The 72,089-nt window shown below is 43.5% G+C and overlaps 2 protein-coding genes across 2 annotated transcripts; both read left to right on the plus strand.

Moving 5' to 3' along the window:
• Positions 1-27,891: 27,891 nt before the first annotated feature.
• LOC125508745 (vacuolar-sorting receptor 1-like) lies at positions 27,892-32,022 on the plus strand. Its single transcript, XM_048673532.1, has 12 exons — positions 27,892-28,437; positions 28,903-29,592; positions 29,676-29,764; positions 29,852-29,921; positions 30,012-30,095; positions 30,211-30,287; positions 30,393-30,474; positions 30,647-30,729; positions 30,823-30,880; positions 31,166-31,294; positions 31,509-31,615; positions 31,711-32,022. The coding sequence occupies exons 1-12, from the start codon at positions 28,116-28,118 to the stop codon at positions 31,807-31,809; spliced, it is 1,890 nt and encodes a 629-aa protein (XP_048529489.1). The 5' UTR covers positions 27,892-28,115; the 3' UTR covers positions 31,810-32,022.
• Positions 32,023-33,076: 1,054 nt separating this feature from the next.
• Positions 33,077-34,303, plus strand: LOC125508746 (chalcone isomerase-like protein 2). The gene is made up of 4 exons (XM_048673533.1): positions 33,077-33,250; positions 33,340-33,444; positions 33,530-33,682; positions 33,767-34,303. Coding segments are annotated over exons 1-4 (654 nt in total). The 5' UTR covers positions 33,077-33,249; the 3' UTR covers positions 34,162-34,303.
• Positions 34,304-72,089: the final 37,786 nt, after the last annotated feature.

Genomic DNA, 72,089 nt, shown 5'->3' on the forward strand with positions numbered 1-72,089 from the left:
CGGGGGTGGGAGGGTGCGGGTGCCCGGGGTGGTCAGGGAGCTGGGCGGAAAAGTGGCCCGAGGGTCCGGGTGACTGGGGGTAAGGGGTGCGGGCGGCCGGGGTGGTCAAGGGGTTTGGGCGAAAGTTGCCCGGGGGTCCGGGTGCCCGGGATGGTCAGAGACTTTGCGCGAAAATGTCCTGAGGGTCCGGGTGCCAGGGGTAAAGGGGTCTGGGTACCCGGGGTAGGCCAAGAATACTCGATTTTGGGCAAAAATTTCAGATCTTGAACTAGGGGCGGGAGAACTTGATTCCAAGCTCCAAATTGGATGGGTAAAAAGAAAAATTGGGGCTAGGGAACACCAAGGGAGGTAGATCCATTTGCCAAAAACTAGATCCACAGATCAAAATCAACAAAAACTCAAAAGTACCAAAAAATGCAAGAAATTTTTTGGGGCACTTTTTGTGGGGAATTTTCGAATTGGACAAAAACACACAAAATTAGGCTAGAAAATGCTGAGGGATACTCCAAATTCGTGATCAACCTTGCTTATGATACCAAGATGTTGTAGGGTGGAGACCCTAAGTGGAGATCTTTCATGAATTGGAGGGGGATCCACGAAGAACGCGAAGAACATGAAGAACAAGAGGGGAAATCACAAGAGAAACACTCAAGAACAAGTCCAATCACACATCCACTAGACCAGCAAACACATGAGAGGCACAAAGGTAAATGAACAACAAAGGGAACAAAGATACAAGGTAAAGTTCATCCCAAATCCAAGAGGAGATGAGGTCTTGATGATTCACTTGGGGAATGTTTCTCCACAAGTGGAGGTCTTGTACTCCATTGGAGCCTTCTCTCTCAAGAGGAATCCCACAAGGGGAGATACATGAGCTAAGCTCTATGATTAGTGTCTATTCTTATCTAACCCTAGAAATGAGGAGAAGGAGTATACATAGGTCCAAGGCACGAAGAGACAAGTGAGGGCGAAATGGGAAAGATACATGGGCCAAAGCCCAATACATGCATGCAGGCAAGTCTGGGCACCCGGGGTAAAGGGCGTCGGGCACCCGGAGTCAAGGCGTAGAGGGTGCAGGCACCCGAGGGTGAAAGCCCGAGCACCCGGGGTGGACAGCGGGGCTGTGCCCTTTGTGGCCATCAGACTGGGCACCCAGGGCATAGGAGGCCAGGCAGCCAGGGTGGTCCGAGGCCTCCGGTGCTTCGCATCTTGGGGTCCTTCTTCCTCCTCCCTTCTTGGATGATGTATATGTTCTCTTGCGCTTGAACTCCTCCTCGTCATCGATGAAGCCCATGTAATACCTACGCATGCACACGAGAGGGATGTCAAGTAGTATACCATCCTCAAAGGGGTCAAGTGAACATGTGTAAAGGAGATGATTAAACTTTATGTATGTGAAGTAGATGTCGCACGTGTCACTTGCCGAATGAACTCTTGACATGGCGATGTCCGTAAGACGCTCCGCATCACAATGTGTGTGATGAATCTGTACTGCACACATGATCAGCCAAGAAACATGTGAAATTAACAACATAAGCACACACAGTTCCTTCTTATTAAATGTTCTGATAGTCTCCTTATCACACACGCTTTGCAAACATGAACTGTTTATGATATCATGTGGATCGTAAACTTTGGTCATAGAAGAACGTGTGCGATAGGCCTTCGATCATCCGACACAGGTACTGCAGATGAATCATTTGGGACATTTTATTTATCACAAACGTTTATCGACAAATCAACATGTGGAATAGATTCAAGCTTCACATACAATTTTATAAAGACAATTGTATGCACCCTTACATCCTATCACAGACGGTATTGTTGAACTAAATGTTAGTGTTAGACCACACTTATCATAAAAGGTTTAGAATCATTAACTGTTTATGATGTAGTGTGTATCGTAAATGTTGCATCACAAAATAGTGGTAATTCCATCCCACATGAGTAGCAAGGATGGAGCGTTTGGGAAATTTGATATATCACAAACGGTTGGGTGACGACTCGCATTTGGGATAGACGCGGGCATCGCATACGCTTAGTTCTGCCAAACGTATGCATTCTTACTCCCTATCGCCGATGATTTTTAGTGTCATGTGGGACGGGCCCCCCTATTGCCCACACATGCAAGGCGATAGTTTAAAACTATGTTGCGGAAAGGGTGTAAAAACCGGTTGTATAGGACGTCGATGAACCAGTGTAGGCCTTTCCAATGGTGACCCTAGGGGTGAACATGGATGAAGGAGTTTGGCAAGGAGTTCCTCGTGTAGGCCCGTGGAACCACCATGGTGAAGGTGATTTACACCAACGATCCGGAGTCGACGAAGCACTGCATCGTCACATTCTAGCAGTACGTACAGGACGACAAGCACAAGGGGGTGGGACTTGACCTCTTGTACACTCATTTGCGTTCTAGCTAGGACTAGTAGATTGATGTCGCCCATGCATGTGTGCATGACCAGGCCCTTGTGTACCACTACTTTAGGTCCATGAGGCCTTATAATTGCTACGTTCCTCCGCAACGACAACTGCACCTTTCCTAAGGTGGACACCGGCAGCAACTCCATGGTGCTTCGCAACTAGGCCATCTTGTGCAAGAAGCTCATTGACTGTTAGGGAACGCAGTAATTTCAAAACATTTCCTACGCACACAAGATCTATCATGGTGATGCATAGCAACAAGAGGGGAAGAGTGTTTTCCATGTACCCTCGTAGACCGTAAGCGAAAGTGTTATGACAATGCGGTTGATGTAGTCGTACGTCTTCACGATCCGACCGATCCTAGTACTGAAGTACGGCACCTCCGCGATGTGCACACGTTCGGCTCGGTGACGTCCCACGAACTCTCAATCTAGCTGAGTGTCGAGGGAGAGCTTCGTCAGCACGACGGCGTGATGACGGTGATGATGAAGCTACTGTCACAGGGCTTCGCCTAAGCACTACGATGATATGATCGAGGTGGATTATGGTGGAGGGGGGCACCGCACACGGCTAAGGGATCAATGATCAACATGTGTGTTCTAGGGTGCCCCCTGCCCCCATATATAAAGGAGCAAGGGAGGAGGCCGGCCGGCCCTTGGGGCGCGCCAGGAGAGGAGGAGTCCTCCTCCTAGTAGGAGTAGGACTCCCCTTTCCTAGTCCTACTAGGAGGAGGAAGGGGGAAGGAAGGAGAGGGAGAGAAGAGAAGGAAAGGGGGGCGCCTCCCCCCTTCCCTAGTCCAATTCGGAATAGAGGGGAGGGGGCGCGTGGCCCTGCCTTGGCCGGCCCTCTCTCTCTCCACTAAGGCCCATGTGGTCCATTACTTCCCCCGGGGGGTTTCGATAACCCCCCGGCACTCCGATAATTATCCGGTGACCCCCGGAACTCATCCGGTGTCTGAATATAGTCATCCAATATATCAATCTTTATGTCTCGACCATTTCGAGACTCCTCGTCATGTCCGTGATCATATCCGGGACTCCAAACTACCTTATGTACATCAAAACACATAAAGTCATAATACCGATCGTCACTGAACGTTAAGCGTGCGGACCCTATGGGTTCGAGAACTATGTAGACATGGCCAAGACACGTCTCCGGTCAATAACTAATAGTGGAACCTAGATGCTCATATTGGTTCCTACATATTCTACGAAGATCTTTATCGGTCAAACCGCACAACACTATATGTTGTTCTCTTTGTCATCGGTATGTTACTTGCCCGAGATTCGATCATTGGTATCCCAATACCTAGTTCAATCTCGTTACCGTCAAGTCTCTTTACTCGTTCCGTTATACATCATCCCGTAACTAACTCATTAGTTATCATGCTTGCAAGGCTTATAGTGATGTGTATTACCGAGAGGGCCTAGAGATACCTCTCCGACAATCGGAGTGACAAATCTTAATCTTGATGTATGCCAACTCAACAAACACCATCGGAGACACCTGTAGAGCATCTTTATAATCACCCAGTTATGTTGTGATGTTTGTTAGCACACTAAGTGTTCCTCCGGTATTCGGGAGTTGCATAATCTCATAGTCATAGGAACATGTATAAGTCATGAAAAAAGCAATAGCAATAAACTAAACGATCATAGTGCTAAGCTAATGGATGGGTCTTGTCCATCACATCATTCTCTAATGATGTGATCCCGTTCATCAAATGACAACACATGTCTATGGCTAGGAAACTTAACCATCTTTGATTAACGAGCTAGTCAAGTAGAGGCATACTAGGGACACTCTGTTTGTCTATGTATTCACACATGTACTAAGTTTTTGGTTAATACAATTCTAGCATGAATAATAAACATTTATCATGATATAAGGAAATATAAATAAAAACTTTATTATTGCCTCTAGGGCATATTTCCTTCAGTCTCCCACTTGCACTAGAGTCAATAATCTAGTTCACATCGCCATGTGATTTAACACCAATAGTTCACATTACCATGTGAATAGTTCACATCGTCATGTGACTAATACCCAAAGGGTTTTACTAGAGTCAATAATCTAGTTCACATCACTATGTGATTAGCACCCAAAGAGTACTAAGGTGTGATCATGTTTTGCTTGTGAGAGAAGCTTAGTCAATGGGTCTGTCACATTCAGAGCCGTATGTATATTGCAAATTTCTATGTCTACAATACTCTACATGGAGCTACTCTAGCTAATTGCTCCCACTTTCAATATGTATCTAAATCGATACTTAGAGTCATCCAGATCGGTGTCAAAAGCTTGCATCGACGTAACTCTTTATGACAAACTCTTTTATCACCTCCATAATCGAGAAATATTTCCTTAGTCCTCTAAGGATAATATTGACCGGTGTCCAGTGATCCACTCCTGGATCACTATTGTACCCTCTTGCTAAACTCTTGGTGAGGTACACAATAGGTCTAGTACACAACATAACATACTTTATAGAACCTATGACTGAGGCATAGGTGAAGGAAATATGCCCTAGAGGCAATAATAAAGTTATTATTTATTTCCTTATTTCATGGTAAATGTTTATTATTCATGCTAGAATTGTATTAACCGGAAACACAATACATGTGTGAATACATAGACAAACATAGTGTCACTAGTATGCCTCTACTTGACTAGCTCATTGATCAAAGATGGTTAAGTTTCCTAACCATAGACATGAGTTGTTATTTGATCAATGGGATCACATAATTAGGAGAATGATGTGATTGACTTGACCCATTCCGTTAGCTTAGCACTTGATCATTTGTTTACTGCTATTGCTTTCTTCATGACTTATACATGTTCTTATGACTATGAGATTATGCAACTCCTGAATACCGGAGGAACACTTTGTGTGCTACCAAACGTCACAACATAACTGGGTGATTATAAAGGTGCTCTACAGGTGTCTCCGATGGTACTTGTTGAGTTGGCATAGATCAAGATTAGGATTTATCACTCCGATTGTCGGAGAGGTATCTCTAGGCCCTCTCGGTAATACACATCACTATAAGCCTTGCAAGCATGATAACTAATGAGTTAGTTACGGGATGATGTATAACGGAACGAGTAAAGAGACTTGACGGTAACGAGATTGAACTAGGTATTGGGATACCAATGATCGAATCTCGGGCAAGTAACATACCGATGACAAAGAGAACAACATATAGTGTTGTGCGGTTTGACCGATAAAGATCTTCGTAGAATATGTAGGAACCAATATGAGCATCTAGGTTCCTCTATTGGTTATTGACCGGAAACGTGTCTCGGTCATGTCTACATAGTTCTCGAACCTGTAGGGTCCGCACGCTTAAAGTTCTGTGATGATCGGTTTTATGAGTTTATATGTTTTGACGTACCAAAGGTAGTTTGGAGTCCCGGATTTGATCACGGACATGACGAGGAGTCTCGAAATGGTCAAGACGTAAATATTGATATATTGTAAGCCTACATTTGGACATCGGAATAGTTCCGGGTGAAATCAGGATTTTACCGGAGTACCGGAGGGGTTACCGGAACCCCCCGGGGACTAATGGGCCTTGTTGGGCCATAAGGGAAAGAGAGAGGGGCCGGCCTAGGGCAGGCAGCGCGCCCAATTCCCCCTATCTGAATTGGACTAGGAGAAGGGGGCGGCACCCCCCCTTTCCTTCTCTTTCTCTCCCTGCCTTTCCCCCTCCTAGTAGGAGTAGGAAAGGGAGGAATCCTACTCCTACTAGGAGGAGGATTCCTCCTCCTAGGCGCGCCAACAAGGGTCGGCCGGCCTCCCCCTTGCTCCTTTATATACAGGGGCAGGGGGGCACCTCTAGACACACAAGTTGATCACAAAGATCTCTCCCAGCCGTGTGTGGTGCCCCCCTCCACCATAAACCACCTCGGTCATACTGTAGCGGTGTTTAGGGGAAGCCCTGCTGCAGAACTTCATCAACATCGTCACCAAGCCGTCGTGCTGACGAAACTCTTCCCCGAGCTCTACTGGATCGTGAGTTCGTGGGACGTCACCGAGCTAAACGTGTGCTGAACGCGGAGGTGCCGTACGTTCGGTACTGAGGATTGGTCGATCGTGAAGACGTACGACTACATCAACCACGTTGTCATAACGCTTCTTCTTAACGGTCTACGAGGGTACGTAGACAACACTCTCCCCTCTCGTTGCTATGCATCACCATGATCCTATGTGTGCGTAGGAAAATTTTGAAATTACTACGTTCCCCAACAGTGGCATCCGAGCCAGGTTTTATGCGTAGATGTTATATGCCCGAGTAGAACACAAGTGAGTTGTGGGCGATACAAGTCATACTGCTTACCAGCATGTCATACTTTGGTTCGGCGGTATTGTTGGATGAAGCGGCCCGGACCGACATTACGCGTACGCTTACGCGAGACTGGTTCTACCGACGTGCTTTGCAGATAGGTGGCTGGCGGGTGTCAGTTTCTCCAACTTTAGTTGAACCGAGTGTGACTACGCCTGGTCCTTGAGAAGGTTAAAACAACACCAATTTGACGAACTATCGTTGTGGTTTTGATGCGTAGGTAAGAACGGTCCTTGCTCAGCCCGTAGCAGCCACGTAAAACTTGCAACAACAAAGTAGAGGATGTCTAACTTGTTTTTTCAGGGCATGTTGTGATGTGATATGGTCAAGACATGATGCTATATTTATTGTATGAGATGATCATGTTTCGTAACGGAGTTATCGGCAACTGGCAGGAGCCATATGGTTGTCGCTTTATTGTATGCAATGCAATCACCCTGTAATTGCTTTACTTTATCACTAAGCGGTAGCGATAGTCGTAGAAGCAATAGTTGGCGAGACGACAACGATGCTACGATGGAGATCAAGGTGCCGCGCCGGTGACAATGGTGATCATGACGGTGCTTCGGATATGGAGATCACAAGCACAAGATGATGATGGCCATATCATATCACTTATATTGATTGCATGTGATGTTTATCCTTTATGCATCTTATTCTGCTTTGTTTGACGGTAGCATTATAAGATGATCTCTCACTAAATTTCAAGATAAAAGTGTTCTCCCTAAGTATGTACCATTGCCAAAGTTCGTCGTGCCGAGACACCACGTGATGATCGGGTGTGATAAGCTCTACGTCCATCTACAACGGGTGCAAGCCAGTTTTGCACACGCAAAATACTCGAGTTAAACTTGACGAGCCTAGCATATGCAGATATGGCCTCGGAACACTGAGACCGAAAGGTCGAGCGTGAATCATATAGTAGATATGATCAACATAGTGATGTTCACCATTGAAAACTCCACCATTTCACGTGTTGATCGGTTATGGTTTAGTTGATATGGATCACATGATCACTTAGATGATTAGAGGGATGTCTATCTAAGTGGGAGTTCTTAAGTAATATGATTAATTGAACTTAAATTTATCATGAACTTAGTACCTGATAGTATTTTGCTTATCTATGTTGTTGTAGATAGATGGCCCGTGTTGTTGTTCCGTTGAATTTTAATGTGTTCCTTGAGAAAGCAAAGTTGAAAGATGATGGTAACAATTACATGGACTGGGTCCGTAACTTGAGGATTATCCTCATTGCTGCACAGAAGAATTATGTCCTGGAAGCACCGCTGGGTGCCAGACCTACTGCAGATGCTGCTGACAATGTTAAGAACGTTTGGCAGAGTAAAGCTGATGACTACTCGATAGTTCAGTGTGCCATGCTTTACGGCTTAGAACCAGGACTTCAACGATGTTTTGAACATCATGGAGAATATGAGATGTTCCAGGAGTTGAAGTTAATATTTCAAGCAAATGCCTGGATTGAGAGATATGAAGTCTCCAATAAGTTCTATAGCTGCAAGATGGAGGAGAATAGTTCTGTTAGTGAGCATATACTCAAAATGTCTGGGTATCATAATCACTTGACTCAAGTGGGAGTTAATCTTCCCGTTGATAGTGTCATTGACAGAGTTCTTCAATCACTACCACCAAGCTACAAAAGCTTCGTGATGAACTATAATATGCAAGGGATGAATAAGACAATTCCCAAGCTCTTCGCAATGCTAAAAGCTACATAGGTAGAAATCAAGAAGAAGCATCAAGTGTTCATGGTCAATAAAAACACCAGTTTCAAGAAAAAGGGCAAAGGGAAGAAAAAGGGGAACTTCAAGAAGACGGCAAACAAGTTGTTGCTCAGGAGAAGAAACCCAAGTCTGGACCTAAGCCTGAGACTGAGTGCTTCTACTACAAACAGACTGGTCACTGGAAGCGGAACTGACCCAAGTATTTGGCGGATAAGAAGGATGGAAAAGTGAACAAAGGTATATGTGATATACATGTTATTGATGTGTACCTTACCAGAGCTCGCAGTAGAACCTGGGTATTTGATACTGGTTCTGTTGCTAATATTTGCAACTCGAAACAAGGACTACGGATTAAGCGAAGACTGGCTAAGGACGAGGTGACGATGCGTGTGGGAAATTGTTCCAAAGTCGATGTGATCGCCGTCGGCATGCTACCTCTACATCTACCTTCGGGATTAGTTTTAGACCTAAATAATTGTTATTTGGTGCCAGCGTTAAGCATGAACATTATATCTGGATCTTGTTTGATGCGAGACGGTTATTCATTTAAATATGAGAATAATGGTTGTTCTATTTATAAGAGTAATATCTTTTATGGTCATGCACCCTTAAAGAGTGGTCTATTCTTGTTGAATCTCGATAGTAGTGATACACATATTCATAATGTTGAAGCCAAAAGATGTAGAGTTGATAATGATAGTGCAACTTATTTGTGGCACTGCCATTTGGGTCATATTGGTATAAAGCACATGAAGAAACTCCATAATGATGGACTTTTGTAATCACTTGATTATGAATTACTTGGTACTTGCGAACCATGCCTTATGGGCAAGATGACTAAAACGTCGTTCTCCGGAACTATGGAGCGAGCAACAGATTTATCGGAAATCATACATACTGATGTATGTGGTTCGATGAATACTGAGGCTCGCGGCGGGTATCGTTATTTTCTCACCTTCACAGATGATTTAAGAAGATATGGGTATATCTACTTAATGAAACATAAGTCTGAAACATTTGAAAAGTTTAAAGAATTTCAGAGTGAAGTCGAAAATCATCGTAACAAGAAACTAAAGTTTTTACGATCTGATCGTGGAGGAGAATATTTGAGTTACGAGTTTGGCATACATTTGAAACAATGCAGAATAGTTTCGCAGCTCACGCCACCCGGAACACCACAGCGTAATGGTGTGTCCAAATGTCGTAATCATATTTTACTAGATATGATGCGATCTATGATGTCTCTTACTGATTTACCGCTATCGTTTTGGGGTTATGCTTTAGAGACGGTTGCATTCACGTTAAATAGGGCACCATCAAAATCCGTTGAGACGATGCCTTATGAACTATGGTTTGGCAAGAAACCAAAGTTGTTGTTTCTTAAAGTTTGGGGCTACGATGCTTATGTGAAAAAGCTTCAACCTGATAAGCTCGAACCCAAATCGGAGAAATGTGTCTTCATAGGATACCCAAAGGAAACTATAGGGTACACCTTGTATCACAGATCCGAAGGCAATATATTCGTTGCTAAGAATGGATCCTTTCTAGAAGGAGTTTCTCTCGAAAGAAATGAGTGGGAGGAAAGTAGAACTTGATGAGGTAACTGTACCAACTCTCTTATTGGAAAGTAGTTCATCACAGAAACCGGTTCCTGTGACATCTACACCAATTAGTGAGGAAGCTAATGATGATGATCATGAAACTTTAGATCAAGTTACTACCGAACCTCGTAGGTCAACCAGAACAAGATCCGCACCAGAGTGGTACGGTAATCCAGTTCTGGAGGTCATGTTACTTGACCATGACGAACCTACGAACTATGAGGAAGCGATGATGAGCCCAGATTCCGCAAAATGGCTTGAGGCCATGAAATCTGAGATGGGATCCATGTATGAGAACAAAGTGTGGACTTGGGTTGACTTGCCCGATAATCGACAAGCCATCGAGAACAAATGGATCTTCAAGAAGAAGACAGACGATGACGGTAATGTTATTGTCTACAAAGCTCGACTTGTTGCGAAAGGTTTTTGACAAGTTCAAGGAGTTGACTATGATGAGACCTTCTCACCCGTAGTGATTCTTAAGTCCGTCTGAATCATGTTAGCAATTGACGCATTTTATGATTATGAAATTTGGCAAATGGATGTAAAAACTGCATTCCTGAATGGATTTCTGGAAGAAGAGTTGTATATGATGCAACCTGAAGGTTTTATCGATCCAAAGGGAGCTAACAAAGTGTGCAAGCTCCAGCGATCCATTTATGGACTGGTGCAAGCCTCCCGGAGTTGGAATAAACGTTTTAATAGTGTGATCAAAGCATATGGTTTTATACAGACTTTTGGAGAAGCCTGTATTTACAAGAAAGTGAGCGGGAGCTCTGTAGCATTTCTAATATTATATGTGGATGACATATTGTTGATTGGAAATGATATAGAATTTCTGGACAGCATAAAAGGATACTTGAATAAAAGTTTTTCAATGAAAGACCTCGGTGAAGCTGCTTATATATTAGGCATCAAGATCTATAGAGATAGATCAAGACGCTTAATTGGACTTTCACAAAGCACATACCTTGATAAAGTCTTGAAGAAGTTCAAAATGGATCAAGCTAAGAAAGGGTTCTTGCCTGTGTTACAAGGTATGAAGTTGACTAAGACTCAATGCCTGACCACTACAGAAGATAGAGATAAAATGAAAAGTGTTCCCTATGCTTCAGCCATAGGCTCTATCACGTATGCAATGTTGTGTACTAGACCTGATGTGTGCCTTGCTATTAGCCTAGCAGGGAGGTACCAAAGTAATCCAGGAGTGGATCACTGGACAGCAGTCAAGAACATCCTGAAGTACCTAAAATGGACCAAGGATATGTTTCTCGTTTATGGAGGTGACAAAGATCTCATCGTAAATGGATACGTTGATGCAAGCTTTGACACTGATCCGAACGATTCTAAATCGCAAACCAGATACGTGTTTATATTAAACGGTGGAGCTGTCAGTTGGAGCAGTTCTAAACAGAGCGTCGTGGCAGGATCTACATGTGAAGCGGAGTACATTGCTGCTTCGGAAGCAGCGAATGAAGGAGTCTGGATGAAGGAGTTCATATCCGATCTAGGTGTCATACCTAGTGCATCGGGTCCAATGAAAATCTTTTGTGACATGCAATTGCCCTGGCAAAAGAATCCAGATTTCACAAGAGAATCAAGCACATCAAGAGACGCTTCAACTCCATCTAGGATCAAGTCCAGGTGGGAGACATAGAGATTTGCAAGATACATACGGATCAAAATGTTGCAGACCCGTTGACTAAGCCTCTTCCACGAGAAAAACATGATCAACACCAAGGCTCCATGGGTGTTAAAATCATTACTGTGTAATCTAGATTATTGACTCTAGTGCAAGTGGGAGACTGAAGGAAATATGCCCTAGAGGCAATAATAAAGTTATTATTTATTTCCTTATTTCATGATAAATGTTTATTATTCATGCTAGAATTGTATTAACCGGAAACATAATACATGTGTGAATACATAGACAAACATAGTGTCACTAGTATGCCTCTACTTGACTAGCTCATTGATCAAAGATGGTTAAGTTTCCTAACCATAGACATGAGTTGTTATTTGATCAATGGGATCACATCATTAGGAGAATGATGTGATTGGCTTGACGCATTCCATTAGCTTTGTTTACTGCTATTGCTTTCTTCATGACTTATACATGTTCTTATGACTATGAGATTATGCAACTCCCGAATACCAGAGGAACACTTTGTGTGCTACCAAATGTCACAATGTAACTGGGTGATTATAAAGGTGCTCTATACGTGTCTCCGATGGTACTTGTTGAGTTGGCATAGATCAAGATTAGGATTTGTCACTCCGATTGTCGGAGAGGTATCTCTGGGCCCTCTCGGTAATACACATCACTATAAGCCTTGCAAGCATGATAAATAATGAGTTAGTTACGGGATGATGTATTATGGAACGATTAAAGAGACTTGCCAGTAATGAGATTGAACTAGGTATTGGGATACCAACGATCGAATCTCATGCAAGTAACATACCGATGACAAAGAGAGCAACGTATAGTGTTGTGCGGTTTGACCGATAAAGATCTTCGTAGAATATGTAGGAACCAATATGAGCATCCAGGTTCCTCTATTGGTTATTGACCGGAAACGTGTCTCGGTCATGTCTACATAGTTCTCGAACCCGTAGGGTCCGCACGCTTAAAGTTCTGTGACGATCGGTTTTATGAGTTTATATGTTTTGATGTACCGAAGGTAGTTCGGAGTCCTGGATTTGATCACGGACATGACGAGGAGTCTCGAAATGGTCGAGATGTAAAGATTGGTATATTGGAAGCCTACATTTAGACATCGGAATAGTTCCGGGTGAAATCGGGATTTTACCGGAGTACCGGAGGGGTTACCGGAACCCCCCGGGGACTAATGGGCCTTGTTGGGCCATAAGGGAAAGAGTGAGGGGCCGGCCTAGGGCAGGCAGCGCGCCCCCTTCCCCCTGTCCGGATTGGACTAGGAGAAGGGGGCGGCGCCCCCCTTTCCTTCTCTTTCTCTCCATGCCTTTCCCCCTCCTAGTATGAGTAGGAAAGGGAGGAATCCTACTCCTACTAGGAGGAGGATTCCTCCTCCTAGGCGCGCCAACAAGGGCCGGCCGGCCTCCCCCTTGCTCCTTTATATACAGGGGCAGGGGGGCACCTCTAGACACACAAGTTGATCACAAAGATGTCTCCCAGCCGTGTGCGGTGCCCCCCTCCACCATAATCCACCTCGGTCATACTGTAGTGGTGTTTAGGCGAAGCCCTGCTGCAGAACTTCATCAACATCGTCACCAAGCCGTCGTGCTGACGAAACTCTTCCCTGAGCTCTACTGGATCATGAGTTCGTGGGACGTCACCGAGCTGAACGTGTGCTGAACGCGGAGGTGCCGTACGTTCGGTACTGAGGATTGGTCGATCGTGAAGACGTACGACTACATCAACCGCGTTGTCATAACGCTTCCGCTTAACGGTCTACGAGGGTACGTGGACAACACTCTCCCCTCTCGTTGCTATGCATCACCATGATCCCGTGTGTGAGTAGGAATTTTTTTGAAATTACTATGTTCCCCAACAATAGGGAATGACTTTTATTCTCTTTCTATTGTCTGTCGTGGTCGGGTTTTGAGTCTTACTCAACTTCACACCTTGCAACACAGGCAAGAACTCCTTCTTTGACTTTTCTATTTTGAACTACTTCAAAATCTTTGTCAAGGTATGTACTCATTGAAAAATCTTATCAAGCATCTTGATCTATCTCTATAGATCTTAATGCTCAATGTGTAAGTAGCTTCACTGAGGTCTTTCTTTGAAAAACTCCTTTCAAACACTCCTTTATAATTTCTAGAAAATTCTACAACATTTCTGATAACAATATGTCACTCACATATACTTATCAGAAAGGCTGTAGTGCTCCGACTCACTTTCTTGTAAATACAGGTTTCTCCAAAAGTCTGTATAAAACCATATGCTTTGATCATACTATCAAAGCATATATTCCAACTCCGAGAGGCTTGCACCAGTCCATAAATGGATTGTTGGAGCTTGCACACTTTGTTAGCACCTTTAGGATTGACAAAACCTTCTGGTTGCATCATATACAACTATTATTTAAGACATCCATTAAGGAATGCAGTTTTGACATCCATTTGCCAGATTTCATAAAACGCGGCAACTGCTGACATGATTCGGACAGACTTTTAAGCATCGATACGAGTGAGAAAATCTCATCATAGTCAACATCTTGAACTTGTTGAAAACCTTTTGCAACAATTCGAGCTTTGTAGATAGTAACACTACTATTAATGTTCGTCTTCCTCTTGAAGATCCATTTATTCTCAATGGCTCACCGATCATCGAGCAAGTCAATCAAAGTACATACTTTGTCCTCATACATGGATCCCATCTCAGATTTCATGGCCTCAAGCCATTTCACGGAATCTGGGCTCATCATCGCTTCCTCATAGTTCGTGGGTTTGTCATGGTCTAGTAACATGACTTCCAGAACAGGATTACCGTACCACTCTGGTGCGGATCGAACTCTGGTTGGCCTACGAGGTTCGGTAGTAACTTGATCTGAAGTTTCATGATCATCATCATTAGCTTCCTCACTAATTGGTGTAGGAATCACTAGAACTGATTTCTGTGATGAACTACTTTCCAATTCGGGAGAAGGTACAATTACGTCATCAAGTTCCACTTTCCTCCCACTCACTTCTTTCGAGAGAAACTCCTTCTCTAGAAAGGATCCATTCTTAGCAACGAATATCTTGCCTTCGGATCTGTGATAGAAGGTGTACCCAACAGTTTATTTTTGGGTATCCTATGAAGATGCACTTCTCCGATTTAGGTTCGACCTTATCGGTTTGAAACATTTTCACATAAGCATCACAACTCCAAACTTTTAAGAAATGATAGCTTAGGTTTCTTGCCAAACCATAGTTCATACGATGTCATCTCAACGGATTTAGATGGTGCCCTTATTTAACATGAATGCAGCTGCCTCTAATGCATAACCCCAAAACGATAGTGGTAAATCATTAAGTAACATCATAGATCGCACCATATCTAATAAAGTACGGTTACGACGTCCGGACACACCATTATGATGTCGTGTTCCAGGTGGCGTGAGTTGTGAAACTATTCCACATTGTTTCAAATGAAGACCAAACTCATAACTCAAATATTCACCTCCACGATCAGATTGTAGAAATTTTGTTTTCTTGTTATGATGATTTTCCACTTCACTCTAGAATTCTTTGAACTTTTCAAATGTTTCAGACTTATGTTTCATTAAGTAGATATACCCATATCTACTCAAATCATCTGTGAAGGTCAGAAAATAACGATACCCGCCATGAGCCTCAACACTCATCGGACCGCATACATCGGTATATATTATTTCCAATAAGTCAGTGGCTCGCTCCATTGTTCCGGAGAACGGAGTCTTAGTCATCTTGCCCATGAGGCATGGTTCGTAAGTATCAAGTGATTCATAATCAAGTGATTCCAAGAGCCCATCAGCATGGAGTTTCTTCGTGCGCTTTACACCAATATGACCTAAACGGCAGTGCCATAAATAAGTTGAACTATCATTATTAACTTTGCATCTTTTGGCTTCAATATTATGAATATGTGTTTCACTACGATCGAGATAAAATAAACCATTTATATTAAGTGTATGACCATAGAAGGTTTTATTCATGTAAACAGAACAACAATTATTCTTTGGAATGAATAACCATATTGCAATAAACATGATCTAATCATATTATGCTTAACGCAAACACCAAATAACATTTATTTAGGTTCAACACTAATCCCGAAGGTAGAGGCAGTATGCGATGGTGATCTTATCAACCTTGGAATCTCTTCCAACACACATCGTCACTTTGCCCTCAACTAGTCTCTGTTCATTTTGTAACTCCCGTTTCGAGTTGCTAATCTTAGCAACTGAATCGGTATCAAATACCTAGGGGTTACTATGAACACTAGTAAAGTACACATCAATAATCTGTATATCAAATATACCTTTGTTCACTTTGCCATCCTTCTCACCCGCCAAGTATTTGGGGTAGTTCCGCTTCCAGTGACCATTTCCTTTGCAATAGAAGCACTCAGTTTCAGGCTTGGGTCTAGCTTTGGGCTTCTTTATGGGAGTGTCAACTTGCTTGCCATTCTTCTTGAAATTCCCTTTTTTTCCCTTGCCCTTTCACTTGAAACTAGTGGTCTTGTCAACCATCAACACTTGATGCTTTTCTTTATTTCTACCTTCCCCGATTACAACATCGCGGAGAGCTCGGGGAATCATTTTTGTCATCCCTTGCATATTATAGTTCATCACGAAGTTCCAGTAACTTGGTGATAGTGACTAGAGAACCCTGTCAATCACTATCTTATCTGGAAGATTAACTCCCACTTGATTCAAGCGATTGTAGTACTCAGACATTCTGAGCACATGCTCACTGGTTGAGCTATTCTCCTCCATCTTGTAGGCAAAGTATTTGTCAGAGGTCTCATACCTCTCGACTCGAGCATGAGTCAGAAATACAAATTTCAGCTCTTGGAACATCTTATATGTTTCGTGGCGTTCGAAATGTTTTTGAAGTCCCGGTTCTAAGCCGTAAAGCATGGTGCACTAAACTATCAAGCAGTCATCATACCGAGCTTTGCCAAGCGTTCATAACGTCTGCATCTGCTCCTGCAATAGGTCCATCACCTAGCAGTGCATCAAGGACACAATTCTTCTGTGCTGCACTGAGGATAATCCTCAGATCATGGACCTAGTCCGCATCATTGCCACTATCATCTTTCAACTTATTTTTCTCTAGGAACATATCAAAAAATAAAATAGGGAGCTATACGCGAGCTATTGATCTACAACATAGATATGCAAAATACTATGAGGTACTAAGTTCATGATAAATTAAAGTTCAATTAATCAAATTACTTAAGAACACCCACTTAGATAGACATCTCTCTAATCATCTAAGTGACCACGTGATCCATATCAACTAAACCATGTCCGATCATCATGTGAGATGGAGTAGTTTTCAATGGTGAACATCACTATGTTGATCATATCTACTATATGATTCACGCTCGACCTTTCGGTCTCAGTGTTCCGAGTCCATATCTGCATATGCTAGGCTCGTCAAGTTTAACCCGAGTATTCTATGTGTGCAAAACTGGCTTGCACCCGTTGTATGTGAACGTAGAGCTTATCACACCCGATCATCACGTGGTGTCTCGGCACGACGAACTGTAGCAATGGTGCATACTCAGGGAGAACACTTATACCTTGAAATTTAGTGAGAGATGATCTTATAATGCTACTGCCGAACTAAGCAAAATAAGATGCATAAAGGATAAACATCACATGCAATCAATATAAGTGATATGATATGGCCATCATCATCTTGTGCCTTTGATCTCCATCTCCAAAGCACCGTCATGATCACCATCGTCGCCGACTTTACACATTGATCTCCATTGAAGCATCATTGTCGTATCACCAACTATTGCTTCTACGACTATCGCTACCGCTTAGTGATAAAGTAAAGCAATTACATGGCTGTAACACCCCGGATGTAATTTACCTTATATGTATCCCAACTCTTGCCGTTTCCGGCGCTAAGTTATTTTATTTCATCCTTGTCGGGTTTTTGTCTCCGTGTGTTTTGTCTTTGTCATGCATATCATATCATGTCATCATGTGCATTGCATTTGCATACGTGTTCGTCTCATGCATCCGAGCATTTTTCCCGTTGTCCGTTTTGCATTCCGGCGCTCCTATCTCCTCCGGTGGTCCTTTCTACCTCTTTTTTGTGTGTGTGTGGGGGGGGGGTTAAATGTTTTCGGATTGGACCAAGACTTGTCATGCGGCCTTGGTTTACTACCGGTAGACCGCCTGTCAAGTTTCATGCCATTTGGACTTCATTTGATACTCCAACGGTTAACCGAAGGACCGAAAAGGCCTCGTGTGTGTTGCAGCCCAACACCCTTCCAAACTAGCCCAAAACCCACCTAAACCCTCTCCATCATCTAGAGCGTTCGATCACAATCGCGTGGCCGAAAACCGCACCTCATTTGGAGCTTCCTAGCTCCCTCTACGCCTATATATAGACCCCTCATTCCAAATCTCGGGCCTCTTCTTCCCCTAACCCTAAAACTCCCTCGCGCGCCGCCGGACATTGTCCGATTCAACCGGACGCACCGCCGCCACCCACTCAGCTCGCACCATGTGTCGACTCCGGCCGCCCCCACGCCGAAGCACGCCGGGCCCGAGGTCGGCCCTCCCTGCGCCGATCCGGGTCGCCTCCTCCGCAGCGCTCGCGCCGCCCGTCGCCTCCAGCTCCGGCGAGGAGCTCGCGCCGGCCACCGTCGCCATCGCCGGCGACCCGCCGCGCCCCGCCGCCCCACTCGCCGCGCCGCCGCCCGGTCCGCCCCGCACCGCCTCGACGCCGCTCCAGCCGCCGCTCTCCTCCGCCGCGTCGCCCCGGCAAGCCGGCTCCGCCCCGGCCTCTCCTTCCTCCGGCGAGCGTCACGTCTCTGGCGACCTCGGACTCCGTCGGTGAACAGTACGCAGCTACAGTACCGCCCGGCCAGATCCAGATCCAAAATGCGAGGGTTGACTTTTCCCTCCCGAAACCCTAATATTTTGCAATCTTCATCATGCCATAACACTGCACCCGTAGCTCTGATTCGTGCGTGTAGCATATCAAAATGTTTGTCTCGATGAGTACATCATTTAATCTCATTGCATCATTTTCATTTGAGCTCATCTTGATGCCCAAAATGCTGTTGGAAGAGGGCTATGTGAGGAATATGTCAGATCTGTTTCAGCAAATGGCATTTTGTCATTTTTGCCATGATTAATGTATGCATACTATGATCCTGAGATCTACATGTGTTTTGTAGAATGCCATGCCATCTTTACAGGGGTGTATGCCATGTATTTTTGTGATCTTTGTGGTGACTAGTACAAGCATGCAAAGTAGCTTACTCGGTGATGCTGATTTCAGGGACTTAGAATTTCTCTAAGTCCTTGTCCTGATATTGTTTTTATGTCATATGTTCATGTTGTTTCCTAGTGATCCGTGTCTCTTTTGAGGATGATCAGTAAGGATGTTCTGTTAATCTTGTTGTGCTCTATCGATCCATGTCTTTGTTTGCAATTATGGAGCACCCTAGCTTGAGTCAATCGAGCTCTACTTTTGCTATAAAATGTTACTAGCAGATTGTTGACATGTTTAGCGATTTTGCCGAGGATGTTGCTATTGATCCATGCATGCTATGTTGTTGTTCCTGCCATGTCTAGCTTCTATGCCATGTATTCTTGATGGGTGTATACTTAGTTTGTCATGCCATTCTCTGTAGTGAGTGCATCGAGCTTGTATACATGCCTACTTGTTAATCTGTTTTGCATGCTCCAGTTTTTCACTAAGTCTGAATCTGTTTATATATTTGCTATGTTCACATGCTTGCAATTGTATTTTCTGATCCCTTTTGGCTCAAGGTCACTAAGGGACTTTTGTTATTTGCTTTGAGTAGCTTCCTGACATGCCTTGCTTTGCCATGATATGTTCCTGTAGCATGTAGTTTTCATGCTCTAAAGTTTGCTTCCTGCTGATAAATTCCAGACTTGTGTTAATTTCACTAAGTCTGAAACCTGTTATCATTTGCACTTTTGCCATGCTTGTTTGAACCTGTTAATGGATGAATTAGCCGTAGCTCAGTGTTCATTTTTTGTCAAGCATCATGAGTGGATCCCTGCCATGTATTTTGTTTTCATGTTTGAGTGCTGTACAATATTTCTCTTGATGCATTTAGATGGCTACTTGCTGATTATCGCAGATCGGTGCCATATTTGTTTTGCTTGCCATTTCCAAACTGTGCATCCAATTCCGGTGATCTTTATATCAATTTCAACCGAAATCAACTCCCCTTTCCAATGGCACTCTTGGTTTTACAAGTTGAGGCCGGGTTCAATCATTCCTTTCCAAATCATGCATATGCATCACATACCGCATCCCGCATATCATACCATGTTTGCATCATGAGGCTTGAGCATTGCACGTGGTTGATTGTGTTCCTTTTTGCTTGTTGTTCTTGCTTGGGTAGAGCCGGGATACGAGTTCGTGAACTAGGAGCCTATTGAGTTCGTTTACGAGGATCAAGGCAACTCTGAGAATTTTGCAGGCAAGATGACCATATCCTCGAAATCACTTCTATCTTTGCTTGCTAGATGCTCGCTAATTTGCTATGCCTATGCTACGATACCTACCACTTGCTTATCATGCCTCCCAAATTGCCATGTCAAACCTCTAACCCATCATGTCCTAGCAAACCGTTGTTTGGCTATGTTACCACTTTGCTCAGCCCCTCTTATAGCGTTGCTAGTTGCAGGTGAAGATTGGAGATCGTTCGTTGTTGGAACATGTTTATTGTTGGGATATCACCATATTATCTTGTTTATCTTAATGCACCTATATACTTGGTAAAAGGGTGGAAGGCTCGGCCTTATGCCTAGTGTTTTGTTCCACTCTTGCCGCCCTAGTTTCCGTCATATCGGTGTTATGTTCCCGGATTTTGCATTCCTTACACGGTTGGGTTATAATGGGAAACCCTTGATAGTTCGCCTTGAATAAAACTCCTCCAGCAATGCCCAACCTTGGTTTTACCATTTTCCACCTAGCCTCTTTTTCCCTTGGGTTTCCGGAGCCCAAGGGTCATCTTTATTTAAAACCCCTTGGGCCAGTGCTCCTTTGAGTGTTGGTCCGACTGAGCTGCCTGCGGGGCCACCTCGGGGAAACTTGAGGGTTGGTTTTACTCGTAGCTAGTCTCATCCGAGTGTGCCTTGAGAACGAGATATGTGCAGCTCCTATCGGGATTTGTCGGCACATTCGGGCGGTGTTGCTGGACTTGTTTTACCATTGCCGAGGATGTCTTGTAACCGGGATGCCGAGTCTGATCGGATTGTCTTGGGAGAAGGAATATCCTTCGTTGACTGTGAGAGCTTGTGATGGGCTAAGTTGGGACTCCCCTGCAGGGATTTGAACTTTTGAAAGCCGTGCCCGCGGTTATGGGCAGATGGGAATTTGTTAATGTCCGGTTGTAGATAACCTGAAACTTAACTTAATTAAAATGCACCAACCACGTGTGTTACCGTGATGGTCTCTTCTCGGCGGAGTCCGGGAAGTGAACACGGTGTTGGAGTAATGCTTGAAGTAGGTTGTTCTAGGATCACTTCTTGATCATAGTTGTTCGACCATGCTTTTGCCTTCTCTTCTCGCTCTCTTTTGCAAATATGTTAGCCACCATATATGCTAGTCGCTTGCTGCAGCTCCACATCATACCTTTTCCTTACCTATAAGCTTAAATAGTCTTGATCGTGAGGGTGTGAGAGTGCTGAGTCCCCGTGACTCACAGATTCCTTCCTAAACCAGATGCAGGGACCGATGATACCGTTCCAGAGGATATGACCGAGCTCAAGTGGGAGTTCGATGAAGACTCTCGTCGTTACTATGTGTCTTTCCCAGATGATCAGTAGTGGTGCCCAGTTGGGGTGATCGGGGACTTTGTCGCATTTGGGGGTTGATCTTTATTTTGGTACCATAGTCGGACCCTGGGTGTATTGGATGAATGTAATGACTTATTTATGTATTTGTGTGATGTGGCGAGTGTAAGCCAACTATGTACCTTTCCCCTTTATTTATGTACATGGGTTGTTTGCGAAGATTACCTCACGTGCGACATTGCTTTGAATGTGGTTATGCCTCTAAGTCGTGCTTCGACACGTAGGAGATATAGTCGCATCGAGGGCGTTACAAGTTGGTATCAGAGCCTTCCCCGACCTTAGGAGCCCCCTGCTTGATCGAATTGTTGGCGTTGTTGAGTCTAGAAAAATGTTTTGAGTCATTTAGAATTATATATATCGGAGAGTTAGGAATTCTTTTTACTCCTCAGTCCCTTCGTCGCTCTGGTGAGGCATCCTAACGTAGAGTTTTGACTCTTCTCTTCTCAAATTTCACTAAAAAAAATTCAGGATCACACGGGTATCTTGGAATCATTCCGATGGTTTTGTGACGAGAACATTGTTCTTGGTGTCTCCTGACATTTAGGGGTTGTGGCAGTGTCCCGGGGAGTTGAGCTCCGAGGTGTTGTCGTCACAATTTTATCGTTGAGATTCTAGAATACCTGAGTTTCGCCGACATCGAAAATCTCTTTTATGCAGTTATTGGTGAGATAACCTCAACGCCACCCAGTACTGGGGCGGGAGTTCGGGAGTATTTCCATGACTTGTATAACGGATGCTTTTCGAAGGTTGAGGTAAATGATTTCCGAAGGTTTCTCGGTTATGTGTTGAAGGATGGATACAGCTGGACGTAGGATTTGCTAGATTTGGGTGAGATATTATGCTTCCCCTGTACTCTCTCTACTAAGGCCCATGTGGCCCATTAGTTCCCCCCGGGGTTCCGATAACCCCCCGACACTCCGATAATTATCCGGTGACCCCCGGAACTCATCCGGTGTTCGAATATAGTCATCCAATATATTAATCTTTATTTCTCGACCATTTCGAGACTCCTCATCATGTCCGTGATCATATCCGGGACTCCGAACTATCTTCGGTACATCAAAACACATAAACTCATAATACCGATCGTCACCGAACGTTAAGCGTGCACACCCTATGGGTTCGAGAACTATGTAGACATGACCGAGACACGTCTCCGGTCAATAACCAATAGCGGAACCTGGATGTTCATATTGTCCCCCACATATTCTACGAAGATCTTTATCGGTCAAACCGCATAACGATATACGTTGTTCCCTTTGTCATCGGTATGTTACTTGCCCGATATTCGATCGTCGGTATCTCAATACCTAGTTCAATCTCATTACTGGCAAGTCTCTTTACTCGTTTCGCAATGCATCATCCCGTAACTAACTTATTAGTCACATTGCTTGCAAGGCTTATAGTGATGTGCATTACCGAGAGGGCCCAGAGATACCTCTCTGACAATCGGAGTGACAAATCCTAATCTTGATCTATGCCAACTCAACAAACACCATCGGAGACACTTGTAGAGCATCTTTATAACCACCCAGTTACGTTGTGATGTTTGATAGCACACTAAGTGTTCCTCCGGTATTCGGGAGTTGCATAATCTCATAGTCATAGGAACATGTATAAGTCATGAAGAAAGCAATAGCAATAAACTAAAGGATCATAGTGCTAAGCTAACTTATGGGTCTTGTCCATCACATCATTCTCTAATGATGTGATATTGTTCATCAAATGACAACACATGTCTATGGCTAGCAAACTTAACCATCTTTGATTAACGAGCTAGTCAAGTAGAGGCATACTAGGGACACTCTGTTTGTCTATGTATTCACACATGTACTAAGTTTCTGGTTAATACAATTCTAGCATGAATAATAAACATTTATCATGATATAAGGAAATATAAATAACAACTTTATTATTGCCTCTAGGGCATATTTGCTTCATCGACATCTAGAAGCAATACAAGATCGTCGACAACAGACATGAGAATGACTCTGTGGTTGATCTTGATGCGACCATCATCAATCCCTCCTACATTGGCATGAAATATGGCATTGATATGGAGAACCTGCATGCACATGAGAGCAACCCCTAGACCCAGAGTACATCATTTACATCGCGAAGGACGTTTATGCAAGCTACGACATGTGCATGCGGATCTTGGATATGAGCACATGTTTGCCTTCTATAACAAAGGAGTCCACGGAGAGCCATATCGTTGGCAAGCGCCCCAGGAAGACGTAGATGGTGTAGTGTGTGCACCTAAGTGGCTTATATTTTTTATTGTTTTATGCATAGTGTATGCTTTAAAATATTGTATGTAAGAACCCATGAACCTCTATAGCACAAGGCACAGGAGCCAACCGCCCTTCACCAGCCAGTTGGTCTCCACAGTATACAACAATGGGGTGGATCGACAGACTCCACTCTGCCAAACAGACAACCGCAGCATCCAGAGACCTTTACCCGGTGGCGCCAAACAAACATGTAGCCCTAGAGGGCACCGAGCAGGGCAACGCAATATCGGTTTCTAGAAATCCCGGGTAAATGACCTTTAAATAGATGAGGCAAAACATGTGAAGCGAGGGGGCAACAGACAACAGACGGGGCGGGACCGAAAGGCCAAAGAATTCTACCCCTCTTTGCATTTTCAATGCAGACCAACCATAATCTCATGGCAGGCGACTGAACATATATATGCATAGACGAATGACCGTCATAGGCTCATGCCTTGCCACAACTAAACCCGGGTACGAGAACCCATGCACCACTCATGGCATTGACACCGAAAATCGACTCGGCAAAAGACACCTCGCGATTCACTATCGCTGGTGAAGGCCCCATCCGTGCTTAACCAGGTGACATTCAATGTCGTGTTTGCCAAGCAGATAAAGACCCTGGCTATTTCCCTGAGGTCAGAATTCTACAGATTGATACTTATGGATCTCTCCCCACCAAAAACCAGCCCACCTGATTTTCACGTGGACTCTCCTCCCACCCTTGATTTCCAACCAAAACATCCCACAACAGAGCGTAAGTCCATTTCCATATGATGTATCCGTAGATGTAGAAAAGCCGTTCCTTCCTACCTACGTCCAACTCTGGCCCACATTGAGTTGTGGTCGACCCCAGGGAAACAGGTCACGGGCTGGGATGAAAGGAGCAAACCCACCTTATATGTCCGCCCAGACACCATCTCGGTGCCAGTAGGCCTTTGGGTGGGATAGCCGAGTAGGCAAACTAACCCCACGTCTATTCCAAATGCATGTTGATTAAGATGGCTTCGAGAATTGAACAGTCAAATGGATGGACGACCGGACATGACACGATGGTGTATCGTCGCCCTCTGATGTTTGATCGCCCTTCCATGCAAGCCTTTCGACTCCTTCCTCGTATAAAGCAAATACCAGCAAGGCCAGTGCACCCAACTCTCCTCCTTTCTCTCCAGAGTGTCGCAATGGCCTCTCCACCTTCTTCAATGTGTGAAGCACCATCTAGTATATGTAAACAGAAGCACCATCCGATAGTCCCACTATTGTGTCCTCTATGTGGAATGGATGAAAAGGAAACTTTTCACACGTTTGTAACCTTCCCAAATGCATGCAACTATGGGGTCTCATGAGAGAAGAATGGTCATAGCCAAGAAGAGATGAAGTGCTCAACATGGGAAAGGAGTGGTTACCTTCATGTGTTGCCCAACAAGTTTGATGATGTCCGAGCAATCATAACTATGCTCCTATATCGAAGATGTAATCCCAAACATTACCTTCGATCATACTATGTTGACAATTTCGCTAACAACAAGTGAAGTTAAAAATCATACTGAATTGTGCCACATTGGGGATCTCCTCGAGTTAGCGCGGCCTTTGGAATGAAATTCGCATGGGGACCCCTCCCCCAAGTGGAAGCTGCAAAAAAGAAATTATGTTCTTTTGCCGTATATGAAACTAGGTGATTTCCCTGCGTACTGCGATGGGAATTTACATATTAATTCAAATGAATTATGTATTAAGACAATGATCTAAATCAAAAGGTACAACTTTTTTTAATGTAGAAATGTTGCATACTTACACTGCGTGTGAACGACGAGTATGCATGTGGTTTGCATGGGGCTATAAAATAGTAACAGTGGACGCTAACATGACACACTTGGTGAGGTAGAAGGCCGCATGTTGAGAGAATTAGAATTAGTAAGAATCAACTATTTATAAATAGTAGATTTAATGATTAGAAATTATTTATAATAGGACCATCCTGCCCGTGGGAGTTTCATGGAGATTCTATGTAATTATAATATGGCGTCACTTTTGCCAGCTCGAACTCTGTGTGTGCACAAAATCATCAAGGGAAAGGCTCAAATATTTTGTGTCTGATGACTCCGAAAGTGGAACCTAAAACTAATATTAAACCCTGGCCATGGCCACTGTCGGGTTTGGGTTCCCTATATATGGATGGGTTTGTTGAAGAGAATGTTGACAAAACTCCTCAAAATATCAGATTGTATTCGTAGCCGACCTTAACTCTAGGACGCCAATATCTAGTGTTTGATCGCCGGGAGCTGCCCCCAACGAATGAACCATTCGCTAGGGGATCTGCTCTGCTCGTCCGCTAGTTGGCAGCCCAGCGCGACCTCCTAGACCCAAAAGGCCCAGTTATTTTTTTAAATGCCACATTACAAGTTTCATTTTTTTGATTGATCCATATTTTCTTTCGCCATCCTAAACTTAAAAAACTGCCATCCTTTAGATATGCGCTCCTTGCCGGTATAAAATATGTGCTCCTTCGTCTCCTTAATTACCTTCATCTTCTTCTCCTTTCGTTCCACTCATGTAATTAGGCAAAGTTACTGATGTTATTCTCCCTATTCATCTTCTCCAAGAAAAAGTAAATTTTTATTGATCGGGTGTTCTAACAGCTTCTTCAAATTTAAGTAGTGGATCTGCGCCATCCGCGTTGTCTCCATGGCGACTCGGTGTCTATGCATGTTCCGATCAAATTTTCCATTAGTGTTGATGTGTCTAAGCATCCCCTAGAACAAAGAGAAAGAGAGAGAGAGTGTGTGTTGCATATATTTTGGAGGGTAACTATATTGGATTGGTATGTGCAACCCCAGAAAAGATTGTGGAATATACCACATGAATGGCGATTGGATTTGTATTGGAATCATTTTATACTATAGTATTTGTGCACGTGCTCAAATTTATGAATAGTTCATTCTATCATCTACATAATACATACCATATACATATTTGACGGTTTACCTGGGAGACTTTCTAATTCACCTTCATCGGTAGAACGGACCCAACACACTATGCCTCCTGACATTTTTTTTCAATGAGCTTCTACTATTCGATGAAAGAGTTTATTTATAATATTAAACATTATAAGCAACAAATTCCCGCAGCAACGCGCGGGTCTCATCTAGTTGACATTAAAATTTTCATCCTCTTTATAATAAATATCCCATTTCAACAATAATAAAAATGTCATGCTCTCCAAAATAAAACTGCCACCTGTTAATAATAAAAACTACCATCTCCTAATAATAAAATGCCATCCTTTTGACAAAAGGTAAAAGTTGTCATGTTACTAATAATAAATGACATGCTCTTAAAAATAAAACTGCCATTCTTTTAATAATGAAAGTGCCATGTAATTAATTATTAAAATGCCATGCTCGAATTAAAAACTGCCATGGGGGCATTGTAAAAACATGGGCAAAATTGTCATGCTAAATATAATAAAAATGCACATGACACATTTAGAAAAATATCGCCTCCAAAAATTATAGAGATTTTCGTTCTATCAAGCAGTGGCAACTTTCAGGATTTTGTTTGCAAATGAAATAACGAATTTAAAACAAAATAACTCGAATATATAAAAGTTGTTTGAGCGGAAAGTGTTCACAACCACCTCTCTAGCCTACCTCTCTGCTTCTTCTTTTTTTTGAAGGAAAAAGAAAAAAGGACGCTCGCCAAGGGATGAGCCACAACGACCACTTTCAGAGAGCTGACATGGTGTCGGATTTGCGTTAAGATCTGTGTGACCAAATCAGACGGCAGGGACATTGTTTGCTGAAACCTGGCTGAGGGTCGCCAATTATCTTTATTTTCATGTACTAATAAAACTTACTAATTCCACCAGAAAAAGGAACCAAAACAGAACAAAGAAGAAGTGTTCAACTCTACGACGCTTTGGGTAAAGAAAAAAAAACAAAGTAAAAGAGGTTTTACCACCATGGCCTCTACGTAGTCCGTACCCTTCTCCTTTCCCGCAACCATCTTCTCCCCTAAAATCTCCCCAACTCCCAACTCCTCCGCCCATCCAAATACCATAAACGCACTCCAACACCTTCCTCCGCGTCCTAAAGTACCAGTCTTTCCGCTAAATCCCGCTTATCCCCCCGTCTTTCCTCGCCCGTACAGCCCCCGGAACCAAGATCGATCCTTCCTCGAGGCTCAGTCGCCGGATTGGAGCATGAGGCTCCGATCCGCGCCGCCGGCGACGCCGCGGCTGCTGCTGTTGCTGGCCGTGCTCCTGTACGGCTTCTGCTGCTGCTGCGAGGGGAGATTCGTCGTGGAGAAGAACAGCCTCAAGGTCACGGCGCCGGACTCTCTTAAGGGCAGCTATGAGTGCGCCATTGGCAACTTCGGCGTGCCGCAGTACGGGGGCACCATGGTCGGCGTCGTCGCCTACCCTAAGTCCAACCGGAAGGCCTGCAAGAGCTTTGACGACTTCGACATCTCCTACAAGGCCAAGCCCGGGTCCTTGCCCACCTTCTTGCTAGTCGACCGGGGAGGTGAGCAGATTACTGTAGAGAATTGTTTCCTTTCCTTTTGCCTGCACGGATATAATTGGCCCTAGAAGTGAGATAAGTATCTTTTGTTAATTCGTCTAGTCTTTTCTGTGCGTTGAAAATTAGATCTTGGCATGTGATGATAGTGATTGAGCTGAATGTTAGTTGACCGGATTTCGTACAACGACGAAATCCCTGTCTTACAGTCTGGGTCACACTTAGAATCTGAAAAGCCTTTACCGTGAACACCTCCTGTGATTTCTTTAGTACCCATGTCACTTTCTTGGTGTTTGACCTCTCTGTGATGTTCCGCTGATTTTGTTTCAGCCGATTCTTGTTTAACATTCTTATTTGTCTGCTTGGCCATGTTGCATTCTACTCGGTCAATTAAAATATGCTCAATCATGTTGTGTTTAAGTAAAATATGCCGTTGATTACATAAAACATGGTTTTTCCTGTTCTATATAGATTGCTTCTTCACAAAGAAGGCATGGAATGCTCAGAACGCGGGAGTGGCGGCTATTCTGGTTGCTGATGACAAGGATGAGCCTCTAATTACAATGGATACACCTGAAGAGAGCGGAAGGGCTGATTATTTAGAGAACATCACCATACCATCAGCGCTGATAACAAAGAGCTTTGGGGACAGACTCAGGAAAGCAGTCGATGGCGGTCACATGGTTAATGTGAATTTAGATTGGAGGGAGTCCCTGCCTCACCCTGATGAGCGTGTTGAATACGAGTTCTGGACCAACAGTAACGATGAATGTGGTCCCAAATGCGACAGCCAGATTGATTTCGTTAAGAGCTTTAAAGGACCAGCACAGATACTTGAGAAAAAGGGATACACACAGTTTACTCCTCATTACATTACCTGGTATTGCCCGGAGGCCTTCACACTAAGCAAGCAGTGCAAATCCCAGTGTATCAACCATGGAAGGTACTGTGCACCTGACCCGGAACAGGATTTCAGCAAAGGGTATGACGGGAAAGACGTGGTGGTTCAAAATTTGCGTCAAGTATGTGTTTATAAAGTTGCGAAGGAGAATAAGAAACCTTGGTTATGGTGGGACTACGTGACCGATTTTGCAATCCGCTGCCCAATGAAGGAAAAGAAGTATACCAAGGAATGTGCTGATGGAGTTATCAAGTCACTTGGTATGTTGGTCTTTGCATCGCCTCTTTATTATCTTTTAAGGTGAAGTGTAGATAATTGTATTGAACGTGTTCATGATTTTCAGGACTTGATCACAAAGCAATAGATAAGTGTATTGGTGATCCAAATGCTGATGAAGAAAATCATGTGCTGAAAGCTGAACAGGATGCTCAGGTTAGTACTTGGTACTTTTGTATGATTTATTTCTTCCATTCACCCCGCTTGTGATCATGTTGTATCATAATGGACCGTCTTACATAGATTGGCAAAGGTGCTCGTGGTGATGTCACTATCTTACCAACACTGGTCATTAATAATAGACAATACAGAGGTGTGTGCTCCGTCCACCAATGCAAATAACTATAGCTACCAGCAAAGTTACGTGGTTCTGGTTGTGCTTATCCTAGCATTTGTTTCTCAGGGAAACTTGACAAAGGGGCAGTTCTTAAAGCACTTTGTGCAGGTTTCCAGGAAACCACTGAGCCTGCCGTCTGCTTGAGTGAAGGTTAGTGCATTCATGTCCATACCCTTTTCCTTGGTGCTGCTTTGTGAGTAGGGCAAGCATAACCTGTCTTGTATCCTTCTCTTAAACATCTTCAAATCTTGTTATCCAATTGTAGATATACAAACCAACGAGTGCTTGGAGAATAATGGTGGCTGTTGGTACGATAAGGCTGCTAACATATCTGCATGCAAGGTACTTGTGGTGGTCTTATCTTCTCTGCTAAGTTCTAGTTCATGGGATAACACTCTTCTCTTTTTAGCATATGCATATGATGTTACTTGTGTGTTGTATATGTAGGATACTTTCCGTGGTAGAGTTTGCGAATGCCCGGTTGTGAAAGGTGTAAAATTTGTTGGTGATGGCTACATCCATTGTGAAGGTACCTATACAAGGAAATTAGGATAATATTTTCTTTGTTTATTTTTCAGTATTGAAATAATGTCATGGACCATACCCTGCCTCTGATAGTACTTTCTACCACTCTAACCCTATACCCGAACAAGCAAGTTTAGTCTCATTGAATATTGTTATACCTGCCCTTGTTATTTTAGCTTCAGGATCTGGTCGCTGTGAGATTAACAATGGTGGATGTTGGAAAGAGACCAGGAATGGCCTGACACACTCTGCCTGCACTGTAAGTCATCAGTTCAGATTTTTGCTAACCTTAATGCTGCCACATGTATTATCTGAAATCTAAAGGCATATTTCTGGTGTTCATAACCTGCAGGATGGTGGCTGTAAATGTCCAGTTGGGTTCAAAGGTGACGGTGTCCACAAATGTGAAGGTAAGAGTCAGTCCCCAAACTCCATTATGCTATCACAAGTGTTTGTTTGCCGTGCAGAATTAGTAGCTTTCAGTGCGCAAATGTGAATATGAACCTATAGGAACAATTCTTTTGGACTAACCTGTAGGTTGTAGTTTTTAAAAAATAACAAAAATGTTTTGTGTTTGAGTGAAGAAATATGAATATCCACCTAGAATTCCGTCACAATCCAAGCACACTGAACATTGTTGGTCATATTATTGGCACTCCTTAGTTGCTGTGCTGATGTGAAATATTTTGTGCTAGATGTTGATGAGTGCAAGGAAAGGACTGCATGCCAGTGCAAGGAATGCAAATGCAAGAACACTTGGGGAAGCTACGAGTGCGGGTGCGGTGGTGGCTTGCTGTACATGAAGGAGCATGATACGTGCATAAGTATGTGCATATCTCCTATAACAAGCTTACTATTGCCCCAGCAGTTGCGCCTATATACTTAAGCTAATTAAACCTGTGATATTTGGAGGCCATAAGATCCCCCAAAATGCAGGCTAGCTATAATAATCTATATGATGCTCGCTCATCTTATTTGTGTTTGTTTCTTCAATAGATTATCTATTAAAAGCTTACAAAGTCAACACATTTTATTCAGGCAAGGATGCAGGAGCACGGGTAGGCTGGAATTTCCTATGGTTTCTATTGTTTGGCCTAGCGGCAGTAGGAATCGCAGGATACGCGGTGTACAAGTACAGGATCCGGGTAAGATACTTGTACAGATTGACTGTTAGACATGGACAACTCTAGGCTGTCGTCTAAACCTTGTCTGTACTGCTTTTTTTTCTCTACATATACAGAGCTACATGGATTCAGAGATCCGCGCTATCATGGCGCAGTACATGCCCCTGGACAACCAAGGAGAGATCCCCAACCATTCTCACCATATTGAGATGTGAAGAGCAGCAGCACAGTTGGTATGTTTCAGCTTATTGGAAGGATGATTAGAGGAAGAGAAGAACACTTGTCTTGCATATGTTGTGTGTAGCGTACTCGGTCAGACCATCCTGTAAATTCGTTGGTAGATCAAACTGGAAGAGAAGCACTTTCCTTGTATGGTGTGATCAGCTCTTCCTTTTCTGTTTTTTAATCGGAGAAGAGATGCCAAACCATGTCATGTGTGCTTCTTTTAACTACTAGGTTCTCCTTTTTAACCCATGGTGATGATTATACTAAATTAGAGATTTGTTAAACTGGATGTAGATTAGCAGTAGTTCCAGCTGTCTTGCGTTGGTAAAAGAGGAGGAAGATAAGAGTACACGGTAGTAGCTTAACATCTCTCTAAAGGCTAAGTAGTAGTAGTATAATAATAATTGCATACCAGTACTTGAATTAGAAAGGGTGGCTGGATCATGTTAGGTTGTTGTAGAGGCCACGTCCGATTTTGATTGCAGGGAGTGGGACTCTCCAACAAATTTTGGAAAGGAATGGAATGACCTGCCTCTGTGCCCACTAACCCTGCACGCCTTCTACACCTTACCCTGTCCCCGCCTTATATACGAAAAAACAAAAAGACAATGGTGGATGCAGGAAGATGCTAGCAAGTACTGTTTAAGCTCCATCGCAAAATGCGTGTCTTAGATTTATCCAGATACAGAGGTTGTATCTTCTACACCTTACCTTGTCTCTGCAAAATGCTTGTCTTAGATTTAAACAGATGGGGTGTTGTATCTTCTAAACCTTACCCTGTCCTTGCATTGCCTTCTGTACGAAAAAACAAAAAGGCAATGGTCGATGTTGTATCTTCTACACCTTACCCTGTCCCTGCAAAATGCTTGTCTGTCCCTGCCTTCTATACGAAGAAACAAAAAGGCAATAGTAGATGCAGAAAGATGCTAGCAAGTAGGAGTATTACCCTCATCCCAAAAATCTTGTCTTACATTTGTCTATATATAGACATATCTAACACTGAAACATCTAGACAAATCTAACCTCTGTCTCAAATCACCTGTCTTAAATTTGTTTAGATAAAGATGTATCTAACACAAACGTGTCTGCATACGGTAGAAAAATCTAAAACAAATAATCAGAAACGGAGGGAGCACGTAGTAAAAGGAGAACCATTTGCGTGAACGATTGTTGACCACGAGATGCACCTAACCCCCTAAACCCTCCGCTGTTTGTTTGGACGCTTACTTCAGTGGTAGTTGTATCTCACAGTCTCAGTACAGCCACATGTCCACCCCTGCTATTCCCACCTACCCCTACTCCACCCCCATCGCACGGAAGCACGACGATAAAACGCCCACGCTCTTCCATCTCTGCCATAACAAACGCAAAGCTGCTCCATCAACTTCCTCTTTGTTTCTCTTTCATCTGTTGACCTCTGCAAGAAAACAAGTAAGCTTCTCCAGTTCTACTCTTATTAACTATCATGAGTGAAAAAGAAAATATATTCAGCTTTTGATCGAATTTCGCTTGAACTGCAGTGGGATCGGAGCAGGAGAAGAAGGCCGCCGCCACGGTGGAAGTGGAAGGCATCCCGTTCCCGCGGGAAATCGCCGGCGCCAAGGCGCTCTCGCTCGTCGGCCATGGCAAGCACCAGAATCCTGGACTGACGAAACCGATACGAATGCATCTTTTTTTATTTTTGACGAAAGTAAGTTCTTCAACGTGCAGGCGTCACGGACATTGAGATCCACTTCCTTCAGATCAAGTTCAACGCCGTCGGGGTCTACCTCGACGTCGACGGCGCCATGGAGCATCTGCAGGGCTGGAAGGGGAAGAGCCAGCTGATGGAGGACGAGGCTTTCTTCGACGCCCTGGTCTCCGGTGAGACGATGGATGCATGACAATCGACCTCCGACAAGTGACGTTGGTCATATGTTTCTGACACGATGTTGCGCGTGCATGCAGCTCCGGTGGAGAAGGTGCTGAGGGTGGTGGTGATCAAGGAGATCAAGGGGTCGCAGTACGGCGTGCAGCTCGAGAGCTCCGTCAGGGACCGCCTCGTGGCGGCGGACAAATACGAGGACGACGAGGAGGAGGCGCTCGAGAAGGTCTCCGACTTCTTCCAGTCCAAGTACTTCAGGCCCGGCTCCGTCGTCACCTTCCACTTCCCGGCCACGCCCACCGCCGCGTCAGAGATAACGTTCGTGACAGAAGGCAAGGAGGAGGCCAAGGTGGCGGTGGAGAACGCGGCCGTGGCGGAGATGATCCAGAGGTGGTACCTCGGCGGCGAGTCGGCGGTGTCGCAGACCACCGTCAGGAGCATCGCTGATAGTTTCGCGGCAATGCTCTCCTCACCATGATTCTTTTTTTTTGAGGGCACCATGATTCTTTTTTTACAAGTGCTGCTTACCTGCTTTTGCAATAAATCGATAAGTCACGATGAAATATTTCAAAAAACACTTGCTGGCGAAGCCTTACCGGAACTTTGGCAAGTCGATCCAACGCTGTACATCCAACCATTTCTAAATTTTTCGATAAAGAGCACTTTATTATATAGAGTAAACAATTTAAGTATTACATCCGGTCTTTCATAACTAAGATACACATAACTAAACCAAATCCAATCTTATAAAAAAAGACGAAATACAAGTATCCATGGAAAAAGACTGTATGACACATAAACCATTGGAGGGCCAATCCTAAAATCATGTTGTCATCCATGTCGGTTAAAAGTATTTCTAGCCATGTTCTCCAAGCGTGTACACACTTCCGTAATTAAACACCTCTCGATTCTCCACATGTTGTGACGACCATAAACAGAGCGTACCAGTACATTTGTAGATAACCTACAAAAGAGAAATACTTTTGCCGTTAAATACTTTATCATTTGTACATAGCCAAAGCGACCAATTAACGGTAAGCGCTCCCACCCTGAGAAGAATTCTAGACCTATACTCAATCCATGTTACGAGTTGCCAAATATATTAGCAACACTATGTGGAGGATACAAGGCAAAAGCTACTTAGATGTCTGACCATATAGAATGAGCCAATTTGCATTGGAAAAACAAGTGTTTTATTGTTTCGCCATGATGACAAAAAACACATTGTGTATTTTCATGTCAATTCCTCTTAATAAGGTTGTTCTTTGTAAGAATGACTCCTCGACGAAGATACCACACAAAGATTTTATTCTTAAACGGTATCTTCATCTTTCAAATCTTCTTATTGTTATCAACTCGCACCTGTGACTGGATCAGAGCACTATACATAGAATCCGCGGTGAATTTACCATTCACTTGTAGGTTCCACCGAAATTCATTAGCTCCTGGTGATAGTTGTATCGTGGATAGTCTCAGTTAGAAAGTGTTCCATGATTCAAGTCTGGGGTCAATTAAATCTCTTCTGAACGCCACATTTGATGGAAAGGATTCCAAAACCGTGGCGACAGTATCATCCTTGTGATGCACAATATTGTATACAACCAGAAATTGTTCTCGAAGTGTAGTATTTCCTAGCCACTTATCCTCCAAAAATCTAATTTCCGATAATTAATCTTCAATAGCAAAGGATCCATAGTGGAAGAAGTATTTCTTCATATCCATTAGCCCAGCCGAAAAGTGTGAGTCCCTAGGCTTCTAATATACTTGGGATACTGCCTTTAAGCCCACATATTTTCTCCTTAGAAGGGTTTTCCATGCACCATTTTCCGTTGGCGGTTTAGATAGCCATTTCCCGAGGAGGCCGGTATTTTTTAACCTCAAGGGCATGAGTACCCAACCCTCCTTGGTCTTTGGGACGACAAACCACACTCCATTTAGCCAGTTGATATTTTTTTTCACTATCTCCTTGCCAAAAGAATCGAAATAAAAAATAATCCAATCTATGTAATACTCCTTTAGGCAAAGGAAGAAAGAAATCATATATAGTACCATATTACTTAGCACTGAATTTAAGAGGACCAATTTTCCACCCAGAGATAGTAGTTTACCTTCCCAACTGCTTAAGTTTTTTTGTAGTCTCTCCTCAACGTGTTTCCATTCAACATTTTTGAGTCTCCGATAATGTATTGGTATCCCCAAATAACTGATCGGAAACGGGCCTAACCCGCAGCCAGATAATTCAGCGTAAAGATGGGCCTCACCAAAACAAAACAATTCACTTTTATGGAATTTTATCTTAAGACCCGAGAGGTGTTCGAGTGCTGATAAAATTAATATCAGATTCCTTGCTTTCTCTAGGTGACGATCCATAAACAGAATCATATCATCAGCATATTGAAGGATAGAAAGTCCACCATCGACAAGGTGATCAACTACCCCATCAATTTGACTATCAACGTTTGGATGCTCAATCATGACAAATAACATATCAACCATTATATTAAATAGCACGGGCAATAATGAGTCACCTTGTATCAATCCTTTCTTCGTTTCGAAGTAGCGGCCAACGACATCATTGACTTTAATGGCCACACTACCTCCTCAAACAAAGCTATGAATCAAAGTGCGCCACTCTGTAGAGAAGCCTTTCATTCTGAGAGTCTGTTGAAGAAAATACCACTTGATTTTATCATAAGCTTTCTCAAAGTCAATTTTGAGGACTACCCCATTCAACTTATTCCGATGTAGTTCACGAACCATTTCATGAAGGATTACCACCCCATCTAGGATATTTCTACCTTGCATGAGAGCAGTATGGGAAGGGCGAACCACATGGTCAGCCATCGAGTTTATCCTAATCATCGCAACTTTCGTGAAGATTTTAAAACTAACATTAAGGAGGCAAATATGTCTATACTGTTGTATCCTTACCGCCTCATTAACCTTAGGCAATAAAATTATCTCACCAAAGTTTAGGCGAAACAAATCTAGTTGTCCAGCATGGAGGTGGCCAAACAAATCTAGAAGGTTCGGTTTGATAACCTCCCAGAAGTTCTGATAGAACTCAGCTCAAAAACCATTTGGACCCGAGGCCTTGTTGTGCTCAATTAGGAAAACCGCCTTCTTTACCTCCTCCTCGGAGGAAGGATCTGTTAGAAGGTTATTTTTCTCAAATAGAAACTTGGGGAATATCATCTATTCGGGACTCATCCATCGAGAAGTTACCCTCTTCTCGAGCCCCAAACAGATTTTTATAATAATTAGTAATATACAATTTAAGTTGCCCATGACCTTCAATCGTACTCTCCTCCTGTATAAGAGAATGAATAAGTTTCTTCGGGTGTATGCCATTGACTACACAATGAAAGTATCTAGTATTCGAATCCCCTTTGAGAATAAATTGAGAGTTTGAATGCCGGTACCATTTGAGCTCCTCTTCTCTCAGAAGTCAAGCTATTTGTGCATTTGATTGGCTCTTGATTGCAATTTCATGTTCAGATAGCGGTCGAACCTCTGCTAGAGCTTCCAAGTCGTCAATAATAGACGTGAGATGAACCTTCTCTTTTTTGAGGATACCCACAGTATGCCTAGCCCAACCACTAAGGAACTTACATATTGCATGTATTTTATTATTCCATTTGTGTATTGGAGTACGCCCAGCAACAGGTTTCTCCCACACTTCCTTGACCATATCATGAAAGCATCACGGAGAAGCCAACCAAGTTCAAACTTTAATTTGCGTATACTCTGTGGTCGTGGCAAACTAGTGGTTAGAAGATGGGGGCATGGTCAGAGAGAGCCTCGACATGAGGTAATGCATGCACAAAAACCATAGGGAATTTAGATTCCCATTTTCTATCTGTTAACATGCGATCAAATTTCTCGGATGTTGGTTTGGGAAGACTGTTTGCCCAAGTGAGTTTTCTCCAATGATGGAAACCTCTCGTAAATCAAGACTCTCAATAACAACGTTGAACAGGAAAGACCAATGACGATCAAACCTACCACGACTTTTCTCGTTTGGAAATCTTAGCAGATTAAAATCACCACCTATCAGAATAGGACATGGATTATATTTTGCCAGATTAACCAGCTCACGAAGAAAGTCGGCCTTGAATTCATCCTGGGCTGCACCATACAGAGCGACAAGAGTCCATGTGAATTTGTTGACTTTGTTATGGATATGGATTTTAATATGATATTTACCATTCGAACTAGCCAACACATCCATAGTCCTACTATTCACGCCAAGTAATATGCCCTAGAATGACTCCTAGGCGAACGTGAAATACAAGTGAAGTCTATGCTGCTCGAAAGACGGTTAATAAGATTCACGTCTACCCGTTTCTGAAATAGCAAAAAAAATCTAGATCATGCACCCTATTGCAATCCGCAATGAATAAATATTTAGCCAAGTCATCAAGACCTCCGCTATTATAAAACATGTCATTCATTATGAAGCAAAGATTTAGACATTTTGGCCCTCTTAGATGACTTTTGACCCTTTTTCGAACGAGAGGCTTTAGATTTACATTGGGATGCTGTAAGTTCATGCAACGAACTAAGCCTAGGTTCATCCAAGCCCACATCCAAATCCTCTTCCACTACATGAGCTAGGAGCTGGCTATCTACTGTGGCATGCTCCTCCTCCTCATCTAGATGAGGGGGATTGGGTTTGCTAGAAACCAGTTGAGTAACCTTTAATCGGCCATACTCCATATGACTCAAAGCATTAGTCAAAATAGAAATTTCCATCTCATTAGTACCTAGACTAAGACCAACATTATATAGGTTTGAAGCAATTGTAGTAATAGAGAAAATTAAAAAGACTTGGATGACAAGAATATACCTGTGTTGTTGAGGTTATGTGATACGTCTCCAACGTATCTATAATTTTTGATTGCTCCATGCTATATTATCTTCTGTTTTGGACATTATTGGGCTTTATTATCCACTTTTATATTATTTTTGGGACTAACCTATTAACCGGAGGCCCAACCCAGAATTGCTGTTTTTTTTGCCTATTTTAGGGTTTTGAAGAAAAGGAATACCAAACGGAGTCCAAACGGAATGAAACCTTCGGGAATGTGATTTTTGGAACAAACAAGACCCAGGAGACTTGGACCCTACGTCAAGCAACCAACAGGGAGGCCACGAGGTAGGGGGCGCGCCTACCCCCCAGGCGCGCCCTCCACCCTCGTGGGCCCCCTGTTGCTCCACCGACGTACTTCTTCCTCCTATATATACCTACGTACCCCCAAACGATCAGATACGGAGCCAAAACCCTAATTCCACCGCCATAACTTTCTGTATCCACGAGATCCCATCTTGGGGCCTGTTCCGGATCTCCGCCGGAGGGGGCATCGATCATGGAGGGCTTCTACATCAACACCATAGCCTCTCCGATGAAGTGTGAGTAGTTTACCTCACACCTTCGGGTCCATAGTTATTAGCTAGATGGCTTATTCTCTCTTTTTGGATCTCAATACAAAGTTCTCCCCCTCTCTTGTGGAGATCTATTCGATGTAATCTTCTTTTGCGGTGTGTTTGTTGAGACCGATGAATTATGGGTTTATGATCAAGTTTATCTATGAACAATATTTGAATCTTCTCTGAATTATTTTATGTATGATTGGTTATCTTTGCAAGTCTCTTTGAATTATCAGTTTGGTTTGGCCTACTAGATTGATCTTTCTTGCAATAGGAGAAGTGCTTAGCTTTGGGTTCAATCTTGCGGTGTCCTTTTTCAGTGACAGTAGGAGTCATTGTCGTGCCTGCCGGAATCGAAAAAAGGAATTTTCCTGATGTGGATCCCCACCTCCCGTCACCACAAAAAAGACACATCCGTGACATTTTGGGCCGAACGAATTTTTTTTGTCATGCTTATGACACTTCTATGACGATAATTGTGACAAAACCAGGTATCATCATAGATGTGGTGGGCTCCTACTTCTATGACAAAAAATCATGACAGAAAATGGGCTTTTCGTCATGGGTGGGCCGGAGACGCAGCTGCATGACATTCTTTGGGCCGTCCATGACGGAAAAAAACCGTGGTAGAAGCGAGGGCGAGGAAAATATCGGGGAGTTCCCAGTTACGATGGGTGGTCGGGGGCCGAGCGATGCGCATTTCTCTCGTACACGTACGCGCGTGGGTGCGAGTCATTGGGCTCTGACTGAACCCGAGTGAGGCGTTCGCCTACTGAACCCGAGCGATTGCACTGCAGGCTACGCGTTACTGAACCTGAGCGATCGATCGATGGCTGTTAACTGAACCCAATCGAGCGATTCCTTCGCTACTGCTGCTAACTAAAGCCGATCAATGCTGCCTCTGGATGAATAGTTACCATTGTTGGGGGGGGGGTTGGATGAACAGTTCATGGTGGGGGGTTGGATGAACAGGACCCCGTGGTGTTGCCGCTGGATGAACATGACCCTGATCGATCGAGCCGGTTGGGGGTGGATGAACAGGACCCCGTGGAGGGCTGGATGAACAGGACCCCATGGAGGGCTGGTTGAACAGTAGCCGGTGGATGGGCTGGATGAACAGTAGCCCGTGGAGGGGTGGTTGAACAGGACCCCATGGAGAGGGCTGGTTGAACAGTAGCCGATGGAGGAGCGGTGGAGGCTGGATGAACAGGAGCCCGTGGGTGAACAGTCGCAGGTGGAGGCTAGAGGAGGTTGACGGTGGATGAACAGTAGCCCGTGGAGGCTGGAGGAGGTCGACGGTGGACATGAACAGTATCCCATGGAGCCCCGGTTTGCAGTACGCCACACCCCTCCGATGAACAGGACCCCCATTTCGACCGTAGCGCTCCAACACAAGTCCGTTTCCTTCGTTTTGCAGTACGCCACACCCCTCCTGATCAACAGGACCCCGTTTCGACCATAGGAGGTCCAAGAGAAGTCTGTTTCCTTTGTTTTGCGGTACGCCAGACCCCTCCCGATGAACAGGATCTCATTTCGACCGTGGCCGGTCGAACACAAGGCCGTTTCCTCCGTTCTGCGGTACGCCAGGCCTCGTGTCGATCGGCTATTCCATCCAAGCCGGTTGGCTCCCGATGAACACGACATATTCCGCTGCCTCCCAATAAACACGACGCATTCCGTTGCCTCCCGATGAACACGACGACGCAGCTTCTCCGTTCCGCCCCAACCATGTACACCATACCTGGCCGTACGTATGCGCGAGTAGGCGTTCGAGACCCCGCCCGTATGTATGTACGTGGCCGTATTTACTTTCTTGCACCCTGGCTGCTGTACGTACGTGTACACGATATTAACTGGACTGCGTGACATTCTATGTGCGCGCCTCTACTACGACACGTGCCCTTCCTTACACGACCACGGTTCATCGCTGCAGCCTATAGACAAACTGATCGACCAGTATGTACGTACATGTTCACGACCAGAATGACAACGCTACGTATGCTTCGACCAGGTGGGTCCCGACTGTCAGGCACTTCCTTGCATGCGAAGATGTAGCTAGTGGGTCCCAACAGTCAGGGGGAAACATTTTTTTTCACGGAATACGGTGGCCTGTCCGGTGGGTCCTGATATGTCTCCATCGTATCTTCTTTTCCAAACACTTTTGATCTTGTTTTGGACTCTAACTTGCATGATTTGAATGGAACTAACCCGGACTGACACTGTTTTCAGCAGAATTGCCATGGTGTTATTTTTGTGCAGAAATAGAAGTTCTCGGAATGACCTAAAACTTCACGGAGAATATTTTTGGAATTTATAAAAAATACTGGCGAAAGAATCAACACCAGGGGGCCCACACCCTGTCCACGAGGGTGGAGGGTGTGCCCCCTGTCTTGTGGGCCCCCTGAGGCTCCACCGACGTCAACTCCGACTCTATCTATTCATGTTTGGGGAGAAAAAAAAATCAGAGAGAAGGATTCATCGCGTTTTACGATATGGAGCCGCCGCCAAGCCCTAATCTCTCTCTGGAGGGCTGATCCGGAGTCCGTTTGCTCCGGAGAGGGGAATCCGTCGCCATCGTCATCATCAACCTTCCTCCATCACCAATTTCATGATGCTCACCATCGTGCGTGAGTAATTCCATCGTAGGCTTGCTGGACGGTGATGGGTTGGATGAGATTTATCATGTAATCAAGTTAGTTTTGTTAGGGTTTGATCCCTAGTATCTATTATGTTCTGAGATTGATGTTGCTATGACTTTGCTATGCTTAATGCTTGTCACTAGGGCCCGAGTGCCATGATTTCAGATCTGAACCTATTATGTTTTCACGAATATATGTGAGTTCTTGATCCTATTTTGCAAGTCAATGGTCACCTACTATGTGTTATGATCCGGTAACCCCGAAGTGACAATAATCGGGACCACTCTCGGTGATGACTATAGTTTGAGGAGTTCATGTATTCACTAAATGTTAATGCTTTGGTTCGGTACTCTATTAAAAGGAGGCCTTAATATCCCTTAGTTTCCAATAGGACCCCGCTGCCACAGGAGGGTAGGACAAAAGATGTCATGCAAGTTCTTTTCCATAAGCATGTATGACTATATTTGGAATACATGCCTACATTACATTGATGAACTGGAGTTACTTTTGTGTCCCTATGTTATAACTGTTGCATGAGGAATCACATCCGACATAATTATTTATCATTGTTCCAATGCCTACGAGCTTTTCAAATATTGATCTTTTCTTAGTTACTTTTCCGTTGCCACTGTTACAATCACTACAAAAACTACTATTATTACTTTTGCCACTGTTACCTCTACTTCCATATTACTTTGCTACTAAATACTTTGCTGCAAATATTAAGTCTTTCACGTGCGGTTGAATTGACAACTGAACTGTTAATACTTGAGAATATTCTTTGGCTCCCCTTGTGTCGAATCAATAAATTTGGGTTGAATACTCTACCCTCAAAAACTGTTGGGATCCCCTATACTTGTGGGTTATCAGGTCTCTGCTGTCAGGTGGAGGAATAATTATTTTGCGCGCAATAAGGAGGCACTTCCTTGCTACTGTCATGGACCCAACTGTCAGCCTCTCCACGTACAATACTCTTCTGATGGAAGTCGTTCCTTGACCACGTTGACCACGTGATACGTCTCCGACATATCTACTTTTCCAAACACTTTTGCCCTTGTTTTGGACTCTAACTTGCATGATTTGAATGGAACTAACCCAGACTGACGCTGTTTTCAGCAGAATTGCCATGGTGTTATTTTTGTGCAGAAATGAAAGTTCTCGGAATGACCTGAAAATTCACGGAGACACATTTTGGAATTAATAAAAAATACTGGCGAAAGAATCAGCATCAGGGGGCCCACACCCTGTTCACGAGGGTGCAGGGCGCCCCCCCTAGGGCGCGCCCCCTACCTCGTGGGCCCCCTGAGACTCCACCGACGTCAACTCCAACTCTACATATTCACGTTCGGGGAGAAAAAAACCAGAGAGAAGGATTCATCACGTTTTACGATACGGAGCCGCCGCCAAGCCCTAATCTTCATTGGGAGGGCTGATCTGGAATCCGTTCGGGACTCCGGAGAAGGGAACCCATCGCAATCGTCATCATCAACCTTCCTCCATCACCAATTTCATGATGCTCTTCGCCGTGCGTGAGTAATCCCATCGCAGGCTTGCTGGACGGTGATGGGTTGGATGATATTTACCATGTAATCGAGTTAGTTTTGTTAGGGTTTAATCCCTAGTATCCACTATGTTCTAAGATTGATGTTGCTATGACTTTGCTATGCTTAGTGCTTGTCACTAGGGCCCGAGTGCCATGATTTCAGATCTGAACCTATTATGTTTTCATGAATATATGTGAGTTCTTGATCCTATCTGGCAAGTCAATAGTCACCTACTATGTGTTATGATCCAGTAACCCCGAAGTGACAATAATCGGGACCACTCCCGGTGATGACCGTAGTTTGAGCAGTTCTTGTATTCACTAAGTGTTAATGCTTTGGTCCGGTACTCTATTAAAAGGAGGCCTTAATATCCCTTAGTTTCCAATAGGACACCGCTGCCACGGGACGGTAGGACAAAAGATGTCTGGTACCTCTTGAGCATGTGTTGGTTTTCCCTTGAAGAGGAAAGGGTGATGCAGCAAAGTAGCGTAAGTATTTCCCTCAGTTTTTGAGAACCAAGGTGTCAATCCAGTAGGAGGTAACACGCAAGTCCCTAGTACCTGCACAAACAAACAAGAACCTCGCAACCAACGTGATAAAGGGGTTGTCAATCCCTTCACGGTCACTTACGAAAGTGAGATCTGATAAAGATAATAAGATAAATGTTTTTGGTATTTTTATTGTATAGATTGCAAAATAAACAATGATAGAAATAGCAAGTAGATAAGAAAATAATGTGATGGAAAATAGACCCGGGTGCCATAGGTTTCACCAGTGGCTTCTCTCAAGATAGCAAATTCTATGGTGGGTGAACAAATTACTGTTGAGCAATTGATAGAAAAGCGCATAGTTATGAGAATATCTAGGCATGATCATGTATATAGGCATCACGTCCGTGACAAGTAGACCGAAACGATTCTGCATCTACTACTATTACTCCACACATCGACCGCTATCCAGCACGCATCTAGAGTATTAAGTTCATAAGAATAGAGTAACTCGTTAGGCAAGATGACATGATGTAGAGGGATAAACTCAAGAAATATGATATAAACCCCATATTTTTATCCTCGATGGCAACAATACAATACGTGCCTTGCTGCCTCTGCTGTCACTTGGAAAGGACACCGCAAGATTGAACCCAAAGCTAAGCACTTCTCCCATTGCAAGAAAGATCAGTCTAGTAGGCCAAACCAAACTGATAATTCGAAGAGACTTGCAAAGATATTAAATCATGCATAAAAGAATTCAGAGAAGAATCAAATATTGTTAATAGATAATCTTGATCATAAACCAACAATTCATCGGATCTCGACAAACACACCGCAAAAAGAATTACATCAAATAGATCTCCAAGAGAATCGAGGAGAAATTTGTATTGAGATCCAAAGAGAGAGAAAAAGCCATCTAGCTAATAACTATGGACCCGAAGGTGTATGGTAAACTACTCACACATCATCGGAGAGGCTATGGTGTTGATGTAGAAGCCCTCCGTGATCGATTCCCCCTCCGGCAGAGCTCCGGAAAAGGCCCCAAGATGGGATCTCACGGTACAGAAGGTTGCGGCGGTGGAAATAGGGTTTCGTGGTGCTCCTGGATGTTTTAGGGTATATGGGTATATATAGGAGGAAGATGTAGGTCGGTGGAGCTGCGAGGGGCCCACGAGGGTGGGGGGTGCTCCCACCCCCTGGGGCGCGCCCTCCTGTCTCGTGGCCTCCTCGCTTCTTTCTTGACGTCCACTCCAAGTCTCCTGGATCACGTTTGTTCCAAAAATAACTCTCCCAAAGGTTTCATTCCGTTTGGATTCCGTTTGATATTCCTTTTCTGTAAAACACTGAAATAGGCAAAAAAACAACAATTTGCGCTGGGCCTTTGGTTAGTATGTTAGTCCCAAAAATAATATAAAAGGTATATTAAAGCTCATTAAACATCCAAAACAGATAATATAATAGCATGGAACAATAAAAAATTATAGATACGTTGGAGACATATCAATGTCATGCAATTTCTTTTCCATTAGCACGTATGACTATATTCGGAATACATATGCCTACATTACATTGATGAACTGGAGCTAGTTCTGTGTCACCCTATGTTATAACTGTTGCATGAGGAATCACATCCGACATAATTATCCAGCATTGATCCATTGCCTACAAGCTTTTCACATATTGATCTTTGCTTAGTTACTTTTCCGTTGCCACTGCTACAATTTCTACAAAAACTGCTACTGTTACTTTTGCCACCGTTACCGTTACTTCCATACTACTTTGCTACTAAATACTTTCTTGCAGATATTAAGTCTTTCAGGTGTGGTTGAATTGACAACTCAACTGCTAATACTTGAGAATATTCTTTGGCTCCCCTTGTGTCGAATCAATAAATTTGGGTTGAATACTCTATCCTCGAAAACTGTTGTGATCCCCTATACTTGTGGGTTATCAGGACTATTTTCTGGCGTCGTTGCCGGGGACCATAGCTCTATTCTTTGAGTCACTTGGGATTTATATCTGTTGATCACTATGAGGAACTTGAAAGATGAAAGAACCAAGATTTCCCCCTCAACTACGAGGGGAGGTAAGGAACTGCCATCTAGCTCTGCACTTGATTCTCCTTCTGTTTTGAGTAAACTTGCAACACCTATGCTATTGATTCTGATATGTCGCATGTTATTGATGATGCCACTTCTACTATGCATGATGCTTATGATGAAACTACTTCTATGCTTGATAATACTTTGCCATTAGGTGAATTTCTTGACGAACAACTTGCTAGGGTTAGAGAGAATGAAATTATTGAAATAGCTAATATTGATGAAAGTGATGATGTAGATTCTCCCCCTAGATATGAATTGCCTGATGTGTCTGAGGGTTGTGTTATGGATGAAGAAACTGCTAGAGACCTTTTTGCTTGCAAAGATAGATATGATCTTAAGAAACTATTAGCTAAGCTGAAAGAAAAGTCTTTGAATGCTATAATGAAATATGAGCATGCTTTTGCTACTTCACCTATCTGTATTTCTGATAAGAATTATAATTTCTCTGTCGATCCTGAGTTAATTACTTTGGTTGAATCTGGTCCTTTTTATGGCTATGAATCTGAAACTGTTGTGGCACATCTTACTAAATTGAATGATATAGCCACCCTATTCACTCATGAGGAAAAAATTCGTTACTACTGTATCCTTAAGTTGTTTCCGTTCTCATTAAAGGGTGATGCTAAAACATGGTTTAATTCTCTTGCTCCTGGTTGTGTGCGTAGTCCCCAGGATATGATTTATTACTTCTATGCTAAATATTTCCCCGCTCATAAGAAACAAGCTTCCTTAAGGGAAATATATAATTTTGTGCAAATTGAAGAAGAGAGTCTCCCACAAGATTGGAGGAGGCTTCTCCGACTACTTAATGATTTGCCTGATCATCCTCTCAAGTAAAATAAAATACTTGATATCTTTTATAATGGACTAACCGATGCTTCCAGAGACTACCTGGATAGTTGTGCTGGTTGTGTTTTCAGGGAAAGAACTATTGAGCAAGCTGAATTGCTATTGAATAATATATTGAGTAATGATAATGATTGGACACTTCCTGAACCAACTCCCAAGACAACTCCGAAGAAAAGGGGTATTCTATTTCTCAGTCCAAGAGGAGGACGGAGGCAGCTCGCCTCAAAGCTGCAGATCTTCACGCAGTAGCTGTTGCATCTAAGTACAACCCCAGCTACGACTTTGGATATCCGCCAGGCCAGCAGTGGCCATAGACCAACTTAGGCCAAAAGCCTAAGCTTGGGGGAGTACATATTTCTCACCGATATTACATTCATGTTCACACACTCATTCTAGTTGTCGGTGCTCATACTTTTTCATTGTACTATCCATGCTAGTTTATTTTCTTTTCTAAGCCTTCTTCTTGTGTGTTTGAAAAACCTTAAAAAATCAAAAAAAATTTATAGCTTTTAGCTAGTTTACTTTCCGTGCCTGTAGTAGTAATTAAAAGAAAATCCAAAAAGATTTCTCGCTCTTCTTTTTCTTGTTGGGAGCTTTCCCGTGTAAATATTTTTATTTATTTTCTTATTCTTTGGGGGTTGAGAGGAGAAGACCATGATGAAAATGTTGAGTGGCTCTCATATGCATTATTGTGGATTTAACCAAGAGCCCATATTACCTTGTCTTCTCCCTTGTATTAAATGCTTGCAGATTCCAGCTTAGTCCAATGCACGTGCACTATTATTATTATCCACACCATTCGGTCGTGTGAGTGAAAGGTAATAATGACGATATATGATGGACTGATTAAGATGAGAGAAGCTGGTATGAACACGACCTATCTTGTTTTTTGTAAATATGATTAGTTCATCCTTCCTGGGTCAGCCTATTATGAATGAAACATGTTTGCAATGACAATTAGAGATTATAGTTGCACATATCATGCTTAATTAGCTAGGAGTTTATAATGTTTTACCTTGCATGCCAACATGCTATTAAAATGGTTGTGATGTGGTATGATAGGGTGGTATCCTCCTTCGAACGATTCGAGTGGCTTGACTTGGCACATGTTCACACATGTAGTTGAAACAAAATCAACATAGCCTCCACGATATTTATGTTCATGGTGATTTATATCCTACTCATGCTTGCACTCATTATTGATTAATCTTAATGCATGTTCATGACTGTTGTCGCTCTCTAGTTGGTTGCTTCCCAGTCTCTTTCTAGCCTTCACTTGTACTAAGCGGGAATACTACTTGTGCATCCACTTCCATAAACCCCAAAGTTATTCCACATGAGTCCACCATACCTTCCTATAAGCGCTATCTACCTGCCGTTCCAAGTAAATTTGTATGTGCCAAACTCTAAACCTTCAAATGAAATTCTTTTTTGTATGCTCGAGTAGCTCATGTATCAACTAGGGCTGTCTATATCTTCCATGATAGGTGGGTTATTCTCACAATGAGTGGACTCCGCTCATCACTCACGAGAAAATGGCTGGTAACCGGGATGCCCAGTCCCATGCTCAAATCAAAATAATTGCAAACAAAACTCCCCCAGGATTGTTGTTGGTTGGAGGCACCCGTTGTTTCGGACAAGCCATGGATTGATGTTTGTTGGTGGTGGGGGAGTATAAACTTTACCATTCTGTTTGGGAACCACCTATAATGTGTGTAGCATGGAAGATATCGAGATCTCTTGGTTGTTATGTTGACAATGAAAGTATACCACTCAAAATATTATTTATCTCTGTTTCAAAACTCGAGCTCTGGCACCTCTGCAAATTCCTGCTTCCCTCTGCGAAGGGCCTATCTACTTACTTTTATGTTGAGTCATCATCCTCTTATTAAGAAGCACCAATTGGAGAGCACCACTGTCATTCGCATGCATTGCTATTAATTTACATTGAGTATGACTGGATCTCTTTTACCATGAATTACAATGTCTAGTCAGTCCTTGATCTTTAGGGGTGCTCTGCATTTATATTTTGCGGTCTCAGAAAGGGCTAGCGAGATACCATCTTGTTATATCATGTTATGATTGTTTTGAGAAAGTGTTGTCATCCAAGATTCATTATTATTGCTCGCTAGTTGATTATGCCATTGATATGAGTAAACATGAGACCTAAATGTTATTGTGAATATGGTTAGTTCATAATCTTTGCTGAAAACTAGAATGCTGGCTTTACATATTTGCAACAACAAGATCAAACATAGTTTGTAAAAGTTTTTCTTTATCACTTTCAGTTTGTCAACTGAATTGCTTGAGGACAAGCAAAGGTTTAAGGTTGGGGGAGTTGATACGTCTCCAACGTATCTACTTTTACAAATACTTTTGCCCTTGTTTTGGACTCTAACTTGCATGATTTGAATGGAACTAACCCGAACTGACGCTCTTTTCAGCAGAATTGCCATGGTGTTATTTTTGTGCAGAAATAAAAGTTCTCGGAATGACCTGAAAATTCACGGAGACACGTTTTGGAATTAATAAAAAATACTGGCAAAAGAATCAGCATGAGGGGGCCCACACCCTGTCCACGAGGGTGCAGGGCATGCCCCCCTCCTCGTGGGCCCCCTGAGACTCCACCGACGTCAACTCCAACTCTATATATTCACGTTCGGGGAGAAAAAAAATTAGAGATAAGGATTCATCGCGTTTTACCATACGGAGCCGCCGCCAAGCCCTAATCTTCATCGGGAGGGCTGATCTGGAGTCCGTTCGGGGCTTCGGAGAGGGGAATCCATCGCCATCATCATCATCAACCTTCCTCCATCACCAATTTCATGATGCTCTCCGCCGTGCATGAGTAATCCCATCGTAGGCTTGCTGGATGGTGATGGGTTGCCTGAGATTTACCATGCAATCGAGTTAGTTTTGTTAGGGTTTGATCCCTAGTATCCACTATGTTCTAAGATTGATGTTGCTATGACTTTGCTATGCTTAATGCTTGTCACTAGGGCCCGAGTGCCATGATTTCAGATCTGAAACTATTATGTTTTCATGAATATATGTGAGTTCTTGATCCTATCTTGCAAGTCAATAGTCACCTACTATGTATTATGATCCGGTAACCCTGAATTGACAATAATCGGGACCACTCCCGGTGATGACCGTAGTTTGAGGAGTTCATGTATTCACTAAGTGTTAATGCTTTGGTCCAGTACTCTATTAAAAGGAGGCCTTAATATCCCTTAGTTTCCAATAGGACCCCATTGCCACGGGAGGGTAGGACAAAAGATGTCATGCAAGTTCTTTTCCATAAGCACGTATGACTATATTCGAAATACATGCCTACATTACATTGATGAACTGGAGCTAGTTCTGTGTCACCCTATGTTATAACTGTTGCATGAGGAATCGCATCCAACATATTTATCCATCATTGATCCATTGCTTATGAGCTTTTCACATATTGATCTCTGCTTAGTTACTTTTACGTTGCCACTGTTACAATTGCTACAAAAACTGCTACTGTTACTTTTGCCACTGTTACTGTTACTTCCATACTACTTTGTTACTAAATACTTTGCTGCAGGTATTAAGTCTTTTAGGTGTGGTTGAATTGACAACTCAACTGCTAATACTTGAGAATATTCTTTGGCTCCCCTTGTGTCGAATCAATAAATTTGGGTTGAATACTCTACCCTCAAAAACTGTTGCGATCCCTTGAACTTGTGGGTTATCACCATGCTGCGCTGAGAGCACCAGGGCGGTAGACGAGGGTGAGGCCTAGGAAGGGGAAGACGTGGAGCCGGGGAAGACGCGACAGTGGATGCCCACGTGGAGAGGAGTACGAGGGTTCACTGGCTCGGATGCGGTGTGAGGCTGCCGTCGGCGCAGACTAACAGGGGGTGTGGGTGAGTAGAGGGGTGGCCTGTCCAGCGATGGGAGTAGTAGGGGGCGGTGAGGCCTCCGTGGCATCACAGCCGGCCACGGGAGGCAGGAGCACGCGACACGACCGACGCTGGTTTGTGCGGCTGGAGCAAGAAGACCAGAGGTTGAAGAAGCACTACGGCCATTGGATGGACATCGTACGGTCACTGGAGCTAGAATCGTTCATATTGACTAAGTTGACAAAGCCCTCTATCCCCGTCAACTTAGTAGGCCCGCAAGTCAGCGTCCCACTATGGTGGGTCCCAGCTAGCAAGGGGTATTTATTTTTTGTGCGTAATAAGGAGGCACTTCCTTGCATGCAAAGATATAGCTAGTGGGCCTGACCTGTCAGCAGGGGAACGCCTTTTTTGCGAAATACAGAGGCCCTTCTGGTGGGTCCTAGCTGTTAGGTGGAGGAATCATTATTTTTCATGTAATAAGGATTCATTTCCTTGTGTGCGGCCGTGGACCCAGCTGTCAGCCTCTCCACGTACAGGCCACTTCCAATGGATGTCATTCGTTGACCACGTTGACCACGCCGCCCCGAGCGCATCCAAGGTGGTGGACGACGGCAAGGCCCCGGACAGCATCAAGCCGGAGATGGGAAGACGCGGGAGTGGAGTCGTAGACAGAGAGGTGTATGAGGGTTAACTGGTTTTGGTGCAGTGTGGTTCGGTAGTCGGTGGAGAAGAACAGGAGGTGTGGAGGGATGGCCTAGCCGGCGGTGGGGTAGCGCTTCACAGCGAAGCGTGCTAAGCAGAGCTGCTAACAGCAGGAGGCGGGACCAGGTGGTCCTAGCGGTGCTGGAGGAAGAAGACGAGAGATTGAAGATGTATGCCGGTCGTTGGATGTAAATCCAACGGCTAACGATGTCAGAATCATTTGTTGACTAAGTTGACAACGACTTGCGTTGGCTTCGACCTATTGGCCCACATTTCAGCCTCCAAAAATGTGGCACATATTCAACCCATTTTTTTTAGAATTTACAGTCAATCTGATCTTTTTTTATAGAATTACAGTCCATTTGCTGGACTGGGTGAACAAATAATGTAGCGTCCATGCGGCCTATTTATTTTTTTCCTAAAAAATTACAGACCATTTGCACTTTCTCGAAATACATGATTTTGCTGGGCTGATTCTAATTATAATGTTGGGTTGGCAGCAGCAATGTTATCAAAAAATAAACAGGGGCTGAGCATTTTGTTATAAATATATTTAATTAATAAGTGATTTATTATTACATTGGTCCTTAAATCTTACCAAGCTTTTGTACACAATCACCAGGATTTTCGTTGCCAAAAAATCCAGGATTTTATTGTTAAGAAATTATTTTTACAAGTTAATAAGATGTGGGATATTGTTTTCTTACATATGTAAGTATTTGTTAAATATATGATGACAATAACAATAATATATAATAACATATAAAATAATTTAAATGTATATAATATAGTTAGAAGGAAAACATAAGTTGGACCAGGCGTTCCTATTCTTATATTGAAAAATAGAAAAGACCTCTGCGTTTTCTTCGAAAAATACATAAATTGGGCTGCTGATGTTTCAGGAAAAATAAAACCTCGGATGGGAGGTCCATAGGCCGGTCGATACATGACGGCCCTCAAGAAAATACGAAGCGGTATGTCGTGGGCTAGGCATGTTAAAAAAGAAAGCCTAGACGGGGCAGCCCACAACCCAGCTGATACTTGCTGCCCCAGTGATAATAAATGATACCTGCTGCTACGTCTTGAGCTTGCGTTGGTTTTCCCCGAAGAGGAAGGGATGATGCAGCAGAGTAGCGTAAGTATTTCCCTCAGTTTTTGAGAACCAAGGTATGAATCCAGTAGGAGGCCACGCTCAAGTCCCTCGTACCTACACAAAATGATAGCTACTCGCAACCAACACGATTAGGGGTTGTCAATCCCTTCACGGTCACTTACGAGAGTGAGATCTGATACATATAATATTTTTGGTATTTTTGGTATTTTTGGTATAAATATGCAAATAAAAAGTAAAAGCAAAGTAAAAAGCAAAGCAAGATTAAATTGACGGAGATTGATATGATGAGAATAGACCCCGGGGGCCATAGGTTTCACTAGTGGCTTCTCTCAAGAGCATAAGTATTCTATGGTGGGTGAACAAATTACTGTTGAGCAATTGACAGAATTGAGCATAGTTATGAGAATATCTAGGCATGATCATGTATATAGGCATCACGTCCGTGACAAGTAGATCGAAACGATTCTGCATCTACTACTATTACTCCACTCGTCGACCGCTATCCAGCATGCATCTAGAGTATTAAGTTAAAAACAGAGTAACGCCTTAAGCAAGATGACATGATGTAGAGAGATAAATTCATGCAATATGAAATAAACCCCATCTTGTTGCCCCTTCTGTCACTGGGTAAGGACACCGCAAGATCGAACCCAAAGCTAAGCACTTCTCCCATGGGAAGAACTACCAATCTAGTTGGCCAAACCAAACGGATAATTCAAAGAGACTTACAAAGATAACCAATCATACATAAAATAATTTAGAGAAGATTCATATATTATTCATAGATAAACTTGATCATAAACCCACAATTCATCGGTCTCAACAAACACACCGCAAAAAGAAGATTACATCGAATAGATCTCCACAAGAGAGGGGGAGAACTTTGTATTGAGATCCAAAAAGAGAGAAGAAGCCATCTAGCTACTAACTATGGACCCGAAGGTCTGAGGTAAACTACTCACACTTCATCGGAGAGGCTATGATGATGTAGAAGCCCTCCGCGATGACGGCCCTCGTCCGGCGGAGCTCCGGAACATGCCCCAAGATGGGATCTTGTGGATACAGAAAGTTACGGTGGTGGAATTAGGTTTTTGGCTCCTGTTCTGATCGTTTGGGGCTACGTGTGTATATATAGGAGGAAGAAGTACGCCGGAGGAGCACCGAGGGGCCCACGAGGCAGGGGGGCGTGCCCTAGGGGGGGCGCCCACCCTCGTGACCGCCTCTTTTGTTCCTTGGAGCAGGGTCCAAGTCTCCTGGATCACGTTTGGTGAGAAAATCACGTTCCCGAAGGTTTTATTCCGTTTGGACTCCGTTTGATATTCTGTTTCTTTGAAACACTGAAATAGGCAAAAAACAGCAATTCTGGGCTGGGCCTCCGGTTAATAGGTTAGTCCCAAAAATAATATAAAAGTGGAAAATAAATCCCAATATAGTCCAAAACAGTAGATAATATAGCATGGAGAAATCAAAAATTATAGATACGTTGGAGACGTATCAGGCATCCCCAAGCTTAATTCCTGCTCGTCCTCGAGTAGGTAAATGATAAAAAGAGAATTTTTGATGCGGAGTGCTACTTGGCATAATTTCAATGCAAATCTTCTTAATTGTGGTATGAATATTCAGATTAGAAAGATTCAAGACAAAAGTTTATATTGATATAAAAAATAATAATACTTCAAGCATAATAACAAAGCAATTATGTCTTCTCAAAATAACATGGCCAAAGAAAGTTATCCCTACAAAATCATATAGTCTGGCTATGCTCTATCTTCACCACACAAAGTATTTAAATCATGCACAACCCCGATGACAAGCCAAGCAATTGTTTCATACTCTAACTTTTTCAATCTTCACGCAATACATGAGCGTGAGCCATGGATATAGCACTATAGGTGGAATAGAATGGTGGTTGTGGAGAAGACAAAAAGGAGAAGATAGTCTCACATCAACTAGGCGTATCAACGGGCTATGGAAATGCCCATCAATAGATATCAATGTGAGTGAGTAGGGATTGCCATGCAACGGATGCACTAGAGCTATAAGTATATGAAAGCTCAAAAAGAAACTAAGTGGGTGTGCATCCAACTTGCTTGCTCATGAAGACCTAGGGAAATTTGAGGAAGCCCATCATTGGAATATACAAGCCAAGTTCTATAATGAAAAATTCCCACTAGTATATGAAAGTGATAACATGAGAGACTCTGTACTATGAAGATCATGGTGCTACTTTGAAGCACAAGTGTGGTAAAAGGATAGTAACATTGTCCCTTCTCTCTTTTTCTCTCATTTTTTATTTATATTTTTTTGTTTGGGCCTTTTCTCCTTTTTTATGGCCTCTTTTTATTTGGGCTTCTTTGGCCTCTTTTTTTTTGTCCGGAGTCTCATCCCGACTTATGGGGGAATCATAGTCTCCATCATTCTTTCCTCACTGGGACAATGCTATAATAATGATGATCATCACACTTTTATTTTTCTTACAACTCAATACTTAGAACAAAATATGACTCTATATGAATGCCTCCGGCGGTGTACCGGCATATGCAATATGACAATGATGGAGTGTGTCATGATAAACGGAACGGTGGAAAGTTTCAAGGCAATATATCTCAGAATGGCTATGGAAATGCCATAATAGGTAGGTATGGTGGCTGTTTTGAGGAAGGTATATGGTAGGTGTATGATACCGGCGAAAGGTGCGCGGTACTAGAGAGGCTAGCAATGATGGAAGGGTGAGAGTGCGTATAATCCATGGACTCAACATTAGTCATAAAGAACTCATATACTTATTGCAAAAATCTAGAAGTTATCAAAGCAAAGTATTATGCGCATGCTCCTAGGGGGATAGATTGGTAGGAAAAGACCATCGCTCGTCCCCGACCGCCACTCATAAGGAAGACAATCAATAAATAAATCATGCTCCGACTTCATCACATAACGGTTCACCATACGTGCATGCTACGGGAATCACAAACTTTAACACAAGTGTTCTTTAAATTCACAACTACTCAACTAGCATGACTTTAATATTATCACCTCCATATCTCAAAACAATTATCATGCTTCAATCTTTTCTTAGTATTCAACACACTCAAAAGAAAGTTTCACAAATCTTGAATACCAAGCATATTATTATTAAGCAAATTACCATGCTATTAAGACACTCTCAAAATAATTTAAGTGAAGCATGAGAGATAAATAGTTTCTTTAAAACAAATCCACCACCGTGCTCTAAAATATCTAAGTGAAGCACATAGAGCAAAATTATAACGCTCAAAAGATATAAGTGAAGCACATAGAGCAAAACTACTTAGCTCAAAAGATATAAGTGAAGCACATAGAGTATTCTATAAAATTTTAATTCATGTATGGCTCTCTCAAAAGGTGTGTACAGCAAGGATGATTGTGGCATACTAAGACATAAAGACACAAATAATACAAGACGCTCCAAGCAAAACACATATCATGTTGGTGAATAAAAATATAGCTCCAAGTAAATTACCGATGGAAGTGGACGAAAGAGGGGATGCCTTCCGGGGCATCCCCAAGCTTTGACTTTTTGGTGTCATTGGATTATCTTGGGGGTTCCATGGGCATCCCCAAGCTTAGGCTCTTTCCACTCCTTGTTCCATGATCCATCAAAAGAATTCACCCAAAACATGAAAACTTCACAACACAAAACTCAAAATAGAAAACTCGTGAGCTCCGTTAGCGAAAGAAAACAAAAGACCACTTCAAGGTGCTGTAATGAAAACATTCTTTATTTATATTGGTGTTAAACCTACTGTATTCCAACTTCTCTATGGATTATAAACTATTTTACTAGCCATAGATTCATAAAAATAAGCAAACAACACACGAAAAACAGAACAATCTGTAGTAATCTGTAGCTAGCGCAAGATCTGGAACCCCAAAAATTCTAAAATAAATTGCTGGACGTGAGGAATTTATCTATTAATCATCTTCAAAAATAATTAACTAAATAGCACTCTTCAAATAAAAATGACAGCAGTTCTCGTGAGCGCTAAAGTTTCTGTTTTTTACAGCAAGTTCAACAAGACTTTCCCCAAGTCTTCCCAACGGTTCTACTTGGCACAAACACTAATTAAACACAAAAAACACACCGAAACAGGGGCTAAATAATTTATTTATTAAATAACAGCAAGGATAAACATTGGGTTGTCTCCCAACAAGCGCTTTTCTTTAAAGCCTTATAGCTAGGCATAATATTTCAATGATGCTCACATGAAGGACAAGAATTGAAGCACAAAGGGAGCATCATAAAACACGTGACAAACACATCTAAGTCTAACATAATTCCTATTCATAGGCATCTTATAGGCAAACAAATTATCAAGGTAAGAAAAAACTAGCATATGCAAGGAAGCGGAAAGAAACAATAGCAATCTCAACATAATGAGAGGTAATTTAGTAACATGAAAATTTCTACCACCATATTTTCCTCTCTCGTAATAATTACATGTAGGATCATAAGAAAATTCAACAAAATAGCTATCACATAGAATACTTTCAACATGATCCACATGCATGTAATGTTTACACTCTTCCAAAATAGTGGGATTAGCATTAACTAAAGTCATGACCTTTCCAAACGCACTTTTATCAAAAACTTCATAAGATTGAACATTCTCCAAATATGTGGGATCTAAAGTTGATATTCTTCCAAACCCACTTTCAATATTATTGCAAACATTATAATCAATCTCATATTCATCATGGGGCTTAAATAAAATTTCAAGATCATAAAAAGAATCACCCCAATCATGATCATTGCAACAAGTAGAGGACATAGCAAAACTAGCATCCCCAAGCTTAGGGTTTTGCATATTATTAGCACAATTTATATTAATAGAATTTATACTATCATCATTGCAATCATGCTTTTTATTCAAATATCTATCGTGAATCACTTCATGAAGTACTTCATCACACTTTTCAGATTCACGAATTTCAAGAAAAACCTCATAAAGATAATCTAGTGCACAAAACTCACTAGCAATTGGTTCAACATAACTGGATCTCTTAAAAAGATTAGCAAGCGGATGAGTATCCATAGATCTTAGGTTCTCTGTTTAGTAATAAATAAATGACTATTCCAACCATACGAGCAAACAAAAAGCAAGCGGGCAAAAAGAGGCAAATAGAGAAAGAGAGGGAGGAAAGAGAGAGAGAGGGCGAATAAAATGGCAAGGGTGAAGTGGGGGAGAGGAAAACGAGAGGCAAATGGCAAATAATGTAATGCGGGAGATAGGGATTGTGATAGGTACTTGGTATGTTGACTTTTTGCGTAGACTCCCCGGCAACGGCGCCAGAAATCCTTCTTGCTACGTCTTGAGCTTGCGTTGGTTTTCCCCGAAGAGGAAGGGATGATGCAGCAGAGTAGCGTAAGTATTTCCCTCAGTTTTTGAGAACCAAGGTATCAATCCAGTAGGAGGCCACGCTCAAGTCCCTCGTACCTGCACAAAACGATAGCTACTCGCAACCAACGCGATTATAGGTTGTCAATCCCTTCACGGTCACTTACGAGAGTGAGATCTGATAGATATAATATTTTTGGTATAAAGATGCAAAGTAAAAAGTAAAAGTAAAGTAAAAAGCAAAGCAAGATTAAAGTGACGGAGATTGATATGATGAGAATAGACCCCGGGGGCCATAGGTTTCACTAGTGGCTTCTCTCAAGAGCATAAGTATTCTACGGTGGGTGAACAAATTACTGTTGAGCAATTGACAGAATTGAGCATAGTTATGAGAATATCTAGGCATGATCATGTATATAGGTGTAAGTGCATCTAGTGCCACCCCTAGTGGTTTTGGAGTATTGACGACAAACCTAGTTGAGGGACTAATGTGTTTGTGAGAATTGCAGGAAAACACAGGTAGAAGTCCCTCATTGATTCGGTTTTACTACCAGAGATGACCCCTAAAATTGTATGAAGACATTGAAGACAAAGGTGGTATATGAAGATATTCACATTGAAGACTATGACAAAAGAAGACACGTTATGAAGCCTATGGAGCTCGAAGACTTAGATCTTTCGTAGTTCTTTTTATTTTGTGTTGAGTCATAGGAACCACCGTACTGTTAAGTGGGGTCTAGGAGAACCAGTCAGAATGACTGAAGTGATGCCTAAACCAAAAACCTATGTCTTCGAGTGAAGATAATGAGAGCGAATCTTGTCCGGAGCCGGACAAGTCAGCTTTGCTTGTAGCCCAAGTAAAGTTGCCATGAGAGTTTGAAATCTGACCGTTGAGACACGTGTCAGTTCCTTAGTGACCCAGGGTCATTTCGAACAAATCAGGTCGGGTTGCCAAGTGGCTATAAATAGCCCACCCCCACAACCATAAATGGTTGGCTGCTCAGATTTCAGTGCACGGCCTTTTGTTGTTTGAGAGCAACCCACCTCGAAGCCTTTGAGAGAAAATTCCTAGCGAGGAGAAAAGCCCTAACCACCCAGAGCCAGAGTAAATTGGGCATCACTTAAGTCTTCTTGTCTGTGTGATCTGAAGACTTATTACACTTGAGGACTGTGAATCCTCCAGACGGTTAGGCGTCGCGTCCAGAGCATCCAAGAGACATTGTGGATGCCAGTGAACGAAGTCTGTGAAGGTTTGGGAGTCTACCTTGAAGACTTACCAGAGTGATTGGGCGAGGACTAAGTGACCTTAGCTCAAGGAGAATATGGTGAGGACTTGGTGTCCTGAATTGTGTGTTCAGGACTGGGTGTCCGGGACTGTGTGTCCTAAGGTTTAAATACCTAGCCGCTCCAACCAGACGTACAGTTGTCACAGCAACTGGAACTGGTCCAACATATCATTGTCTTCAACAAGTCACTGGTTTCATCTTCACTTCCTTTTCTTACTGTTACTCATTGTGAAGCCATTGCATGCTTGCTTTATCATTTGTCTTCACAACGTGAATGCATGATCTGTTTGGCTTCATAACTTCTTCCTACCTGATCCTTATTACACTGAAGCTGTTTGTCATTGTGCTTTCACTCTATTGAATACATGACCATGGCTGGCCTAGTGTAATCTAACTTCCGCTGCATAGTAATAGGCATAATCTTCACTGTTTGTCTTCATAACTCCCACGTTTTGAAGACTTTCATAAAAGTCATCTAGTGCCACCCCCTCTAGTCGAGTATTGACGACAAACACTAGTTTGAGGCATCACGTGTCACAAGTAGATCGAAAACACGATCCCTCATTGATCTACTACTATTACTACCATGACCCCTAAAATTGTATGAAGACATTGAAGACAAAGGTGGTATATGAAGATATTCACATTGAAGACTATGACAAAACAAGAAACGTTATGAAGCCTATGGAGCTCGAAGACTTAGATCTTTCGTAGTTCTTTTTTATTTTGTGTTGAGTCATAGGAACCACCGTACTGTTAGTGGGGTCCAGGAGAACCAGTCAGAATGACTGAAGTGATGCCTAAATCAAACCTATGTCTTCGAGTGAAGACAATGAGAGCGAATCTTGTCCAGAGCCGGAACAAAGTCCAGCTTTGCTTGTAGGCCCAAGTAAAGTGCCATGAGAGTTTCAAATCTGACCGTGAGACACGTGTCAGTTCCTTAGTGACCCAGGGTCATTTCGGACAAATCAGGTCGGGTGGCCCTGTGGCTATAAATAGCCCACCCCCTACAACAAATGGTTGGCTGCTCAGATTTTAGTGCACGACTTTTGTTGTTTGAGAGAAACCCACCTCGAAGCCTTTGAGAGAAAATTCCTAGCGAGGAGAAAAGCCCTAACCACCCAGAGCCAGAGTAAATTGGGCATCACTTAAGTCTTCTTGTCTGTGTGATCTGAAGACTTATTACACTTGAGGACTGTGAATCCTCCAGACGGTTAGGCGTCGCGTTCAGAGCATCCAAGAGACATTGTGGATTGCCAGTGAACGAAGTCTGTGAAGGTTTGGGAGTCTACCTTGAAGACTTACCAGAGTGATTGGGCGAGGACTAAGTGACCTTAGCTCAAGGAGAATACGGTGAGGACTTGGTGTCCTGAACTGTGTTTTTAGGACTGGGTGTCCGGGACTGTGTGTCCTAAGGTTTAAATACCTAGCCGCTCCAACCAGACGTACAGTTGTCACAGCAACTGGAACTGGTCCAACATATCATTGTCTTCAACAATTCACTGGTTTCATCTTCACTTCCTTTTCTTACTGTTACTCATTGCGAAGCCATTGCATGCTTGCTTTATCATTTGTCTTCACAACATGAATGCATGATCTGTTTGGCTTCATAACTTCTTCCTACCTGATCCTTATTACACTGAAGCTGTTTGTCATTGTGCTTTCACTCTATTGAATACATGACCATGGCTGGCCTAGTGTAATCTAACTTCCGCTGCATAGTAATAGGCATAATCTTCACTGTTTGTCTTCATAACTCCCACGTTTTGAAGACTTTCATAAAAATCGTCTATTCACCCCCCTCTAGTCAATATAACGCACTTTCAATTGGTATCAGAGCAAGGTGCTCCCTTGTTCTGTGTGATTCGGTTTAACCACCTGGAGTTTTAGCTATGTCGACTGCAGGGATAATCAAAGTCTCCGCTGCTTTCCCCGTCTTCGATGGAACTGAATATCCCTACTGGAAGAATAAGATGCGCATGCATCTTGAAGCTATTGACGTCGACCTATGGTATGTCGTCGAGAACGGCGTTCCCAAGGATGGAGAAGGTGTCACTGCTGCTGATGTCAAGAAGTTCACTCAACTGGACTCTACTGCCAAAAATATCATCTGTGGTCATCTGACAAAAGGACAGTATGGCCGTGTGAGTGCCTTGAAGACATCCAAGCTGGTCTGGGACTGGCTCTCCAAGGTCAATGAAGGCGTCTCAACCCAGAGAGATCAAAGAATCAGTGTTCTTAGCAACCTCTTCAACCGCTTCAAGCGAAATGACAATGAGAATGTCCAGCACACATTTGACCGGCTCACTGACATCACAAATGAGCTTCAAGCCCTCGGCGCCACTGAGATCACCAAACATGAAATCGTCAAGACGCTGCTGAGATCACTTGATAGTTTGTTTGACATCCTGGCCCTGATGATTCAAGAACGTCCTGATTTCAAGACACTCGATCCGTCTGACATACTTGAGAGGCTCAACACACATGAGTTTCAGCTTTCTGAGAAAAGAGATATCTACGGTCCAAACTATGGGCGAACTCGTGCCTTGAAGGCAAAAGCTGTTTCCTCATCTGAAGAAGAATCTGACTGCAGTTCTGATGATCCTGAAGACATTGGAAGAGAACTTGCAATGCTAGTGAAGAAGTTCCAAAAATTCACCAAGAAGAAAGGCTTCAGAAAATCTTCACGATCAAGCTCAAGGAATGATGAAGATTCTGCTCATGACTACAAGAAGAAAACATGTCACAAGTGCAAGAAAACTGGACACTTCATCTCTGAGTGTCCACAGTGGGACAATGAGAACAGAAGGAAGAAGAAGAGCAAGGAATATGATTCTGACAACAACAAGAAGAAGAAATACTCAAAGTCTTCTTCCAAGTCTTCCTCAAAGTCTTCATCACACAAGAAGAGCTCATCTGGCAAGGCACGTGCGTTTGTTGGCAAGGAGATGGATTCAGAGGAGGAGTCCGCATCTAAGGAGGCAGAGGTGGAGTCTGAGGAGGAGTCTGATTCTGGCATTGCGAGTCTGGCTACAGCATACGTCGCCAAGTCCATCTTCAACACTGAAGACAATGACTGCATCACCGACACCGACGCAAATGACAAGAACGACTCCACTCCCACCTACTGCTTCATGGCACGCGGTGCCAAGGTAAACACACGCACTACTCGCTATCAAACATCTAGTGACGATGACTCTGACTGTGATTCAAAACCCAGCTACAAAACACTTGCTAAAATTGCAACTGAACAATAGAAAGCTATGGAACATATTCAAAAACTGTTAGATAGAAGCGATGATCTGTTGGGTGCTGAAATGACTCGATCTGAATCCTTAATTGAAGACATAAAAAACCTTCACGTTAAGTATCAGGAACTTGAAGATCGTCTTGATACTCTCTCAACAACTCATGAAAAGCTTTCCTATGATTATCTTCAAAGGAAGCAAGAACTTGAGAAATTGAGAGCGGCTCATGAAGATCTTCAAAAGGAAAACGAGTCACTTCGCGCCGAACAGATCAGTCCCGCTCAGGAAGGATTTGAACCACCATGTCTTAAATGCATTGAGCGTGATAATGCTACTTCTGTTGCTGAATGTTCCACTGCTACTGCCGTTGCAATATCTTCAACTGTTGATGTGGTAACTAACCCCTCCGCTGAGGATACCACTGCTATTGCTGATGAGAATGCTAGGTTGAAGACATTGCTTGAAACAGGGATGTACAAAAGTCTTAAAGGACATCAGACATTATGTGATGTCCTCAAGAAGCAGATTCTGAACCGAAACCCTAGGAAAGAGGGTGTTGGGTTTGTGAGGAAAATAAATGCAGATGGCTCTTACTGGAAAACTGAGCAGTACCCCAAAACCACATGGGTTGCTGCAAAGGAACTTTCAGCAGATCCATCCAATTTATCTGGCTTCACTTGTGCTAACCCCGTTATCATTGATGAATCCTTTGATGCAAACTATAAACTGTTTAAGAATCAGAATGGTGAAGTGTTTGCCAGGTACATTGGTACTAACTGCAGGAATGGACCGCCTATGAAGAAGATCTGGGTTCCGAAAAGGTGTCTGGAAAATCTTCCTGTGAATGTCTTCATGACACCTCACTTGAAGAAGACAAACCTCAGACCAAAGGCTTCATATGGTCCAAAGGCTTCATACAAACAGAGGACTCACCTGAGTCACACTAACGCAAATGTTTTGTAGGGAAACCATACTCAGGCATATGAATATGAGAGCGGTTCTTCGAATCGTCATGTTCATATGACCAAACATTATTCTGCTTATTCCTATGAGTATTATTGTCCACCTGCTAGACTATTTGCTAAGGCTTCAAAGCCAAAATTCTCAGATGATGCACTTAGACTTATTGCTTCTAAGCCACCCTTGAAGATGTGGGTGGTTAAAAAAGCTTAACTCTCTTTTGCAGGGAAAGGTCTCCAGCAGAAAAACAAAATCTTCTTACGCTATTGCTGGGGACCTTAAAAATCTTGTGGGGCGCAAGATAAAATGCCCAAATGGCATCGTTATGTACCTCGTTCCTGAATCGCATGCTACTTTCCCTATTAGTTCTAATCTGGATCTAAGTTTTCATAACCCACTGGTTCGTCAAATGTTTATGCTTCACAATTCTCTTCGTGAAGCCTATCCCCCTAACTGCACTGTAGGGTACGACACCAGCGACTTCAAAGTCTTCAGAATGGATTATTGACAGTGGGTGTACAAATCACATGACTGGCAAAAGAAGCCTTCTTATGGACTCAACATTACGTCCATCCGACAAGAGCCACATCACATTTGCTGACACTGGTAAAAGTAAGGTATTGGGTCTAGGTAGAGTTGCAATCTCAAAGGATCAACACATGGATAAAGTCATGCTTGTTGAATCCCTTGGCTTCAACTTAATGTCTGTCTCAATGCTTTGCGATTTGAACATGATCGTAATGTTTGGAAAATATCGTTGCCTAGTACTAATGGAATCAGACAAGTCTCTAGTGTTTGAAGGGTATCGAAAAGATGATTTGTATGTGGTAGATTTCTCAGCAGGACCACAACTTGCAATATGTCTTCTTGAAAAAGCTTTAGAATGCTGGCTTTGGCATCGGAGGCTTGGGCATGCTGGCATGAGGAACCTCCACACTCTTGCGAAGAAGAAGCATGTCACAGGCATCGAGGGCGTCAAGTTCAAGAAAGATCACTTATGTGGTGCCTGTGAAGTAGGGAAGATGACAAGGGCAACACATCCTTCGAAGACAATCATGACTACTAAACAACCCTTCGAACTACTCCACATGGATCTTTTCGGTCCCACTCACTACTCAACTTTTACTACTACTGCTTGCCTCTATGGCTTCGTCTTGTTGATGATTACTCTAGATATACCTGGGTGCACATAATCCTTTACAAGACTGAAGTGCAGGATGTCTTCAGACGATTCGCCAATCGAGCTATGAACAATTTTGGCGCCAAGATAAAGCACATCAGAAGCGACAATGGCACTGAATTCAAGAACACTGGCCTTGATACATATCTTGATACCTTGGGCATCACACATGAATTCTCAGCTCCGTACACGCCACAGCAGAATGGCGTCGTCGAACGCAAGAACAGAACACTCATTGAGATGGCCAGAACCATGCTAGATGAATACAAGACTCCAAGAAAATTCTGGACTGAAGCCATTGACACTGCATGCCATACAATCAATCGTGTTTATCTTCACAAGCTTCTGAACAAGACATCTTATGAACTCCTAACTGGCAAGAAGCCAAATGTCAGTTACTTCAGAGTATTTGGAGCAAGGTGCTGGATCAAGGACCCACACCACACCTCAAAGTTTGCACCAAAAGCACATGAGGGCTTTATGCTTGGATATGGAAAGGATTCGCACTCCTACAGAGTCTTCAATATCTTTCATTACAAAGTGGTTGAAACAGTGGATGTGTGGTTCGATGAGACAAATGGTTCACAGAGAGAGCAACTGCCAAATGTGCTAGATGAAATTCCAGCTAATGAATCAATCAAGCTTATGGGAACTGGAGAGATTATACCTTCTGAAGCTCATCCTGAAGAAGAACTTATCATCTCAGCACCTGATCAACATGAAGACATTGCTCAGCCTGAAGACATTCCTCCCAACAACAACACAGATCAGCAAGAGCAAAGTCTTCGCCCTGTACATCCTCGTGTTGCCAATGAAGTGCAGATTGACAGAATAATTGACAGCATCAATGCACCTGGTCCACTCACTCGTTCAAGGGCAACTCAGCTAGCAAATTTCTGTGGGCACTTCGCATTCGTATCAATATCAGAACCCAAGAAAGTTGAAGAAGCCTTCATGGAACCTGAATGGATTCAAGCTATGCAAGAAGAGCTTCAACAGTTTGAGCTGAATAATGTATGGGAACTGGTTAAGCGTCCTGATCCACGGAAGCACAACATTATAGGCACTAAATGGATATACCGCAACAAACAAGATGAGCATGGTCAAGTTGTCAGAAACAAAGCTCGTCTCGTTGCTCAAGGATATACTCAAGTGGAGGGCATTGACTTCGATGAAACATTTGCTCCTGTGGCTAGGCTTGAAGCCATACGCATTCTGCTGGCCTATGCAAATCATCATAACATACTTCTATATCAAATGGATGTGAAAAGTGCCTTTCTCAATGGCAAGATTGAAGAAGAAGTGTATGTTGCACAACCGCCTGGCTTTGAAAATCCAAAACATCCTGACATGGTATACAAGCTCAACAAGGCACTGTATGGCCTCAAACAAGCCCCTAGGGCCTGGTATGACACACTCAAGTACTTCCTGAAGAGCAAAGGCTTCATACCTGGTTCCCTGGATCCCACTCTTTTCACGAAGACATATGATGGTGAACTGTTTGTGTGCCAAATATATGTGGATGACATTATCTTCGGCTGCACCAATCAGAAGTACAGTGAAGAGTTTGGATATATGATGCAAGAGCAATATCAGATGTCCATGATGGGGGAGCTGAAGTTCTTCCTTGGTCTTCAAATACGACAACAACGCAATGGCATCTTCATATCTCAAGAGAAGTATCTCAAAGATTGCCTGAAGAAGTTCGGTATGCAAGACTGCAAAGGCTTCACAACACCAATGCCAGCCAAACATCATCTAGGTCCTGACGACAATGGTAAAGAGTTTGATCAAAAGGTATACCACTCCATGATTGGGTCTTTGCTTTATTTATGTGCATCTAGGCCAGATATTATGCTTAGTGTTTGCATGTGTGCTCGATTTCAAGTGGCACCAAAGGAGTCGCATCACTTAGCTGTGAAGCGAATTCTTCGATATTTGGCTCACACCCCAACTCTAGGATTATGGTATCCAAAGGGCTCAGAGTTTGATTTGGTTGGATTTTCGGATGCTGATTATGCTGGTGACAAGGTTGATCGCAAGTCTACATCAGGCACATGTCACTTTCTGGGACGATCACTTGTATGTTGGTCTTCAAAGAAGCAGAACTGTGTATCTCTCTCCACTGCTGAATCTGAATACATTGCTGCTGGATCTTGCTGCGCTCAGCTTCTGTGGATGAAGCAAACACTCAAGGACTATGGCATTCATCTGAAGCGAGTGCCACTTTACTGCGACAATGAAAGCGCCATCAAGATTGCCAACAACCCAGTTCAGCACTCGAAGACAAAGCACATTGAAATTCGTCATCACTTTCTCAGAGATCATGTTGTGAAGGAAGACATTGATATCATACACGTCAACACTGAAGAACAATTGGAAGATATCTTCACCAAGCCCTTGGATGAGAAGAGGTTTTGCAAGTTACGGTGTGAGCTAAATATCCTGGAATCCTCAAATGTCCTGTGATCAGGCACACATCCTAACACTTATGCATATTGATGACTTAGATGTGCAACACACAAAGTAAAGTATATCTTCAATCAATGAAGACATACATTCTAAGTGTGAATACATTAATGTGGAATTTGACTTCGGAGCGCCACGATAATTGTGCGCCGTGTCTGGGTCTAATACTTCCTATACGGTGGGTAACGCCACCACCAAACGTTCCATTTTGAAGTGTTTCACTCATGGCGTTACCTTGCAATATCTTCACATTTGGTTTGGCTTCGAACTCAACATGTCTTCATGATTATCTTCACTACGTTGATTATATAGATATATACATACTAGTGTTCTGTCCTCTACAGCATTCACTTATAGCTATGTCTTCTTGGTTGAATCTTTTGAACTAAGTGAATGTGATCGGACCCTAATCTCTCTATGCTTTCTATCTTAAACTCTATCTCTCCAAGTCATATGCATTCTATTGAAACTATCGAATGTCTTCACTGTGTCCTTGTCAGCTGAAGATATAGAGACAACCATAAAGTCCGTTTTTAATGCTCATTCCTCCACATAAAATCCGGAGAAGCAGGAACGACCGCCCGACAATCCAGGCGTGCGTGGGATGTGGAACAGACCCAAAACTTCCGCAAACTAGCCACGCGTTCCTCAGATGCGAATCGCCAGGGGCACCTGAGTAATAGCACAGTGCCGCCCCTGAGCCTATAAATTCACACTTACCGCAGTCATTATCTCTTTCTTCCACCCTCGCACAAACTCTAGCGCCACCGCTAGCACTCGACGACGCCGGAGACGAAGCGCTTCGCTGCCGCAACCTCTCCAATGCCGTCCTCACGCCGACCGCGGACATCGTCCTCTCCGCCGTCGCCGTAGGTGTTTTCCGTCGCCAAGTTAGGGCACGGAGGACTGAACTGCTTGGCATCAACTCCCACTTCCGTCTAGCAGTTCTAAGTGTGGTAAATAAAACTTCTTTTTACAGCCCCTTCTGATCTTATGGTTCTGTCACTTTCTACCATAAGAAGTTTGTCTTCACACAAGTTAGATCTCTCAATCTGCATCTCATAACATGCCTAGTATATTCACTTGTGCCTCATAAAGTTGTTAGATTCCTCACTTGTACTGATCTGTGGGTTCGTACAAATATGGAACCAACTTCTTATCTATGAGTGAATGTCTTCGCACAATGAGGTCAATGTCTTCTAAACTGATTAATCTTCAAAACCTTCTGAGAATGCATATGACCTCTTCCCCTTCCCTCGCACCTTAATGCTGTCACAGGTACATGTCCGTGGGAGAATCCTTCAGTTCTCATAGTCTGCATTCATTTGCATAATTCCTACAGCATCACATAAACTCTCCTGAAGCCAGCTCCTGTTGGTCAAGCAAAAGAAAGCCTTTGAAGCCTTTGAAAGCTTTGAAGCCTTTCAAGTTAAAATTTATGGCTTCAGAAGCAGCAGCAAGGAAGGGGGGCAGACAGAGACGTGAAGGGACTTCCAAAGATCTGCCTGAAGACTTGGCAGAAATGTATAAAACAGATCCTGAACAAAGTTATGGGCAGCGCAAGACCCGAATCCAATGGATTTGACGCTATTGGGCAGAACAGTGGTTCAAATACCGCTTCGTCACTCAGGAGTATGCTGAGAAATGTGCCATCAAGAAGCCATGGGGGGACATCTTATACAAGAATCTCGTACCCAAGACCAGAGATGAAGCCATTGCTCAAGGCTTCTACCCATGCATGGTCCGAGGACCACAGCCTGATGATGCGCATCCGTCGTCACTCCTCTGGTGTCGTGACGACAATCTCTTCAAGCGCAACTTTCAGTTTGCCCAACAGTCAGCGAAGCTAAACAAGAAGAAATTTGGGTTAGACTTCAACCCTGGTCCCTCCGCACCCAGGGCAGATGTCACACGCGACGCAGAACCCAATGTCATCGGTCCGTTTGCCAATCTTGAGGGCCTAATCACCCACATCTTAGTCCAAGGGACTGCCGTAAATGACCCTCCAGCTGACTCTGAGTCTGATGAAGCTCATGCTGTGCCGAAGCCAAAGCAGACGAAGAAACCAAAAGCTTCAAAGCCGGCCCCTGCCTCAAAAATCTCAAGGGCGAAGCCATTGAAAACTGCACCTCCTGAAGTCAGTGTGCAGTCTGAAGATGTATCCCGTGTCTCCAAGCCCCAGAAGGAAAAGGAGCCCCAGCAACAAACAGGCAAAGAGCTCATTGCTGCTGCCATTCTGCGCAGCGAAGCCATTGATCTATCAAGCGATGAAGATCTGGGAGATGACGCTCTAGAGCAGCTTATCAAAAGCAAAGAAGAAGCTGAAATCTTCAACAATCTGCCTCTCTTTGATGTCGCCATCATCCACAACTTCATCGATGAATGGTTTGCCTCACCAGACATCAGCTTCGAAGATCTGCAGCTGCCCGTTGGCCTCAGCGTCGCCTTCCAAGGCGCAATTGCTTCAGAATTGGCCATTGCTCAATGCATTGTTGAGCTGAAGCAGAAAATTGATCATGAAAAGGCTCAGTTCAAGAAGCACATGGCCAGGCTCAGCGTGCAGGAAGTGAAGAGCTTCAAAACCATGCTGCATGAGCTCAAGGAAAATTTTCTGAAGAAGCGTGCTGAAGCTCAGGGCTCACGTGAGTGGATGAAGTCTCTGGCAGAATGATGTGTGCAGGCCTACAATGAGGCCGAGAAAAGCAAGGCACTTGGGCGTCCTGGCATCGACCCCAAGATGGCCGCGAAGAAAAAGAAGCAGGCCGCTGTGAATGAACCAGATGCACCAAGGCAAGAAGCTGTTCCGATTGTCTTCCCCACCGCCACGACTGGCTCGAAGCCAAAGAGCCGGTCAACTGCTTCTGAGCTCAAGAAGACACGGAATGCAGTGGCTGAAGCTAGAAAGAGGAAACACTCTGCAGCCTCTCCTTCTGACCCAACCAAGAAGAAGCGCAAGATCAAGAAAGCTCGGGCTGCTCCCACAGAGCCCTTGATGGTTGAACCCCTCTCTGTCATTCACCCCAATGCAGAAAGACGACTGACAGTTCATGAGCGTGCTCCCACAGAGGCTCCTGAAGCTGAAGATATTCCAGCAGCCGACCCCATAGCTGCCGAAGTCATTGGTCACCAAGACAACGTACAAGATGATGCAGCCCTTCCTCAGCTTGAAACAAGCGAACTCATCAGTATTGGTCGTCCTCTGACGCCAATGGCACAAGATGAGTCATGGGCGGATCGTCCTCAGGAGGAAGAAGACTTTGAGGCCCAGCCCACTCCGACCCCACAAGCGTCGTCTGCGTTCCGTAGGCTTCGCAAAGGTCCACAGCCTCAAGTCCATACTAAAGAAATTCTGGCTGCATCAGCCGAAGACAATGAAGAAGCACCACCAGAACCCACTTCCCCGCTCCATCAAGATGCAGTTCTCCAGGAGAACGTGCCTGAGGTTGTCCCTCCAACTACACAAGCGGAGGAAGAAAATGTTGAGGCTGCCACCACAAACACTGAAGCCAACGTGGAGCCCGCCCCACCAAATGCTTCAGCAGACAGCGAAGCTACTGAGCCAGACAGTTCTGTTCCTGAGTCTGCTGCAGGTCCACAGTTTGATTATCATATTGAGCACAAGCCTCATGTCCAGAAGCCAGTCCCAAGGCTTCCAAGGTTCCCAGGTCCTGCATCAGCACCTGGCTCCTTTGACATAAATAGCTTCAAGGCAGACAATACATTTTTCAATAGCTCCAAGAACCCCTATTCAAGGGAAAGGATTGTATCAGATAGGTTCTGGAGCTATTCTCAGCGCAGCTATTATTCATGCATCTTATACAACCAAGGTCGCATCTTCCCGCACAAGCGCCTTGAGGTTGAAGCCATTGCTGGTCTGACCTGCTTAGAGGAAGCACTGGATTGCTTCAGGCAAGTGGGTCTGCTGCCGTTTGTGACTGATGAAGAGCACTGGAATGAAGAGCTTCTGCTTCAGTTCTATGCCACTCTCCATATTAAAGGATACAACAGAGATCCGAAGACTTGGGTCCTGGAGTGGATGACCGGAAATGTCCATCATGAAGCCAATGCATTTGATATCATTGAGCTCACCGGCCTGCCCACTCCTGGCGAATTCTTCGAGGAAGGCTGTCAACTACATTCTGAAGCTATTGAGAGCATATTCCAGAGGCCTGAACCAAATATGAGTCAGATGCTCTCAATGATGAAGCCATTGCCTCATGATGCACCCTATCCAACTGAGTTCTTCATTGAAGACTTTGAGTATCTGCCCAGGACCATATATCACATCATCTGGCGGACTCTCTGGCCCATTAAGGGACACTCACCACATGCCAAGATTGAGGGTGCAATGAAGACTCTCATATTCTATATCCTGCATGGCAAATGCTTCAACGCACAGGATCTTTTCATACGCCAACTTGCAGCGTCAGGCTCAGAATTATTTGGTTTGAAGTTCTATGCTCCTTGGGTGATGAGGCTGATCAAACTACACTCTACGATCTCGTATCAGCCCTCTGCCCGAAACCATCGGATCTTCTTGCCAGATGTGGATACCTCTGCTGAAGCAATATATCCTGAGCCTGCCAAGAAACCGATAAGTCTTCAGAATGCAGAACACCAGAGCTTCACGCAGAATGTTGAAGGTGTTGAAGCCATATCCAGGGTATATCCGTTGGCTGGCACTACACGTGCACCAGCATCTACTGAAGCCACAGACAGCACAAATGCTCCAAGACCCAAGAAGCGTGCTCGTGTCCTCAATGACCGAGAGCTTCTTGTGGCCCTTCACCAAAAGCAGGATAGGCATCACGACTGGCTAAAACGTCAGATGAAGAGCCTCTTGGTGGATGTCAATCGTCTTCGAAACCTTGCCACCAAGAATGCCTTCGTTACACACGAAACCTGCCGTCGTACATGGAAAGGGCTCTCAATGATATGTACTGAAGCTGAACTTGAAGAGGATGGCTTCACAGAGCGTTTCAAGTTTGACACCACACCTCCTAGAAGGGCTGTGATGCGCAACACACCATCACTTGAAGACTCTGAGTTTTCTTCATCTGCTGCAACAGTTACTGCAAGGATCATTGATGAAGACGATGATGCTACATCACCACCACCTGCTTCAGCACCTCCAAGCTC

The sequence above is a fragment of the Triticum urartu genome, chromosome 5 (assembly GCF_003073215.2).
Source record: "Triticum urartu cultivar G1812 chromosome 5, Tu2.1, whole genome shotgun sequence".
Classification (NCBI taxonomy): Eukaryota; Viridiplantae; Streptophyta; class Magnoliopsida; order Poales; family Poaceae; genus Triticum; species Triticum urartu.

What these genes read in the sequence shown, in the direction of transcription:
- LOC125508745 (XM_048673532.1), top strand. Translation starts at nt 28,116, where the DNA reads ATGAGGCTCCGATCCGCGCCGCCGGCGACGCCGCGGCTGCTGCTGTTG. An exon ending in AAGCTGAACAGGATGCTCAG is followed by an intron (nt 29,765 to 29,851) that starts GTTAGTACTTGG and finishes CGTCTTACATAG; the next exon opens with ATTGGCAAAGGTGCTCGTGG. An exon ending in CTAACATATCTGCATGCAAG is followed by an intron (nt 30,288 to 30,392) that starts GTACTTGTGGTG and finishes TTGTATATGTAG; the next exon opens with GATACTTTCCGTGGTAGAGT.
- LOC125508746 (XM_048673533.1), top strand. An exon ending in GCTCTCGCTCGTCGGCCATG is followed by an intron (nt 33,445 to 33,529) that starts GCAAGCACCAGA and finishes TTCAACGTGCAG; the next exon opens with GCGTCACGGACATTGAGATC. An exon ending in CTTCGACGCCCTGGTCTCCG is followed by an intron (nt 33,683 to 33,766) that starts GTGAGACGATGG and finishes GCGTGCATGCAG; the next exon opens with CTCCGGTGGAGAAGGTGCTG.